This window comes from Pseudorca crassidens, chromosome 6, assembly GCF_039906515.1.
Source record: "Pseudorca crassidens isolate mPseCra1 chromosome 6, mPseCra1.hap1, whole genome shotgun sequence".
Taxonomy (NCBI): Eukaryota; Metazoa; Chordata; class Mammalia; order Artiodactyla; family Delphinidae; genus Pseudorca; species Pseudorca crassidens.
The window spans coordinates 132,368,787-132,438,494 of NC_090301.1; positions in this window are offsets into that span (position 1 = coordinate 132,368,787).

Genomic DNA, 69,708 nt, shown 5'->3' on the forward strand with positions numbered 1-69,708 from the left:
AACGTGAGGAATTGTGCTCTTTGCTCAGGTTGGTCCTCACTACGACTTCCTGCTTAACCTAGAGAGGCGGCAAGTGTGAGCTCCCGGAAAGAACGCTGAGCAGAGTGTTCACCTCAATGCAGGTGGCTTTTCCTCACTGAATGCAAGTGGCCCAGCACATGAGACGGGCTCGGACTGCCTTCGTGAGCGTTGGCATGCTGGGGCAACGTAGGTTTCCAAGGAAGAGGATAGCGTGTCGCCTTGGAGTCTACATGCCAAGAAGTGTTACGAAGGGCCTGCACGGCGGCCTGTTTCTCAGCAGGCCGGGAGGAGACGTGTGGTCTTGCGTTCAGCTGCATGGCAAACAGTGCGGAGACCAGAGTTCTGTGAGAGCCGACAGCTCTCCTCGCTCTCCATTTAAGCCCAAAGACGGTGGAGAACTCACGGAAACCGCGGCAGGCAAGACCTGTCCGGCGGCCATTTCGCCACTACACTGAGACCAAGGGTCGCCTTGCGGTTTCCCAGGACGAATGTGGGCTGCAGGATTAGCTCTCCTCCAGAGTTGCAAGAGCCCTGCTTCTCAGGCTAAAATACTCGCTTCCTACCCGGGCGTAGGGGCAGAGGAGAGATGCTGGGCAATAGCAGGGTCTTGCAAGCAGCCCCTGAGAAACCGGGATCCAAGCTTCCAAAGGGAAACGCCTGCTTCTGTATGCAGGGTCACCTAGCCCTGTTAGCAGCAAACCTAAGTCCCTGCAGTACTGGCGCTGCAAAGGTTGACCATCGCCAAACAATGGGAACTTCGCTGAATAAATTGTTCTTTCAAGGCCTCTAAGTGTGGCTGGTTCCTTAACACAGGGAAGGCCTCAGCCAGGCGTAGTTGGCAATTCCTCTTACGACGACTACCAGTGTAACGTGAGGAATTGTGCTCTTTGCTCAGGTTGGTCCTCACTACGACTTCCTGCTTAACATAGAGAGGCGGCAAGTGTGAGCTCCCGGAAAGAACGCTGAGCAGAGTGTTCACCTCAATGCAGGTGGCTTTTCCTCACTGAATGCAAGTGGCCCAGCACATGAGACGGGCTCGGACTGCCTTCGTGAGCGTTGGCATGCTGGGGCAACGTAGGTTTCCAAGGAAGAGGACAGCGTGTCGCCTTGGAGTCTACATGCCAAGAAGTGTTACGAAGGGCCTGCACGGCGGCCTGTTTCTCAGCAGGCCGGGAGGAGACGTGCGGTCTTGGGTTCAGCTGCATGGCAAACAGTTCGGACGCCAGAGTTCTGTGAGAGCCGACAGCTCTCCTCGCTCTCCATTTCAGCCCGAAGACGCTGGAGAACTCACGGAAACCGCGGCAGGCAAGACCTGTCCGGCGGCCATTTCGCCACTACACTGAGACCAAGGGTCGCCTTGCGGTTTCCCAGGACGAACGTGGGCTGCAGGATTAGCTCTCCGCCAGAGTTGCAAGAGCCCTGCTTCTCAGGCTAAAATACTCGCTTCCTACCCGGGCGTAGGGGCAGAGGAGAGATGCTGGGCAATAGCAGGGTCTTGCAAGCAGCCCCTGAGAAACCGGGATCCAAGCTTCCAAAGGGAAACGCCTGCTTCTGTATTCAGGGTCACCTAGCCCTGTTAGCAGCAAACCTAAGTCCCTGCAGTACTGGCGCTGCAAAGGGAGACCGTCGCAAGACACTGGGAACTTCGCTGAATAAATTGTTCTTTCAAGGCCTCTAAGTGTGGCTGGTTCCTTAACACAGGGAAGGCCTCAGCCAGGCGTAGTTGGCAATTCCTCTTACGACGACTACCAGTGTAACGTGAGGAATTGTGCTCTTTGCTCAGGTTGGTCCTCACTACGACTTCCTGCTTAACCTAGAGAGGCGGCAAGTGTGAGCTCCCGGAAAGAACGCTGAGCAGAGTGTTCACCTCAATGCAGGTGGCTTTTCCTCACTGAATGCAAGTGGCCCAGCACATGAGACGGGCTCGGACTGCCTTCGTGAGCGTTGGCATGCTGGGGCAACGTAGGTTTCCAAGGAAGAGGACAGCGTGTCGCCTTGGAGTCTACATGCCAAGAAGTGTTACGAAGGGCCTGCACGGCGGCCTGTTTCTCAGCAGGCCGGGAGGAGAAGTGCGGTCTTGCGTTCAGCTGCATGGCAAACAGTGCGGACGCCAGAGTTCTGTGAGAGCCGACAGCTCTCCTCGCTCTCCATTTAAGGCGAAGACGGTGGAGAACTCACGGAAACCGCGGCAGGCAAGACCTGTCCGGCGGCCATTTCGCCACTACACTGAGGCCAAGGGTCGCCTTGCGGTTTCCCAGGACGAACGTGGGCTGCAGGATTAGCTCTCCTCCAGAGATGCAAGAGCCCTGCTTCTCAGGCTAAAATACTCGCTTCCTACCCGGGCGTAGGGGCAGAGGAGAGATGCTGGGCAATAGCAGGGTCTTGCAAGCAGCCCCTGAAGAACCGGGATCCAAGCTTCCAAAGGGAAACGCCTGCTTCTGTATGCAGGGTCACCTAGCCTAGTTAGCAGCAAACCTAAGTCCCTGCTGTATTGGCCCTGCGAAGGGAGACCGTCGCAAGACACTGGGAACTTCGCTGAATAAAGTTTCCTTTACAGGCGTCTAAGTGTGGCGACTTCCCTAACAGAACAAAGACCTTAGCAAGGCCTAGTAGGCAATGCCTCTTACGACGACTACCACTGCAAAGTGAGCAATTGTGCTCTTTGCTCAGTTTGGACCTCACCTCGACATCCTGCTTAACCTAGAGAGGGGGCAATTGTGAGCTCCCGGAAAGAACGCTGAGCAGAGTGTTCACCTCAATGCAGGTGGCTTTTCGTAACCGAGTCAAAGTTGCGCAGCACACGAGACTGGTTAGGACTGCCTTCGGTAGCGTTTGGCAAGCTGTGGCAACGTAGGTTTCCAAGGCAGAGGACAGCGTGTCGCCTTGGAGTCTACATGCCAAGAAGTGTTATGAAGGGCCTGCACGGCGGCCTGTTTCTCAGCAGGCCGGGAGGAGACGTGCGGTCTTGCGTTCAGCTGCATGGCAAACAGTGCGGACGCCAGAGTTCTGTGAGAGCCGACAGCTCTCCTCGCTCTCCATTTAAGCCCGAAGACGGTGGAGAACTCACGGAAACCGCGGCAGGCAAGACCTGTCCGGCGGCCATTTCGCCACTACACTGAGGCCAAGGGTCGCCTTGCGGTTTCCCAGGACGAACGTGGGCTGCAGGATTAGCTCTTCTCCAGAGTTGCAAGAGCCCTGCTTCTCAGGCTAAAATACTCGCTTCCTACGCGGGCGTAGGGGCAGAGGAGAGATGCTGGGCAGTAGCAGGGTCTTGCAAGCAGCCCCTGAGAAACCGGGATCCAAGCTTCCAAAGGGAAACGCCTGCTTCTGTATGCAGGGTCACCTAGCCCTGTTAGCAGCAAACCTAAGTCCCTGCAGTACTGGCGCTGCAAAGGTTGACCATCGCCAAACAATGGGAACTTCGCTGAATAAATTGTTCTTTCAAGGCCTCTAAGTGTGGCTGGTTCCTTAACACAGGGAAGGCCTCAGCCAGGCGTAGTTGGCAATTCCTCTTACGACGACTACCAGTGTAACGTGAGGAATTGTGCTCTTTGCTCAGGTTGGTCCTCACTACGACTTCCTGCTTAACCTAGAGAGGCGGCAAGTGTGAGCTCCCGGAAAGAACGCTGAGCAGAGTGTTCACCTCAATGCAGGTGGCTTTTCCTCACTGAATGCAAGTGGCCCAGCACATGAGACGGGCTCGGACTGCCTTCGTGAGCGTTGGCATGCTGGGGCAACGTAGGTTTCCAAGGAAGAGGACAGCGTGTCGCCTTGGAGTCTACATGCCAAGAAGTGTTACGAAGGGCCTGCACGGCGGCCTGTTTCTCAGCAGGCCGGGAGGAGACGTGCGGTCTTGCGTTCAGCTGCATGGCAAACAGTGCGGACGCCAGAGTTCTGTGAGAGCCGACAGCTCTCCTCGCTCTCCATTTAAGCCCGAAGACGGTGGAGAACTCACGGAAACCGCGGCAGGCAAGACCTTCCCGGCGGCCATTTCGCCACTACACTGAGGCCAAGGGTCGCCTTGCGGTTTCCCAGGACGAATGTGGGCTGCAGGATTAGCTCTCCTCCAGAGTTGCAAGAGCCCTGCTTCTCAGGCTAAAATACTCGCTTCCTACCCGGGCGTAGGGGCAGAGAAGAGATGCTAGGCAATAGCAGGGTCTTGCAAGCAGCCCCTGAGAAACCGGGATCCAAGCTTCCAAAGGGAAACGCCTGCTTCTGTATGCAGGGTCACCTAGCCTAGTTAGCAACAAACCTAAGTCCCTGCTGTATTGGCCCTGCGAAGGGAGACCGTCGCAAGACACTGGGAACTTCGCTGAATAAAGTTTCCTTTACAGGCGTCTAAGTGTGGCGACTTCCCTAACAGAACGAAGACCTTAGCAAGGCCTAGTAGGCAATGCCTCTTACGACGACTACCACTGCAAAGTGAGCAATTGTGCTCTTTGCTCAGTTTGGACCTCACCTCGACATCCTGCTTAACCTAGAGAGGGGGCAATTGTGAGCTCCCGGAAAGAACGCTGAGCAGAGTGTTCACCTCAATGCAGGTGGCTTTTCGTAACCGAATCAAAGTTGCGCAGCACACGAGACTGGTTAGGACTGCCTTCGGTAGCGTTTGGCAAGCTGTGGCAACGTAGGTTTCCAAGGCAGAGGACAGCGTGTCGCCTTGGACTCTGCACGCCAGGAAATGTTAACAAGGGCCTACACGGATGCCTGTTTCTCAGCAGGTCGGGAGGAGACGTGTGGTCTTGCGTGCAGTTGCATGGCAAACAGTGTGGAGGCCAGAGTTCTGTGAGCCGACAGCTCTCCTCGCTCTCCATTTAAGCCCGAAGACGGTGGAGAACTCACGGAAACCGCGGCAGGCAAGACCTGTCCGGCGGCCATTTCGCCACTACACTGAGGCCAAGGGTCGCCTTGCGGTTTCCCAGGACGAACGTGGGCTGCAGGATTAGCTCTCCGCCAGAGTTGCAAGAGCCCTGCTTCTCAGGCTAAAATACTCGCTTCCTACCCGGGCGTAGGGGCAGAGGAGAGATGCTGGGCAATAGCAGGGTCTTGCAAGCAGCCCCTGAGAAACCGGGATCCAAGCTTCCAAAGGGAAACGCCTGCTTCTGTATGCAGGGTCACCTAGCCCTGTTAGCAGCAAACCTAAGTCCCTGCAGTACTGGCGCTGCAAAGGTTGACCATCGCCAAACAATGGGAACTTCGCTGAATAAATTGTTCTTTCAAGGCCTCTAAGTGTGGCTGGTTCCTTAACACAGGGAAGGCCTCAGCCAGGCGTAGTTGGCAATTCCTCTTACGACGACTACCAGTGTAACGTGAGGAATTGTGCTCTTTGCTCAGGTTGGTCCTCACTACGACTTCCTGCTTAACCTAGAGAGGCGGCAAGTGTGAGCTCCCGGAAAGAACGCTGAGCAGAGTGTTCACCTCAATGCAGGTGGCTTTTCCTCACTGAATGCAAGTGGCCCAGCACATGAGACGGGCTCGGACTGCCTTCGTGAGCGTTGGCATGCTGGGGCAACGTAGGTTTCCAAGGAAGAGGACAGCGTGTCGCCTTGGAGTCTACATGCCAAGAAGTGTTACGAAGGGCCTGCACGGCGGCCTGTTTCTCAGCAGGCCGGGAGTAGACGTGCGGTCTTGCGTTCAGCTGCATGGCAAACAGTGCGGACGCCAGAGTTCTGTGAGAGCCGACAGCTCTCCTCGCTCTCCATTTAAGCCCGAAGACGGTGGAGAACTCACGGAAACCGCGGCAGGCAAGACCTGTCTGGCGGCCATTTCGCCACTACACTGAGGCCAAGGGTCGCCTTGCGGTTTCCCAGGACGAACGTGGGCTGCAGGATTAGCTCTCCGCCAGAGTTGCAAGAGCCCTGCTTCTCAGGCTAAAATACTCGCTTCCTACCCGGGCGTAGGGGCAGAGGAGAGATGCTGGGCAATAGCAGGGTCTTGCAAGCAGCCCCTGAGAAACCGGGATCCAAGCTTCCAAAGGGAAACGCCTGCTTCTGTATGCAGGGTCACCTAGCCCTGTTAGCAGCAAACCTAAGTCCCTGCAGTACTGGCGCTGCAAAGGGAGACCGTCGCAAGACACTGGGAACTTCGCTGAATAAATTGTTCTTTCAAGGCCTCTAAGTGTGGCTGGTTCCTTAACACAGGGAAGGCCTCAGCCAGGCGTAGTTGGCAATTCCTCTTACGACGACTACCAGTGTAACGTGAGGAATTGTGCTCTTTGCTCAGGTTGGTCCTCACTACGACTTCCTGCTTAACCTAGAGAGGCGGCAAGTGTGAGCTCCCGGAAAGAACGCTGAGCAGAGTGTTCACCTCAATGCAGGTGGCTTTTCCTCACTGAATGCAAGTGGCCCAGCACATGAGACGGGCTCGGACTGCCTTCGTGAGCGTTGGCATGCTGGGGCAACGTAGGTTTCCAAGGCAGAGGACAGCATGTCGCCTTGGACTCTGCACGCCAGGAAATGTTAACAAGGGCCTACACGGATGCCTGTTTCTCAGCAGGTCGGGAGGAGACGTGTGGTCTTGCGTGCAGTTGCATGGCAAACAGTGCGGAGGCCAGAGTTCTGTGAGAGCCGACAGCTCTCCTCGCTCTCCATTTAAGCCCGAAGACGGTGGAGAACTCACGGAAACCGCGGCAGGCAAGACCTGTCCGGCGGCCATTTCGCCACTACACTGAGGCCAAGGGTCGCCTTGCGGTTTCCCAGGACGAACGTGGGCTGCAGGATTAGCTCTCCGCCAGAGTTGCAAGAGCCCTGCTTCTCAGGCTAAAATACTCGCTTCCTACCCGGGCGTAGGGGCAGAGGAGAGATGCTGGGCAATAGCAGGGTCTTGCAAGCAGCCCCTGAGAAACCGGGATCCAAGCTTCCAAAGGGAAACGCCTGCTTCTGTATGCAGGGTCACCTAGCCTAGTTAGCAGCAAACCTAAGTCCCTGCTGTATTGGCCCTGCGAAGGGAGACCGTCGCAAGACACTGGGAACTTCGCTGAATAAAGTTTCCTTTACAGGCGTCTAAGTGTGGCGACTTCCCTAACAGAACGAAGACCTTAGCAAGGCCTAGTAGGCAATGCCTCTTACGACGACTACCACTGCAAAGTGAGCAATTGTGCTCTTTGCTCAGTTTGGACCTCACCTCGACATCCTGCTTAACCTAGAGAGGGGGCAATTGTGAGCTCCCGGAAAGAACGCTGAGCAGAGTGTTCACCTCAATGCAGGTGGCTTTTCGTAACCGAGTCAAAGTTGCGCAGCACACGAGACTGGTTAGGACTGCCTTCGGTAGCGTTTGGCAAGCTGTGGCAACGTAGGTTTCCAAGGCAGAGGACAGCGTGTCGCCTTGGACTCTGCACGCCAGGAAATGTTAACAAGGGCCTACACGGATGCCTGTTTCTCAGCAGGTCGGGAGGAGACGTGTGGTCTTGCGTGCAGTTGCATGGCAAACAGTGCGGAGGCCAGAGTTCTGTGAGAGCCGACAGCTCTCCTCGCTCTCCATTTAAGCCCGAAGACGGTGGAGAACTCACGGAAACCGCGGCAGGCAAGACCTGTCCGGCGGCCATTTCGCCACTACACTGAGGCCAAGGGTCGCCTTGCGGTTTCCCAGGACGAACGTGGGCTGCAGGATTAGCTCTCCGCCAGAGTTGCAAGAGCCCTGCTTCTCAGGCTAAAATACTCGCTTCCTACCCGGGCGTAGGGGCAGAGGAGAGATGCTGGGCAATAGCAGGGTCTTGCAAGCAGCCCCTGAGAAACCGGGATCCAAGCTTCCAAAGGGAAACGCCTGCTTCTGTATGCAGGGTCACCTAGCCCTGTTAGCAGCAAACCTAAGTCCCTGCAGTACTGGCGCTGCAAAGGTTGACCATCGCCAAACAATGGGAACTTCGCTGAATAAATTGTTCTTTCAAGGCCTCTAAGTGTGGCTGGTTCCTTAACACAGGGAAGGCCTCAGCCAGGCGTAGTTGGCAATTCCTCTTACGACGACTACCAGTGTAACGTGAGGAATTGTGCTCTTTGCTCAGGTTGGTCCTCACTACGACTTCCTGCTTAACCTAGAGAGGCGGCAAGTGTGAGCTCCCGGAAAGAACGCTGAGCAGAGTGTTCACCTCAATGCAGGTGGCTTTTCCTCACTGAATGCAAGTGGCCCAGCACATGAGACGGGCTCGGACTGCCTTCGTGAGCGTTGGCATGCTGGGGCAACGTAGGTTTCCAAGGAAGAGGACAGCGTGTCGCCTTGGAGTCTACATGCCAAGAAGTGTTACGAAGGGCCTGCACGGCGGCCTGTTTCTCAGCAGGCCGGGAGGAGACGTGCGGTCTTGGGTTCAGCTGCATGGCAAACAGTTCGGACGCCAGAGTTCTGTGAGAGCCGACAGCTCTCCTCGCTCTCCATTTCAGCCCGAAGACGCTGGAGAACTCACGGAAACCGCGGCAGGCAAGACCTGTCCGGCGGCCATTTCGCCACTACACTGAGGCCAAGGGTCGCCTTGCGGTTTCCCAGGACGAACGTGGGCTGCAGGATTAGCTCTCCGCCAGAGTTGCAAGAGCCCTGCTTCTCAGGCTAAAATACTCGCTTCCTACCCGGGCGTAGGGGCAGAGGAGAGATGCTGGGCAATAGCAGGGTCTTGCAAGCAGCCCCTGAGAAACCGGGATCCAAGCTTCCAAAGGGAAACGCCTGCTTCTGTATGCAGGGTCACCTAGCCCTGTTAGCAGCAAACCTAAGTCCCTGCAGTACTGGCGCTGCAAAGGTTGACCATCGCCAAACAATGGGAACTTCGCTGAATAAATTGTTCTTTCAAGGCCTCTAAGTGTGGCTGGTTCCTTAACACAGGGAAGGCCTCAGCCAGGCGTAGTTGGCAATTCCTCTTACGACGACTACCAGTGTAACGTGAGGAATTGTGCTCTTTGCTCAGGTTGGTCCTCACTACGACTTCCTGCTTAACCTAGAGAGGCGGCAAGTGTGAGCTCCCGGAAAGAACGCTGAGCAGAGTGTTCACCTCAATGCAGGTGGCTTTTCCTCACTGAATGCAAGTGGCCCAGCACATGAGACGGGCTCGGACTGCCTTCGTGAGCGTTGGCATGCTGGGGCAACGTAGGTTTCCAAGGAAGAGGACAGCGTGTCGCCTTGGAGTCTACATGCCAAGAAGTGTTACGAAGGGCCTGCACGGCGGCCTGTTTCTCAGCAGGCCGGGAGGAGACGTGCGGTCTTGGGTTCAGCTGCATGGCAAACAGTTCGGACGCCAGAGTTCTGTGAGAGCCGACAGCTCTCCTCGCTCTCCATTTCAGCCCGAAGACGCTGGAGAACTCACGGAAACCGCGGCAGGCAAGACCTGTCCGGCGGCCATTTCGCCACTACACTGAGGCCAAGGGTCGCCTTGCGGTTTCCCAGGACGAACGTGGGCTGCAGGATTAGCTCTCCTCCAGAGATGCAAGAGCCCTGCTTCTCAGGCTAAAATACTCGCTTCCTACCCGGGCGTAGGGGCAGAGGACAGATGCTGGGCAATAGCAGGGTCTTGCAAGCAGACCCTGAAGAACCGGGATCCAAGCTTCCAAAGGGAAACGCCTGCTTCTGTATGCAGGGTCACCTAGCCTAGTTAGCAGCAAACCTAAGTCCCTGCTGTATTGGCCCTGCGAAGGGAGACCGTCGCAAGACACTGGGAACTTCGCTGAATAAAGTTTCCTTTACAGGCGTCTAAGTGTGGCGACTTCCCTAACAGAACAAAGACCTTAGCAAGGCCTAGTAGGCAATGCCTCTTACGACGACTACCACTGCAAAGTGAGCAATTGTGCTCTTTGCTCAGTTTGGACCTCACCTCGACATCCTGCTTAACCTAGAGAGGGGGCAATTGTGAGCTCCCGGTAAGAACGCTGAGCAGAGTGTTCACCTCAATGCAGGTGGCTTTTCGTAACCGAGTCAAAGTTGCGCAGCACACGAGACTGGTTAGGACTGCCTTCGGTAGCGTTTGGCAAGCTGTGGCAACGTAGGTTTCCAAGGCAGAGGACAGCGTGTCGCCTTGGAGTCTACATGCCAAGAAGTGTTACGAAGGGCCTGCACGGCGGCCTGTTTCTCAGCAGGCCGGGAGGAGACGTGCGGTCTTGCGTTCAGCTGCATGGCAAACAGTGCGGACGCCAGAGTTCTGTGAGAGCCGACAGCTCTCCTCGCTCTCCATTTAAGCCCGAAGACGGTGGAGAACTCACGGAAACCGCGGCAGGCAAGACCTGTCCGGCGGCCATTTCGCCACTACACTGAGGCCAAGGGTCGCCTTGCGGTTTCCCAGGACGAACGTGGGCTGCAGGATTAGCTCTCCGCCAGAGTTGCAAGAGCCCTGCTTCTCAGGCTAAAATACTCGCTTCCTACCCGGGCGTAGGGGCAGAGGAGAGATGCTGGGCAGTAGCAGGGTCTTGCAAGCAGCCCCTGAGAAACCGGGATCCAAGCTTCCAAAGGGAAACGCCTGCTTCTGTATGCAGGGTCACCTAGCCCTGTTAGCAGCAAACCTAAGTCCCTGCAGTACTGGCGCTGCAAAGGTTGACCATCGCCAAACAATGGGAACTTCGCTGAATAAATTGTTCTTTCAAGGCCTCTAAGTGTGGCTGGTTCCTTAACACAGGGAAGGCCTCAGCCAGGCGTAGTTGGCAATTCCTCTTACGACGACTACCAGTGTAACGTGAGGAATTGTGCTCTTTGCTCAGGTTGGTCCTCACTACGACTTCCTGCTTAACCTAGAGAGGCGGCAAGTGTGAGCTCCCGGAAAGAACGCTGAGCAGAGTGTTCACCTCAATGCAGGTGGCTTTTCCTCACTGAATGCAAGTGGCCCAGCACATGAGACGGGCTCGGACTGCCTTCGTGAGCGTTGGCATGCTGGGGCAACGTAGGTTTCCAAGGAAGAGGACAGCGTGTCGCCTTGGAGTCTACATGCCAAGAAGTGTTACGAAGGGCCTGCACGGCGGCCTGTTTCTCAGCAGGCCGGGAGGAGACGTGCGGTCTTGGGTTCAGCTGCATGGCAAACAGTTCGGACGCCAGAGTTCTGTGAGAGCCGACAGCTCTCCTCGCTCTCCATTTCAGCCCGAAGACGCTGGAGAACTCACGGAAACCGCGGCAGGCAAGACCTGTCCGGCGGCCATTTCGCCACTACACTGAGGCCAAGGGTCGCCTTGCGGTTTCCCAGGACGAACGTGGGCTGCAGGATTAGCTCTCCGCCAGAGTTGCAAGAGCCCTGCTTCTCAGGCTAAAATACTCGCTTCCTACCCGGGCGTAGGGGCAGAGGAGAGATGCTGGGCAGTAGCAGGGTCTTGCAAGCAGCCCCTGAGAAACCGGGATCCAAGCTTCCAAAGGGAAACGCCTGCTTCTGTATGCAGGGTCACCTAGCCCTGTTAGCAGCAAACCTAAGTCCCTGCAGTACTGGCGCTGCAAAGGTTGACCATCGCCAAACAATGGGAACTTCGCTGAATAAATTGTTCTTTCAAGGCCTCTAAGTGTGGCTGGTTCCTTAACACAGGGAAGGCCTCAGCCAGGCGTAGTTGGCAATTCCTCTTACGACGACTACCAGTGTAACGTGAGGAATTGTGCTCTTTGCTCAGGTTGGTCCTCACTACGACTTCCTGCTTAACCTAGAGAGGCGGCAAGTGTGAGCTCCCGGAAAGAACGCTGAGCAGAGTGTTCACCTCAATGCAGGTGGCTTTTCCTCACTGAATGCAAGTGGCCCAGCACATGAGACGGGCTCGGACTGCCTTCGTGAGCGTTGGCATGCTGGGGCAACGTAGGTTTCCAAGGAAGAGGACAGCGTGTCGCCTTGGAGTCTACATGCCAAGAAGTGTTACGAAGGGCCTGCACGGCGGCCTGTTTCTCAGCAGGCCGGGAGGAGACGTGCGGTCTTGGGTTCAGCTGCATGGCAAACAGTTCGGACGCCAGAGTTCTGTGAGAGCCGACAGCTCTCCTCGCTCTCCATTTCAGCCCGAAGACGCTGGAGAACTCACGGAAACCACGGCAGGCAAGACCTGTCTGGCGGCCATTTCGCCACTACACTGAGGCCAAGGGTCGCCTTGCGGTTTCCCAGGACGAACGTGGGCTGCAGGATTAGCTCTCCTCCAGAGATGCAAGAGCCCTGCTTCTCAGGCTAAAATACTCGCTTCCTACCCGGGCGTAGGGGCAGAGGACAGATGCTGGGCAATAGCAGGGTCTTGCAAGCAGCCCCTGAAGAACCGGGATCCAAGCTTCCAAAGGGAAACGCCTGCTTCTGTATGCAGGGTCACCTAGCCTAGTTAGCAGCAAACCTAAGTCCCTGCTGTATTGGCCCTGCGAAGGGAGACCGTCGCAAGACACTGGGAACTTCGCTGAATAAAGTTTCCTTTACAGGCGTCTAAGTGTGGCGACTTCCCTAACAGAACAAAGACCTTAGCAAGGCCTAGTAGGCAATGCCTCTTACGACGACTACCACTGCAAAGTGAGCAATTGTGCTCTTTGCTCAGTTTGGACCTCACCTCGACATCCTGCTTAACCTAGAGAGGGGGCAATTGTGAGCTCCCGGAAAGAACGCTGAGCAGAGTGTTCACCTCAATGCAGGTGGCTTTTCGTAACCGAGTCAAAGTTGCGCAGCACACGAGACTGGTTAGGACTGCCTTCGGTAGCGTTTGGCAAGCTGTGGCAACGTAGGTTTCCAAGGCAGAGGACAGCGTGTCGCCTTGGAGTCTACATGCCAAGAAGTGTTACGAAGGGCCTGCACGGCGGCCTGTTTCTCAGCAGGCCGGGAGGAGACGTGCGGTCTTGCGTTCAGCTGCATGGCAAACAGTGCGGACGCCAGAGTTCTGTGAGAGCCGACAGCTCTCCTCGCTCTCCATTTAAGCCCGAAGACGGTGGAGAACTCACGGAAACCGCGGCAGGCAAGACCTGTCCGGCGGCCATTTCGCCACTACACTGAGGCCAAGGGTCGCCTTGCGGTTTCCCAGGACGAACGTGGGCTGCAGGATTAGCTCTTCTCCAGAGTTGCAAGAGCCCTGCTTCTCAGGCTAAAATACTCGCTTCCTACGCGGGCGTAGGGGCAGAGGAGAGATGCTGGGCAGTAGCAGGGTCTTGCAAGCAGCCCCTGAGAAACCGGGATCCAAGCTTCCAAAGGGAAACGCCTGCTTCTGTATGCAGGGTCACCTAGCCCTGTTAGCAGCAAACCTAAGTCCCTGCAGTACTGGCGCTGCAAAGGTTGACCATCGCCAAACAATGGGAACTTCGCTGAATAAATTGTTCTTTCAAGGCCTCTAAGTGTGGCTGGTTCCTTAACACAGGGAAGGCCTCAGCCAGGCGTAGTTGGCAATTCCTCTTACGACGACTACCAGTGTAACGTGAGGAATTGTGCTCTTTGCTCAGGTTGGTCCTCACTACGACTTCCTGCTTAACCTAGAGAGGCGGCAAGTGTGAGCTCCCGGAAAGAACGCTGAGCAGAGTGTTCACCTCAATGCAGGTGGCTTTTCCTCACTGAATGCAAGTGGCCCAGCACATGAGACGGGCTCGGACTGCCTTCGTGAGCGTTGGCATGCTGGGGCAACGTAGGTTTCCAAGGAAGAGGACAGCGTGTCGCCTTGGAGTCTACATGCCAAGAAGTGTTACGAAGGGCCTGCACGGCGGCCTGTTTCTCAGCAGGCCGGGAGGAGACGTGCGGTCTTGGGTTCAGCTGCATGGCAAACAGTTCGAAAGCCAGAGTTCTGTGAGAGCCGACAGCTCTCCTCGCTCTCCATTTCAGCCCGAAGACGCTGGAGAACTCACGGAAACCGCGGCAGGCAAGACCTGTCCGGCGGCCATTTCGCCACTACACTGAGACCAAGGGTCGCCTTGCGGTTTCCCAGGACGAACGTGGGCTGCAGGATTAGCTCTCCGCCAGAGTTGCAAGAGCCCTGCTTCTCAGGCTAAAATACTCGCTTCCTACCCGGGCGTAGGGGCAGAGGAGAGATGCTGGGCAATAGCACGGTCTTGCAAGCAGCCCCTGAGAAACCGGGATCCAAGCTTCCAAAGGGAAACGCCTGCTTCTGTATGCAGGGTCACCTAGCCCTGTTAGCAGCAAACCTAAGTCCCTGCAGTACTGGCGCTGCAAAGGTTGACCATCGCCAAACAATGGGAACTTCGCTGAATAAATTGTTCTTTCAAGGCCTCTAAGTGTGGCTGGTTCCTTAACACAGGGAAGGCCTCAGCCAGGCGTAGTTGGCAATTCCTCTTACGACGACTACCAGTGTAACGTGAGGAATTGTGCTCTTTGCTCAGGTTGGTCCTCACTACGACTTCCTGCTTAACCTAGAGAGGCGGCAAGTGTGAGCTCCCGGAAAGAACGCTGAGCAGAGTGTTCACCTCAATGCAGGTGGCTTTTCCTCACTGAATGCAAGTGGCCCAGCACATGAGACGGGCTCGGACTGCCTTCGTGAGCGTTGGCATGCTGGGGCAACGTAGGTTTCCAAGGAAGAGGACAGCGTGTCGCCTTGGAGTCTACATGCCAAGAAGTGTTACGAAGGGCCTGCACGGCGGCCTGTTTCTCAGCAGGCCGGGAGGAGACGTGCGGTCTTGCGTTCAGCTGCATGGCAAACAGTGCGGACGCCAGAGTTCTGTGAGAGCCGACAGCTCTCCTCGCTCTCCATTTAAGCCCGAAGACGGTGGAGAACTCACGGAAACCGCGGCAGGCAAGACCTTCCCGGCGGCCATTTCGCCACTACACTGAGGCCAAGGGTCGCCTTGCGGTTTCCCAGGACGAACGTGGGCTGCAGGATTAGCTCTCCGCCAGAGTTGCAAGAGCCCTGCTTCTCAGGCTAAAATACTCGCTTCCTACCCGGGCGTAGGGGCAGAGGAGAGATGCTAGGCAATAGCAGGGTCTTGCAAGCAGCCCCTGAGAAACCGGGATCCAAGCTTCCAAAGGGAAACGCCTGCTTCTGTATGCAGGGTCACCTAGCCTAGTTAGCAACAAACCTAAGTCCCTGCTGTATTGGCCCTGCGAAGGGAGACCGTCGCAAGACACTGGGAACTTCGCTGAATAAAGTTTCCTTTACAGGCGTCTAAGTGTGGCGACTTCCCTAACAGAACGAAGACCTTAGCAAGGCCTAGTAGGCAATGCCTCTTACGACGACTACCACTGCAAAGTGAGCAATTGTGCTCTTTGCTCAGTTTGGACCTCACCTCGACATCCTGCTTAACCTAGAGAGGGGGCAATTGTGAGCTCCCGGAAAGAACGCTGAGCAGAGTGTTCACCTCAATGCAGGTGGCTTTTCGTAACCGAATCAAAGTTGCGCAGCACACGAGACTGGTTAGGACTGCCTTCGGTAGCGTTTGGCAAGCTGTGGCAACGTAGGTTTCCAAGGCAGAGGACAGCGTGTCGCCTTGGAGTCTACATGCCAAGAAGTGTTACGAAGGGCCTGCACGGCGGCCTGTTTCTCAGCAGGCCGGGAGGAGACGTGCGGTCTTGCGTTCAGCTGCATGGCAAACAGTGCGGACGCCAGAGTTCTGTGAGAGCCGACAGCTCTCCTCGCTCTCCATTTAAGCCCGAAGACGGTGGAGAACTCACGGAAACCGCGGCAGGCAAGACCTGTCCGGCGGCCATTTCGCCACTACACTGAGGCCAAGGGTCGCCTTGCGGTTTCCCAGGACGAACGTGGGCTGCAGGATTAGCTCTTCTCCAGAGTTGCAAGAGCCCTGCTTCTCAGGCTAAAATACTCGCTTCCTACGCGGGCGTAGGGGCAGAGGAGAGATGCTGGGCAGTAGCAGGGTCTTGCAAGCAGCCCCTGAGAAACCGGGATCCAAGCTTCCAAAGGGAAACGCCTGCTTCTGTATGCAGGGTCACCTAGCCCTGTTAGCAGCAAACCTAAGTCCCTGCAGTACTGGCGCTGCAAAGGTTGACCATCGCCAAACAATGGGAACTTCGCTGAATAAATTGTTCTTTCAAGGCCTCTAAGTGTGGCTGGTTCCTTAACACAGGGAAGGCCTCAGCCAGGCGTAGTTGGCAATTCCTCTTACGACGACTACCAGTGTAACGTGAGGAATTGTGCTCTTTGCTCAGGTTGGTCCTCACTACGACTTCCTGCTTAACCTAGAGAGGCGGCAAGTGTGAGCTCCCGGAAAGAACGCTGAGCAGAGTGTTCACCTCAATGCAGGTGGCTTTTCCTCACTGAATGCAAGTGGCCCAGCACATGAGACGGGCTCGGACTGCCTTCGTGAGCGTTGGCATGCTGGGGCAACGTAGGTTTCCAAGGAAGAGGACAGCGTGTCGCCTTGGAGTCTACATGCCAAGAAGTGTTACGAAGGGCCTGCACGGCGGCCTGTTTCTCAGCAGGCCGGGAGGAGACGTGCGGTCTTGGGTTCAGCTGCATGGCAAACAGTTCGAAAGCCAGAGTTCTGTGAGAGCCGACAGCTCTCCTCGCTCTCCATTTCAGCCCGAAGACGCTGGAGAACTCACGGAAACCGCGGCAGGCAAGACCTGTCCGGCGGCCATTTCGCCACTACACTGAGGCCAAGGGTCGCCTTGCGGTTTCCCAGGATGAACGTGGGCTGCAGGATTAGCTCTCCGCCAGAGTTGCAAGAGCCCTGCTTCTCAGGCTAAAATACTCGCTTCCTACCCGGGCGTAGGGGCAGAGGAGAGATGCTGGGCAATAGCAGGGTCTTGCAAGCAGCCCCTGAGAAACCGGGATCCAAGCTTCCAAAGGGAAACGCCTGCTTCTGTATGCAGGGTCACCTAGCCCTGTTAGCAGCAAACCTAAGTCCCTGCAGTACTGGCGCTGCAAAGGTTGACCATCGCCAAACAATGGGAACTTCGCTGAATAAATTGTTCTTTCAAGGCCTCTAAGTGTGGCTGGTTCCTTAACACAGGGAAGGCCTCAGCCAGGCGTAGTTGGCAATTCCTCTTACGACGACTACCAGTGTAACGTGAGGAATTGTGCTCTTTGCTCAGGTTGGTCCTCACTACGACTTCCTGCTTAACCTAGAGAGGCGGCAAGTGTGAGCTCCCGGAAAGAACGCTGAGCAGAGTGTTCACCTCAATGCAGGTGGCTTTTCCTCACTGAATGCAAGTGGCCCAGCACATGAGACGGGCTCGGACTGCCTTCGTGAGCGTTGGCATGCTGGGGCAACGTAGGTTTCCAAGGAAGAGGACAGCGTGTCGCCTTGGAGTCTACATGCCAAGAAGTGTTACGAAGGGCCTGCACGGCGGCCTGTTTCTCAGCAGGCCGGGAGGAGACGTGCGGTCTTGCGTTCAGCTGCATGGCAAACAGTGCGGACGCCAGAGTTCTGTGAGAGCCGACAGCTCTCCTCGCTCTCCATTTAAGCCCGAAGACGGTGGAGAACTCACGGAAACCGCGGCAGGCAAGACCTGTCCGGCGGCCATTTCGCCACTACACTGAGGCCAAGGGTCGCCTTGCGGGTTCCCAGGACGAACGTGGGCTGCAGGATTAGCTCTTCTCCAGAGTTGCAAGAGCCCTGCTTCTCAGGCTAAAATACTCGCTTCCTACGCGGGCGTAGGGGCAGAGGAGAGATGCTGGGCAGTAGCAGGGTCTTGCAAGCAGCCCCTGAGAAACCGGGATCCAAGCTTCCAAAGGGAAACGCCTGCTTCTGTATGCAGGGTCACCTAGCCCTGTTAGCAGCAAACCTAAGTCCCTGCAGTACTGGCGCTGCAAAGGTTGACCATCGCCAAACAATGGGAACTTCGCTGAATAAATTGTTCTTTCAAGGCCTCTAAGTGTGGCTGGTTCCTTAACACAGGGAAGGCCTCAGCCAGGCGTAGTTGGCAATTCCTCTTACGACGACTACCAGTGTAACGTGAGGAATTGTGCTCTTTGCTCAGGTTGGTCCTCACTACGACTTCCTGCTTAACCTAGAGAGGCGGCAAGTGTGAGCTCCCGGAAAGAACGCTGAGCAGAGTGTTCACCTCAATGCAGGTGGCTTTTCCTCACTGAATGCAAGTGGCCCAGCACATGAGACGGGCTCGGACTGCCTTCGTGAGCGTTGGCATGCTGGGGCAACGTAGGTTTCCAAGGAAGAGGACAGCGTGTCGCCTTGGAGTCTACATGCCAAGAAGTGTTACGAAGGGCCTGCACGGCGGCCTGTTTCTCAGCAGGCCGGGAGGAGACGTGCGGTCTTGGGTTCAGCTGCATGGCAAACAGTTCGAAAGCCAGAGTTCTGTGAGAGCCGACAGCTCTCCTCGCTCTCCATTTCAGCCCGAAGACGCTGGAGAACTCACGGAAACCGCGGCAGGCAAGACCTGTCCGGCGGCCATTTCGCCACTACACTGAGGCCAAGGGTCGCCTTGCGGTTTCCCAGGACGAATGTGGGCTGCAGGATTAGCTCTCCTCCAGAGTTGCAAGAGCCCTGCTTCTCAGGCTAAAATACTCGCTTCCTACCCGGGCGTAGGGGCAGAGGAGAGATGCTGGGCAATAGCAGGGTCTTGCAAGCAGCCCCTGAGAAACCGGGATCCAAGCTTCCAAAGGGAAACGCCTGCTTCTGTATGCAGGGTCACCTAGCCCTGTTAGCAGCAAACCTAAGTCCCTGCAGTACTGGCGCTGCAAAGGTTGACCATCGCCAAACAATGGGAACTTCGCTGAATAAATTGTTCTTTCAAGGCCTCTAAGTGTGGCTGGTTCCTTAACACAGGGAAGGCCTCAGCCAGGCGTAGTTGGCAATTCCTCTTACGACGACTACCAGTGTAACGTGAGGAATTGTGCTCTTTGCTCAGGTTGGTCCTCACTACGACTTCCTGCTTAACCTAGAGAGGCGGCAAGTGTGAGCTCCCGGAAAGAACGCTGAGCAGAGTGTTCACCTCAATGCAGGTGGCTTTTCCTCACTGAATGCAAGTGGCCCAGCACATGAGACGGGCTCGGACTGCCTTCGTGAGCGTTGGCATGCTGGGGCAACGTAGGTTTCCAAGGAAGAGGACAGCGTGTCGCCTTGGAGTCTACATGCCAAGAAGTGTTACGAAGGGCCTGCACGGCGGCCTGTTTCTCAGCAGGCCGGGAGGAGACGTGCGGTCTTGCGTTCAGCTGCATGGCAAACAGTGCGGACGCCAGAGTTCTGTGAGAGCCGACAGCTCTCCTCGCTCTCCATTTAAGCCCGAAGACGGTGGAGAACTCACGGAAACCGCGGCAGGCAAGACCTTCCCGGCGGCCATTTCGCCACTACACTGAGGCCAAGGGTCGCCTTGCGGTTTCCCAGGACGAACGTGGGCTGCAGGATTAGCTCTCCGCCAGAGTTGCAAGAGCCCTGCTTCTCAGGCTAAAATACTCGCTTCCTACCCGGGCGTAGGGGCAGAGGAGAGATGCTAGGCAATAGCAGGGTCTTGCAAGCAGCCCCTGAGAAACCGGGATCCAAGCTTCCAAAGGGAAACGCCTGCTTCTGTATGCAGGGTCACCTAGCCTAGTTAGCAACAAACCTAAGTCCCTGCTGTATTGGCCCTGCGAAGGGAGACCGTCGCAAGACACTGGGAACTTCGCTGAATAAAGTTTCCTTTACAGGCGTCTAAGTGTGGCGACTTCCCTAACAGAACGAAGACCTTAGCAAGGCCTAGTAGGCAATGCCTCTTACGACGACTACCACTGCAAAGTGAGCAATTGTGCTCTTTGCTCAGTTTGGACCTCACCTCGACATCCTGCTTAACCTAGAGAGGGGGCAATTGTGAGCTCCCGGAAAGAACGCTGAGCAGAGTGTTCACCTCAATGCAGGTGGCTTTTCGTAACCGAATCAAAGTTGCGCAGCACACGAGACTGGTTAGGACTGCCTTCGGTAGCGTTTGGCAAGCTGTGGCAACGTAGGTTTCCAAGGCAGAGGACAGCGTGTCGCCTTGGACTCTGCACGCCAGGAAATGTTAACAAGGGCCTACACGGATGCCTGTTTCTCAGCAGGTCGGGAGGAGACGTGTGGTCTTGCGTGCACTTGCATGGCAAACAGTGTGGAGGCCAGAGTTCTGTGAGCCGACAGCTCTCCTCGCTCTCCATTTAAGCCCGAAGACGGTGGAGAACTCACGGAAACCGCGGCAGGCAAGACCTGTCCGGCGGCCATTTCGCCACTACACTGAGGCCAAGGGTCGCCTTGCGGTTTCCCAGGACGAACGTGGGCTGCAGGATTAGCTCTCCGCCAGAGTTGCAAGAGCCCTGCTTCTCAGGCTAAAATACTCGCTTCCTACACGGGCGTAGGGGCAGAGGAGAGATGCTGGGCAATAGCAGGGTCTTGCAAGCAGCCCCTGAGAAACCGGGATCCAAGCTTCCAAAGGGAAACGCCTGCTTCTGTATGCAGGGTCACCTAGCCCTGTTAGCAGCAAACCTAAGTCCCTGCAGTACTGGCGCTGCAAAGGTTGACCATCGCCAAACAATGGGAACTTCGCTGAATAAATTGTTCTTTCAAGGCCTCTAAGTGTGGCTGGTTCCTTAACACAGGGAAGGCCTCAGCCAGGCGTAGTTGGCAATTCCTCTTACGACGACTACAAGTGTAACGTGAGGAATTGTGCTCTTTGCTCAGGTTGGTCCTCACTACGACTTCCTGCTTAACCTAGAGAGGCGGCAAGTGTGAGCTCCCGGAAAGAACGCTGAGCAGAGTGTTCACCTCAATGCAGGTGGCTTTTCCTCACTGAATGCAAGTGGCCCAGCACATGAGACGGGCTCGGACTGCCTTCGTGAGCGTTGGCATGCTGGGGCAACGTAGGTTTCCAAGGAAGAGGACAGCGTGTCGCCTTGGAGTCTACATGCCAAGAAGTGTTACGAAGGGCCTGCACGGCGGCCTGTTTCTCAGCAGGCCGGGAGGAGACGTGCGGTCTTGGGTTCAGCTGCATGGCAAACAGTTCGGACGCCAGAGTTCTGTGAGAGCCGACAGCTCTCCTCGCTCTCCATTTCAGCCCGAAGACGCTGGAGAACTCACGGAAACCGCGGCAGGCAAGACCTGTCCGGCGGCCATTTCGCCACTACACTGAGGCCAAGGGTCGCCTTGCGGTTTCCCAGGACGAACGTGGGCTGCAGGATTAGCTCTCCGCCAGAGTTGCAAGAGCCCTGCTTCTCAGGCTAAAATACTCGCTTCCTACCCGGGCGTAGGGGCAGAGGAGAGATGCTGGGCAATAGCAGGGTCTTGCAAGCAGCCCCTGAGAAACCGGGATCCAAGCTTCCAAAGGGAAACGCCTGCTTCTGTATGCAGGGTCACCTAGCCCTGTTAGCAGCAAACCTAAGTCCCTGCAGTACTGGCGCTGCAAAGGTTGACCATCGCCAAACAATGGGAACTTCGCTGAATAAATTGTTCTTTCAAGGCCTCTAAGTGTGGCTGGTTCCTTAACACAGGGAAGGCCTCAGCCAGGCGTAGTTGGCAATTCCTCTTACGACGACTACCAGTGTAATGTGAGGAATTGTGCTCTTTGCTCAGGTTGGTCCTCACTACGACTTCCTGCTTAACCTAGAGAGGCGGCAAGTGTGAGCTCCCGGAAAGAACGCTGAGCAGAGTGTTCACCTCAATGCAGGTGGCTTTTCCTCACTGAATGCAAGTGGCCCAGCACATGAGACGGGCTCGGACTGCCTTCGTGAGCGTTGGCATGCTGGGGCAACGTAGGTTTCCAAGGAAGAGGACAGCGTGTCGCCTTGGAGTCTACATGCCAAGAAGTGTTACGAAGGGCCTGCACGGCGGCCTGTTTCTCAGCAGGCCGGGAGGAGACGTGCGGTCTTGGGTTCAGCTGCATGGCAAACAGTTCGGACGCCAGAGTTCTGTGAGAGCCGACAGCTCTCCTCGCTCTCCATTTCAGCCCGAAGACGCTGGAGAACTCACGGAAACCGCGGCAGGCAAGACCTGTCCGGCGGCCATTTCGCCACTACACTGAGGCCAAGGGTCGCCTTGCGGTTTCCCAGGACGAACGTGGGCTGCAGGATTAGCTCTCCTCCAGAGATGCAAGAGCCCTGCTTCTCAGGCTAAAATACTCGCTTCCTACCCGGGCGTAGGGGCAGAGGACAGATGCTGGGCAATAGCAGGGTCTTGCAAGCAGCCCCTGAAGAACCGGGATCCAAGCTTCCAAAGGGAAACGCCTGCTTCTGTATGCAGGGTCACCTAGCCTAGTTAGCAGCAAACCTAAGTCCCTGCTGTATTGGCCCTGCGAAGGGAGACCGTCGCAAGACACTGGGAACTTCGCTGAATAAAGTTTCCTTTACAGGCGTCTAAGTGTGGCGACTTCCCTAACAGAACAAAGACCTTAGCAAGGCCTAGTAGGCAATGCCTCTTACGACGACTACCACTGCAAAGTGAGCAATTGTGCTCTTTGCTCAGTTTGGACCTCACCTCGACATCCTGCTTAACCTAGAGAGGGGGCAATTGTGAGCTCCCGGAAAGAACGCTGAGCAGAGTGTTCACCTCAATGCAGGTGGCTTTTCGTAACCGAGTCAAAGTTGCGCAGCACACGAGACTGGTTAGGACTGCCTTCGGTAGCGTTTGGCAAGCTGTGGCAACGTAGGTTTCCAAGGCAGAGGACAGCGTGTCGCCTTGGAGTCTACATGCCAAGAAGTGTTACGAAGGGCCTGCACGGCGGCCTGTTTCTCAGCAGGCCGGGAGGAGACGTGCGGTCTTGCGTTCAGCTGCATGGCAAACAGTGCGGACGCCAGAGTTCTGTGAGAGCCGACAGCTCTCCTCGCTCTCCATTTAAGCCCGAAGACGGTGGAGAACTCACGGAAACCGCGGCAGGCAAGACCTGTCCGGCGGCCATTTCGCCACTACACTGAGGCCAAGGGTCGCCTTGCGGTTTCCCAGGACGAACGTGGGCTGCAGGATTAGCTCTTCTCCAGAGTTGCAAGAGCCCTGCTTCTCAGGCTAAAATACTCGCTTCCTACGCGGGCGTAGGGGCAGAGGAGAGATGCTGGGCAGTAGCAGGGTCTTGCAAGCAGCCCCTGAGAAACCGGGATCCAAGCTTCCAAAGGGAAACGCCTGCTTCTGTATGCAGGGTCACCTAGCCCTGTTAGCAGCAAACCTAAGTCCCTGCAGTACTGGCGCTGCAAAGGTTGACCATCGCCAAACAATGGGAACTTCGCTGAATAAATTGTTCTTTCAAGGCCTCTAAGTGTGGCTGGTTCCTTAACACAGGGAAGGCCTCAGCCAGGCGTAGTTGGCAATTCCTCTTACGACGACTACCAGTGTAACGTGAGGAATTGTGCTCTTTGCTCAGGTTGGTCCTCACTACGACTTCCTGCTTAACCTAGAGAGGCGGCAAGTGTGAGCTCCCGGAAAGAACGCTGAGCAGAGTGTTCACCTCAATGCAGGTGGCTTTTCCTCACTGAATGCAAGTGGCCCAGCACATGAGACGGGCTCGGACTGCCTTCGTGAGCGTTGGCATGCTGGGGCAACGTAGGTTTCCAAGGAAGAGGACAGCGTGTCGCCTTGGAGTCTACATGCCAAGAAGTGTTACGAAGGGCCTGCACGGCGGCCTGTTTCTCAGCAGGCCGGGAGGAGACGTGCGGTCTTGGGTTCAGCTGCATGGCAAACAGTTCGAAAGCCAGAGTTCTGTGAGAGCCGACAGCTCTCCTCGCTCTCCATTTCAGCCCGAAGACGCTGGAGAACTCACGGAAACCGCGGCAGGCAAGACCTGTCCGGCGGCCATTTCGCCACTACACTGAGGCCAAGGGTCGCCTTGCGGTTTCCCAGGACGAACGTGGGCTGCAGGATTAGCTCTCCGCCAGAGTTGCAAGAGCCCTGCTTCTCAGGCTAAAATACTCGCTTCCTACCCGGGCGTAGGGGCAGAGGAGAGATGCTGGGCAATAGCAGGGTCTTGCAAGCAGCCCCTGAGAAACCGGGATCCAAGCTTCCAAAGGGAAACGCCTGCTTCTGTATGCAGGGTCACCTAGCCCTGTTAGCAGCAAACCTAAGTCCCTGCAGTACTGGCGCTGCAAAGGTTGACCATCGCCAAACAATGGGAACTTCGCTGAATAAATTGTTCTTTCAAGGCCTCTAAGTGTGGCTGGTTCCTTAACACAGGGAAGGCCTCAGCCAGGCGTAGTTGGCAATTCCTCTTACGACGACTACCAGTGTAACGTGAGGAATTGTGCTCTTTGCTCAGGTTGGTCCTCACTACGACTTCCTGCTTAACCTAGAGAGGCGGCAAGTGTGAGCTCCCGGAAAGAACGCTGAGCAGAGTGTTCACCTCAATGCAGGTGGCTTTTCCTCACTGAATGCAAGTGGCCCAGCACATGAGACGGGCTCGGACTGCCTTCGTGAGCGTTGGCATGCTGGGGCAACGTAGGTTTCCAAGGAAGAGGACAGCGTGTCGCCTTGGAGTCTACATGCCAAGAAGTGTTACGAAGGGCCTGCACGGCGGCCTGTTTCTCAGCAGGCCGGGAGGAGACGTGCGGTCTTGCGTTCAGCTGCATGGCAAACAGTGCGGACGCCAGAGTTCTGTGAGAGCCGACAGCTCTCCTCGCTCTCCATTTAAGCCCGAAGACGGTGGAGAACTCACGGAAACCGCGGCAGGCAAGACCTGTCCGGCGGCCATTTCGCCACTACACTGAGGCCAAGGGTCGCCTTGCGGTTTCCCAGGACGAACGTGGGCTGCAGGATTAGCTCTCCGCCAGAGTTGCAAGAGCCCTGCTTCTCAGGCTAAAATACTCGCTTCCTACCCGGGCGTAGGGGCAGAGGAGAGATGCTGGGCAATAGCAGGGTCTTGCAAGCAGCCCCTGAGAAACCGGGATCCAAGCTTCCAAAGGGAAACGCCTGCTTCTGTATGCAGGGTCACCTAGCCCTGTTAGCAGCAAACCTAAGTCCCTGCAGTACTGGCGCTGCAAAGGTTGACCATCGCCAAACAATGGGAACTTCGCTGAATAAATTGTTCTTTCAAGGCCTCTAAGTGTGGCTGGTTCCTTAACACAGGGAAGGCCTCAGCCAGGCGTAGTTGGCAATTCCTCTTATGACGACTACCAGTGTAACGTGAGGAATTGTGCTCTTTGCTCAGGTTGGTCCTCACTACGACTTCCTGCTTAACCTAGAGAGGCGGCAAGTGTGAGCTCCCGGAAAGAACGCTGAGCAGAGTGTTCACCTCAATGCAGGTGGCTTTTCCTCACTGAATGCAAGTGGCCCAGCACATGAGATGGGCTCGGACTGCCTTCGTGAGCGTTGGCATGCTGGGGCAACGTAGGTTTCCAAGGAAGAGGACAGCATGTCGCCTTGGAGTCTACATGCCAAGAAGTGTTACAAAGGGCCTGCACGGCGGCCTGTTTCTCAGCAGGCCGGGAGGAGACGTGCGGTCTTGGGTTCAGCTGCATGGCAAACAGTTCGGACGCCAGAGTTCTGTGAGAGCCGACAGCTCTCCTCGCTCTCCATTTCAGCCCGAAGACGCTGGAGAACTCACGGAAACCGCGGCAGGCAAGACCTGTCCGGCGGCCATTTCGCCACTACACTGAGACCAAGGGTCGCCTTGCGGTTTCCCAGGACGAACGTGGGCTGCAGGATTAGCTCTCCGCCAGAGTTGCAAGAGCCCTGCTTCTCAGGCTAAAATACTCGCTTCCTACCCGGGCGTAGGGGCAGAGGAGAGATGCTGGGCAATAGCAGGGTCTTGCAAGCAGCCCCTGAGAAACCGGGATCCAAGCTTCCAAAGGGAAACGCCTGCTTCTGTATGCAGGGTCACCTAGCCCTGTTAGCAGCAAACCTAAGTCCCTGCAGTACTGGCGCTGCAAAGGGAGACCGTCGCAAGACACTGGGAACTTCGCTGAATAAATTGTTCTTTCAAGGCCTCTAAGTGTGGCTGGTTCCTTAACACAGGGAAGGCCTCAGCCAGGCGTAGTTGGCAATTCCTCTTACGACGACTACCAGTGTAACGTGAGGAATTGTGCTCTTTGCTCAGGTTGGTCCTCACTACGACTTCCTGCTTAACCTAGAGAGGCGGCAAGTGTGAGCTCCCGGAAAGAACGCTGAGCAGAGTGTTCACCTCAATGCAGGTGGCTTTTCCTCACTGAATGCAAGTGGCCCAGCACATGAGACGGGCTCGGACTGCCTTCGTGAGCGTTGGCATGCTGGGGCAACGTAGGTTTCCAAGGCAGAGGACAGCGTGTCGCCTTGGACTCTGCACGCCAGGAAATGTTAACAAGGGCCTACACGGATGCCTGTTTCTCAGCAGGTCGGGAGGAGACGTGTGGTCTTGCGTGCAGTTGCATGGCAAACAGTGCGGAGGCCAGAGTTCTGTGAGAGCCGACAGCTCTCCTCGCTCTCCATTTAAGCCCGAAGACGGTGGAGAACTCACGGAAACCGCGGCAGGCAAGACCTGTCCGGCGGCCATTTTGCCACTACACTGAGGCCAAGGGTCGCCTTGCGGTTTCCCAGGACGAACGTGGGCTGCAGGATTAGCTCTCCGCCAGAGTTGCAAGAGCCCTGCTTCTCAGGCTAAAATACTCGCTTCCTACCCGGGCGTAGGGGCAGAGGAGAGATGCTGGGCAATAGCAGGGTCTTGCAAGCAGCCCCTGAGAAACCGGGATCCAAGCTTCCAAAGGGAAACGCCTGCTTCTGTATGCAGGGTCACCTAGCCTAGTTAGCAGCAAACCTAAGTCCCTGCTGTATTGGCCCTGCGAAGGGAGACCGTCGCAAGACACTGGGAACTTCGCTGAATAAAGTTTCCTTTACAGGCGTCTAAGTGTGGCGACTTCCCTAACAGAACGAAGACCTTAGCAAGGCCTAGTAGGCAATGCCTCTTACGACGACTACCACTGCAAAGTGAGCAATTGTGCTCTTTGCTCAGTTTGGACCTCACCTCGACATCCTGCTTAACCTAGAGAGGGGGCAATTGTGAGCTCCCGGAAAGAACGCTGAGCAGAGTGTTCACCTCAATGCAGGTGGCTTTTCGTAACCGAGTCAAAGTTGCGCAGCACACGAGACTGGTTAGGACTGCCTTCGGTAGCGTTTGGCAAGCTGTGGCAACGTAGGTTTCCAAGGCAGAGGACAGCGTGTCGCCTTGGACTCTGCACGCCAGGAAATGTTAACAAGGGCCTACACGGATGCCTGTTTCTCAGCAGGTCGGGAGGAGACGTGTGGTCTTGCGTGCAGTTGCATGGCAAACAGTGCGGAGGCCAGAGTTCTGTGAGAGCCGACAGCTCTCCTCGCTCTCCATTTAAGCCCGAAGACGGTGGAGAACTCACGGAAACCGCGGCAGGCAAGACCTGTCCGGCGGCCATTTCGCCACTACACTGAGGCCAAGGGTCGCCTTGCGGTTTCCCAGGACGAACGTGGGCTGCAGGATTAGCTCTCCGCCAGAGTTGCAAGAGCCCTGCTTCTCAGGCTAAAATACTCGCTTCCTACCCGGGCGTAGGGGCAGAGGAGAGATGCTGGGCAATAGCAGGGTCTTGCAAGCAGCCCCTGAGAAACCGGGATCCAAGCTTCCAAAGGGAAACGCCTGCTTCTGTATGCAGGGTCACCTAGCCCTGTTAGCAGCAAACCTAAGTCCCTGCAGTACTGGCGCTGCAAAGGTTGACCATCGCCAAACAATGGGAACTTCGCTGAATAAATTGTTCTTTCAAGGCCTCTAAGTGTGGCTGGTTCCTTAACACAGGGAAGGCCTCAGCCAGGCGTAGTTGGCAATTCCTCTTACGACGACTACCAGTGTAACGTGAGGAATTGTGCTCTTTGCTCAGGTTGGTCCTCACTACGACTTCCTGCTTAACCTAGAGAGGCGGCAAGTGTGAGCTCCCGGAAAGAACGCTGAGCAGAGTGTTCACCTCAATGCAGGTGGCTTTTCCTCACTGAATGCAAGTGGCCCAGCACATGAGACGGGCTCGGACTGCCTTCGTGAGCGTTGGCATGCTGGGGCAACGTAGGTTTCCAAGGAAGAGGACAGCGTGTCGCCTTGGAGTCTACATGCCAAGAAGTGTTACGAAGGGCCTGCACGGCGGCCTGTTTCTCAGCAGGCCGGGAGGAGACGTGCGGTCTTGGGTTCAGCTGCATGGCAAACAGTTCGGACGCCAGAGTTCTGTGAGAGCCGACAGCTCTCCTCGCTCTCCATTTCAGCCCAAAGACGCTGGAGAACTCACGGAAACCGCGGCAGGCAAGACCTGTCCGGCGGCCATTTCGCCACTACACTGAGACCAAGGGTCGCCTTGCGGTTTCCCAGGACGAACGTGGGCTGCAGGATTAGCTCTCCGCCAGAGTTGCAAGAGCCCTGCTTCTCAGGCTAAAATACTCGCTTCCTACCCGGGCGTAGGGGCAGAGGAGAGATGCTGGGCAATAGCAGGGTCTTGCAAGCAGCCCCTGAGAAACCGGGATCCAAGCTTCCAAAGGGAAACGCCTGCTTCTGTATGCAGGGTCACCTAGCCCTGTTAGCAGCAAACCTAAGTCCCTGCAGTACTGGCGCTGCAAAGGTTGACCATCGCCAAACAATGGGAACTTCGCTGAATAAATTGTTCTTTCAAGGCCTCTAAGTGTGGCTGGTTCCTTAACACAGGGAAGGCCTCAGCCAGGCGTAGTTGGCAATTCCTCTTACGACGACTACCAGTGTAACGTGAGGAATTGTGCTCTTTGCTCAGGTTGGTCCTCACTACGACTTCCTGCTTAACCTAGAGAGGCGGCAAGTGTGAGCTCCCGGAAAGAACGCTGAGCAGAGTGTTCACCTCAATGCAGGTGGCTTTTCCTCACTGAATGCAAGTGGCCCAGCACATGAGACGGGCTCGGACTGCCTTCGTGAGCGTTGGCATGCTGGGGCAACGTAGGTTTCCAAGGAAGAGGACAGCGTGTCGCCTTGGAGTCTACATGCCAAGAAGTGTTACGAAGGGCCTGCACGGCGGCCTGTTTCTCAGCAGGCCGGGAGGAGACGTGCGGTCTTGCGTTCAGCTGCATGGCAAACAGTGCGGACGCCAGAGTTCTGTGAGAGCCGACAGCTCTCCTCGCTCTCCATTTAAGCCCGAAGACGGTGGAGAACTCACGGAAACCGCGGCAGGCAAGACCTTCCCGGCGGCCATTTCGCCACTACACTGAGGCCAAGGGTCGCCTTGCGGTTTCCCAGGACGAACGTGGGCTGCAGGATTAGCTCTCCGCCAGAGTTGCAAGAGCCCTGCTTCTCAGGCTAAAATACTCGCTTCCTACCCGGGCGTAGGGGCAGAGGAGAGATGCTAGGCAATAGCAGGGTCTTGCAAGCAGCCCCTGAGAAACCGGGATCCAAGCTTCCAAAGGGAAACGCCTGCTTCTGTATGCAGGGTCACCTAGCCTAGTTAGCAACAAACCTAAGTCCCTGCTGTATTGGCCCTGCGAAGGGAGACCGTCGCAAGACACTGGGAACTTCGCTGAATAAAGTTTCCTTTACAGGCGTCTAAGTGTGGCGACTTCCCTAACAGAACGAAGACCTTAACAAGGCCTAGTAGGCAATGCCTCTTACGACGACTACCACTGCAAAGTGAGCAATTGTGCTCTTTGCTCAGTTTGGACCTCACCTCGACATCCTGCTTAACCTAGAGAGGGGGCAATTGTGAGCTCCCGGAAAGAACGCTGAGCAGAGTGTTCACCTCAATGCAGGTGGCTTTTCGTAACCGAGTCAAAGTTGCGCAGCACACGAGACTGGTTAGGACTGCCTTCGGTAGCGTTTGGCAAGCTGTGGCAACGTAGGTTTCCAAGGCAGAGGACAGCGTGTCGCCTTGGACTCTGCACGCCAGGAAATGTTAACAAGGGCCTACACGGATGCCTGTTTCTCAGCAGGTCGGGAGGAGACGTGTGGTCTTGCGTGCAGTTGCATGGCAAACAGTGCGGAGGCCAGAGTTCTGTGAGAGCCGACAGCTCTCCTCGCTCTCCATTTAAGCCCGAAGACGGTGGAGAACTCACGGAAACCGCGGCAGGCAAGACCTGTCCGGCGGCCATTTCGCCACTACACTGAGGCCAAGGGTCGCCTTGCGGTTTCCCAGGACGAACGTGGGCTGCAGGATTAGCTCTCCGCCAGAGTTGCAAGAGCCCTGCTTCTCAGGCTAAAATACTCGCTTCCTACCCGGGCGTAGGGGCAGAGGAGAGATGCTGGGCAATAGCAGGGTCTTGCAAGCAGCCCCTGAGAAACCGGGATCCAAGCTTCCAAAGGGAAACGCCTGCTTCTGTATGCAGGGTCACCTAGCCCTGTTAGCAGCAAACCTAAGTCCCTGCAGTACTGGCGCTGCAAAGGTTGACCATCGCCAAACAATGGGAACTTCGCTGAATAAATTGTTCTTTCAAGGCCTCTAAGTGTGGCTGGTTCCTTAACACAGGGAAGGCCTCAGCCAGGCGTAGTTGGCAATTCCTCTTACGACGACTACCAGTGTAACGTGAGGAATTGTGCTCTTTGCTCAGGTTGGTCCTCACTACGACTTCCTGCTTAACCTAGAGAGGCGGCAAGTGTGAGCTCCCGGAAAGAACGCTGAGCAGAGTGTTCACCTCAATGCAGGTGGCTTTTCCTCACTGAATGCAAGTGGCCCAGCACATGAGACGGGCTCGGACTGCCTTCGTGAGCGTTGGCATGCTGGGGCAACGTAGGTTTCCAAGGAAGAGGACAGCGTGTCGCCTTGGAGTCTACATGCCAAGAAGTGTTATGAAGGGCCTGCACGGCGGCCTGTTTCTCAGCAGGCCGGGAGGAGACGTGCGGTCTTGGGTTCGGCTGCATGGCAAACAGTTCGGACGCCAGAGTTCTGTGAGAGCCGACAGCTCTCCTCGCTCTCCATTTCAGCCCGAAGACGGTGGAGAACTCACGGAAACCGCGGCAGGCAAGACCTGTCCGGCGGCCATTTCGCCACTACACTGAGGCCAAGGGTCGCCTTGCGGTTTCCCAGGACGAACGTGGGCTGCAGGATTAGCTCTCCGCCAGAGTTGCAAGAGCCCTGCTTCTCAGGCTAAAATACTCGCTTCCTACCCGGGCGTAGGGGCAGAGGACAGATGCTGGGCAATAGCAGGGTCTTGCAAGCAGCCCCTGAGAAACCGGGATCCAAGCTTCCAAAGGGAAACGCCTGCTTCTGTATGCAGGGTCACCTAGCCCTGTTAGCAGCAAACCTAAGTCCCTGCAGTACTGGCGCTGCAAAGGTTGACCATCGCCAAACAATGGGAACTTCGCTGAATAAATTGTTCTTTCAAGGCCTCTAAGTGTGGCTGGTTCCTTAACACAGGGAAGGCCTCAGCCAGGCGTAGTTGGCAATTCCTCTTACGACGACTACCAGTGTAACGTGAGGAATTGTGCTCTTTGCTCAGGTTGGTCCTCACTACGACTTCCTGCTTAACCTAGAGAGGCGGCAAGTGTGAGCTCCCGGAAAGAACGCTGAGCAGAGTGTTCACCTCAATGCAGGTGGCTTTTCCTCACTGAATGCAAGTGGCCCAGCACATGAGACGGGCTCGGACTGCCTTCGTGAGCGTTGGCATGCTGGGGCAACGTAGGTTTCCAAGGAAGAGGACAGCGTGTCGCCTTGGAGTCTACATGCCAAGAAGTGTTACGAAGGGCCTGCACAGCGGCCTGTTTCTCAGCAGGCCGGGAGGAGACGTGCGGTCTTGGGTTCAGCTGCATGGCAAACAGTTCGGACGCCAGAGTTCTGTGAGAGCCGACAGCTCTCCTCGCTCTCCATTTCAGCCCGAAGACGTTGGAGAACTCACGGAAACCGCGGCAGGCAAGACCTGTCCGGCGGCCATTTCGCCACTACACTGAGACCAAGGGTCGCCTTGCGGTTTCCCAGGACGAACGTGGGCTGCAGGATTAGCTCTCCGCCAGAGTTGCAAGAGCCCTGCTTCTCAGGCTAAAATACTCGCTTCCTACCCGGGCGTAGGGGCAGAGGAGAGATGCTGGGCAATAGCAGGGTCTTGCAAGCAGCCCCTGAGAAACCGGGATCCAAGCTTCCAAAGGGAAACGCCTGCTTCTGTATGCAGGGTCACCTAGCCCTGTTAGCAGCAAACCTAAGTCCCTGCAGTACTGGCGCTGCAAAGGGAGACCGTCGCAAGACACTGGGAACTTCGCTGAATAAATTGTTCTTTCAAGGCCTCTAAGTGTGGCTGGTTCCTTAACACAGGGAAGGCCTCAGCCAGGCGTAGTTGGCAATTCCTCTTACGACGACTACCAGTGTAACGTGAGGAATTGTGCTCTTTGCTCAGGTTGGTCCTCACTACGACTTCCTGCTTAACCTAGAGAGGCGGCAAGTGTGAGCTCCCGGAAAGAACGCTGAGCAGAGTGTTCACCTCAATGCAGGTGGCTTTTCCTCACTGAATGCAAGTGGCCCAGCACATGAGACGGGCTCGGACTGCCTTCGTGAGCGTTGGCATGCTGGGGCAACGTAGGTTTCCAAGGCAGAGGACAGCGTGTCGCCTTGGACTCTGCACGCCAGGAAATGTTAACAAGGGCCTACACGGATGCCTGTTTCTCAGCAGGTCGGGAGGAGACGTGTGGTCTTGCGTGCAGTTGCATGGCAAACAGTGCGGAGGCCAGAGTTCTGTGAGAGCCGACAGCTCTCCTCGCTCTCCATTTAAGCCCGAAGACGGTGGAGAACTCACGGAAACCGCGGCAGGCAAGACCTGTCCGGCGGCCATTTCGCCACTACACTGAGGCCAAGGGTCGCCTTGCGGTTTCCCAGGACGAACGTGGGCTGCAGGATTAGCTCTCCGCCAGAGTTGCAAGAGCCCTGCTTCTCAGGCTAAAATACTCGCTTCCTACCCGGGCGTAGGGGCAGAGGAGAGATGCTGGGCAATAGCAGGGTCTTGCAAGCAGCCCCTGAGAAACCGGGATCCAAGCTTCCAAAGGGAAACGCCTGCTTCTGTATGCAGGGTCACCTAGCCTAGTTAGCAGCAAACCTAAGTCCCTGCTGTATTGGCCCTGCGAAGGGAGACCATCGCAAGACACTGGGAACTTCGCTGAATAAAGTTTCCTTTACAGGCGTCTAAGTGTGGCGACTTCCCTAACAGAACGAAGACCTTAGCAAGGCCTAGTAGGCAATGCCTCTTACGACGACTACCACTGCAAAGTGAGCAATTGTGCTCTTTGCTCAGTTTGGACCTCACCTCGACATCCTGCTTAACCTAGAGAGGGGGCAATTGTGAGCTCCCGGAAAGAACGCTGAGCAGAGTGTTCACCTCAATGCAGGTGGCTTTTCGTAACCGAGTCAAAGTTGCGCAGCACACGAGACTGGTTAGGACTGCCTTCGGTAGCGTTTGGCAAGCTGTGGCAACGTAGGTTTCCAAGGCAGAGGACAGCGTGTCGCCTTGGACTCTGCACGCCAGGAAATGTTAACAAGGGCCTACACGGATGCCTGTTTCTCAGCAGGTCGGGAGGAGACGTGTGGTCTTGCGTGCAGTTGCATGGCAAACAGTGCGGAGGCCAGAGTTCTGTGAGAGCCGACAGCTCTCCTCGCTCTCCATTTAAGCCCGAAGACGGTGGAGAACTCACGGAAACCGCGGCAGGCAAGACCTGTCCGGCGGCCATTTCGCCACTACACTGAGGCCAAGGGTCGCCTTGCGGTTTCCCAGGACGAACGTGGGCTGCAGGATTAGCTCTCCGCCAGAGTTGCAAGAGCCCTGCTTCTCAGGCTAAAATACTCGCTTCCTACCCGGGCGTAGGGGCAGAGGAGAGATGCTGGGCAATAGCAGGGTCTTGCAAGCAGCCCCTGAGAAACCGGGATCCAAGCTTCCAAAGGGAAACGCCTGCTTCTGTATGCAGGGTCACCTAGCCCTGTTAGCAGCAAACCTAAGTCCCTGCAGTACTGGCGCTGCAAAGGGAGACCGTCGCAAGACACTGGGAACTTCGCTGAATAAATTGTTCTTTCAAGGCCTCTAAGTGTGGCTGGTTCCTTAACACAGGGAAGGCCTCAGCCAGGCGTAGTTGGCAATTCCTCTTACGACGACTACCAGTGTAACGTGAGGAATTGTGCTCTTTGCTCAGGTTGGTCCTCACTACGACTTCCTGCTTAACCTAGAGAGGCGGCAAGTGTGAGCTCCCGGAAAGAACGCTGAGCAGAGTGTTCACCTCAATGCAGGTGGCTTTTCCTCACTGAATGCAAGTGGCCCAGCACATGAGACGGGCTCGGACTGCCTTCGTGAGCGTTGGCATGCTGGGGCAACGTAGGTTTCCAAGGCAGAGGACAGCGTGTCGCCTTGGACTCTGCACGCCAGGAAATGTTAACAAGGGCCTACACGGATGCCTGTTTCTCAGCAGGTCGGGAGGAGACGTGTGGTCTTGCGTGCAGTTGCATGGCAAACAGTGCGGAGGCCAGAGTTCTGTGAGAGCCGACAGCTCTCCTCGCTCTCCATTTAAGCCCGAAGACGGTGGAGAACTCACGGAAACCGCGGCAGGCAAGACCTGTCCGGCGGCCATTTCGCCACTACACTGAGGCCAAGGGTCGCCTTGCGGTTTCCCAGGACGAACGTGGGCTGCAGGATTAGCTCTCCGCCAGAGTTGCAAGAGCCCTGCTTCTCAGGCTAAAATACTCGCTTCCTACCCGGGCGTAGGGGCAGAGGAGAGATGCTGGGCAATAGCAGGGTCTTGCAAGCAGCCCCTGAGAAACCGGGATCCAAGCTTCCAAAGGGAAACGCCTGCTTCTGTATGCAGGGTCACCTAGCCTAGTTAGCAGCAAACCTAAGTCCCTGCTGTATTGGCCCTGCGAAGGGAGACCGTCGCAAGACACTGGGAACTTCGCTGAATAAAGTTTCCTTTACAGGCGTCTAAGTGTGGCGACTTCCCTAACAGAACGAAGACCTTAGCAAGGCCTAGTAGGCAATGCCTCTTACGACGACTACCACTGCAAAGTGAGCAATTGTGCTCTTTGCTCAGTTTGGACCTCACCTCGACATCCTGCTTAACCTAGAGAGGGGGCAATTGTGAGCTCCCGGAAAGAACGCTGAGCAGAGTGTTCACCTCAATGCAGGTGGCTTTTCGTAACCGAGTCAAAGTTGCGCAGCACACGAGACTGGTTAGGACTGCCTTCGGTAGCGTTTGGCAAGCTGTGGCAACGTAGGTTTCCAAGGCAGAGGACAGCGTGTCGCCTTGGACTCTGCACGCCAGGAAATGTTAACAAGGGCCTACACGGATGCCTGTTTCTCAGCAGGTCGGGAGGAGACGTGTGGTCTTGCGTGCAGTTGCATGGCAAACAGTGCGGAGGCCAGAGTTCTGTGAGAGCCGACAGCTCTCCTCGCTCTCCATTTAAGCCCGAAGACGGTGGAGAACTCACGGAAACCGCGGCAGGCAAGACCTGTCCGGCGGCCATTTCGCCACTACACTGAGGCCAAGGGTCGCCTTGCGGTTTCCCAGGACGAACGTGGGCTGCAGGATTAGCTCTCCGCCAGAGTTGCAAGAGCCCTGCTTCTCAGGCTAAAATACTCGCTTCCTACCCGGGCGTAGGGGCAGAGGAGAGATGCTGGGCAATAGCAGGGTCTTGCAAGCAGCCCCTGAGAAACCGGGATCCAAGCTTCCAAAGGGAAACGCCTGCTTCTGTATGCAGGGTCACCTAGCCCTGTTAGCAGCAAACCTAAGTCCCTGCAGTACTGGCGCTGCAAAGGTTGACCATCGCCAAACAATGGGAACTTCGCTGAATAAATTGTTCTTTCAAGGCCTCTAAGTGTGGCTGGTTCCTTAACACAGGGAAGGCCTCAGCCAGGCGTAGTTGGCAATTCCTCTTACGACGACTACCAGTGTAACGTGAGGAATTGTGCTCTTTGCTCAGGTTGGTCCTCACTACGACTTCCTGCTTAACCTAGAGAGGCGGCAAGTGTGAGCTCCCGGAAAGAACGCTGAGCAGAGTGTTCACCTCAATGCAGGTGGCTTTTCCTCACTGAATGCAAGTGGCCCAGCACATGAGACGGGCTCGGACTGCCTTCGTGAGCGTTGGCATGCTGGGGCAACGTAGGTTTCCAAGGAAGAGGACAGCGTGTCGCCTTGGAGTCTACATGCCAAGAAGTGTTATGAAGGGCCTGCACGGCGGCCTGTTTCTCAGCAGGCCGGGAGGAGACGTGCGGTCTTGGGTTCGGCTGCATGGCAAACAGTTCGGACGCCAGAGTTCTGTGAGAGCCGACAGCTCTCCTCGCTCTCCATTTCAGCCCGAAGACGGTGGAGAACTCACGGAAACCGCGGCAGGCAAGACCTGTCCGGCGGCCATTTCGCCACTACACTGAGGCCAAGGGTCGCCTTGCGGTTTCCCAGGACGAACGTGGGCTGCAGGATTAGCTCTCCGCCAGAGTTGCAAGAGCCCTGCTTCTCAGGCTAAAATACTCGCTTCCTACCCGGGCGTAGGGGCAGAGGACAGATGCTGGGCAATAGCAGGGTCTTGCAAGCAGCCCCTGAGAAACCGGGATCCAAGCTTCCAAAGGGAAACGCCTGCTTCTGTATGCAGGGTCACCTAGCCCTGTTAGCAGCAAACCTAAGTCCCTGCAGTACTGGCGCTGCAAAGGTTGACCATCGCCAAACAATGGGAACTTCGCTGAATAAATTGTTCTTTCAAGGCCTCTAAGTGTGGCTGGTTCCTTAACACAGGGAAGGCCTCAGCCAGGCGTAGTTGGCAATTCCTCTTACGACGACTACCAGTGTAACGTGAGGAATTGTGCTCTTTGCTCAGGTTGGTCCTCACTACGACTTCCTGCTTAACCTAGAGAGGCGGCAAGTGTGAGCTCCCGGAAAGAACGCTGAGCAGAGTGTTCACCTCAATGCAGGTGGCTTTTCCTCACTGAATGCAAGTGGCCCAGCACATGAGACGGGCTCGGACTGCCTTCGTGAGCGTTGGCATGCTGGGGCAACGTAGGTTTCCAAGGAAGAGGACAGCGTGTCGCCTTGGAGTCTACATGCCAAGAAGTGTTACGAAGGGCCTGCACAGCGGCCTGTTTCTCAGCAGGCCGGGAGGAGACGTGCGGTCTTGGGTTCAGCTGCATGGCAAACAGTTCGGACGCCAGAGTTCTGTGAGAGCCGACAGCTCTCCTCGCTCTCCATTTCAGCCCGAAGACGTTGGAGAACTCACGGAAACCGCGGCAGGCAAGACCTGTCCGGCGGCCATTTCGCCACTACACTGAGACCAAGGGTCGCCTTGCGGTTTCCCAGGACGAACGTGGGCTGCAGGATTAGCTCTCCGCCAGAGTTGCAAGAGCCCTGCTTCTCAGGCTAAAATACTCGCTTCCTACCCGGGCGTAGGGGCAGAGGAGAGATGCTGGGCAATAGCAGGGTCTTGCAAGCAGCCCCTGAGAAACCGGGATCCAAGCTTCCAAAGGGAAACGCCTGCTTCTGTATGCAGGGTCACCTAGCCCTGTTAGCAGCAAACCTAAGTCCCTGCAGTACTGGCGCTGCAAAGGGAGACCGTCGCAAGACACTGGGAACTTCGCTGAATAAATTGTTCTTTCAAGGCCTCTAAGTGTGGCTGGTTCCTTAACACAGGGAAGGCCTCAGCCAGGCGTAGTTGGCAATTCCTCTTACGACGACTACCAGTGTAACGTGAGGAATTGTGCTCTTTGCTCAGGTTGGTCCTCACTACGACTTCCTGCTTAACCTAGAGAGGCGGCAAGTGTGAGCTCCCGGAAAGAACGCTGAGCAGAGTGTTCACCTCAATGCAGGTGGCTTTTCCTCACTGAATGCAAGTGGCCCAGCACATGAGACGGGCTCGGACTGCCTTCGTGAGCGTTGGCATGCTGGGGCAACGTAGGTTTCCAAGGCAGAGGACAGCGTGTCGCCTTGGACTCTGCACGCCAGGAAATGTTAACAAGGGCCTACACGGATGCCTGTTTCTCAGCAGGTCGGGAGGAGACGTGTGGTCTTGCGTGCAGTTGCATGGCAAACAGTGCGGAGGCCAGAGTTCTGTGAGAGCCGACAGCTCTCCTCGCTCTCCATTTAAGCCCGAAGACGGTGGAGAACTCACGGAAACCGCGGCAGGCAAGACCTGTCCGGCGGCCATTTCGCCACTACACTGAGGCCAAGGGTCGCCTTGCGGTTTCCCAGGACGAACGTGGGCTGCAGGATTAGCTCTCCGCCAGAGTTGCAAGAGCCCTGCTTCTCAGGCTAAAATACTCGCTTCCTACCCGGGCGTAGGGGCAGAGGAGAGATGCTGGGCAATAGCAGGGTCTTGCAAGCAGCCCCTGAGAAACCGGGATCCAAGCTTCCAAAGGGAAACGCCTGCTTCTGTATGCAGGGTCACCTAGCCTAGTTAGTAGCAAACCTAAGTCCCTGCTGTATTGGCCCTGCGAAGGGAGACCATCGCAAGACACTGGGAACTTCGCTGAATAAAGTTTCCTTTACAGGCGTCTAAGTGTGGCGACTTCCCTAACAGAACGAAGACCTTAGCAAGGCCTAGTAGGCAATGCCTCTTACGACGACTACCACTGCAAAGTGAGCAATTGTGCTCTTTGCTCAGTTTGGACCTCACCTCGACATCCTGCTTAACCTAGAGAGGGGGCAATTGTGAGCTCCCGGAAAGAACGCTGAGCAGAGTGTTCACCTCAATGCAGGTGGCTTTTCGTAACCGAGTCAAAGTTGCGCAGCACACGAGACTGGTTAGGACTGCCTTCGGTAGCGTTTGGCAAGCTGTGGCAACGTAGGTTTCCAAGGCAGAGGACAGCGTGTCGCCTTGGACTCTGCACGCCAGGAAATGTTAACAAGGGCCTACACGGATGCCTGTTTCTCAGCAGGTCGGGAGGAGACGTGTGGTCTTGCGTGCAGTTGCATGGCAAACAGTGCGGAGGCCAGAGTTCTGTGAGAGCCGACAGCTCTCCTCGCTCTCCATTTAAGCCCGAAGACGGTGGAGAACTCACGGAAACCGCGGCAGGCAAGACCTGTCCGGCGGCCATTTCGCCACTACACTGAGGCCAAGGGTCGCCTTGCGGTTTCCCAGGACGAACGTGGGCTGCAGGATTAGCTCTCCGCCAGAGTTGCAAGAGCCCTGCTTCTCAGGCTAAAATACTCGCTTCCTACCCGGGCGTAGGGGCAGAGGAGAGATGCTGGGCAATAGCAGGGTCTTGCAAGCAGCCCCTGAGAAACCGGGATCCAAGCTTCCAAAGGGAAACGCCTGCTTCTGTATGCAGGGTCACCTAGCCCTGTTAGCAGCAAACCTAAGTCCCTGCAGTACTGGCGCTGCAAAGGGAGACCGTCGCAAGACACTGGGAACTTCGCTGAATAAATTGTTCTTTCAAGGCCTCTAAGTGTGGCTGGTTCCTTAACACAGGGAAGGCCTCAGCCAGGCGTAGTTGGCAATTCCTCTTACGACGACTACCAGTGTAACGTGAGGAATTGTGCTCTTTGCTCAGGTTGGTCCTCACTACGACTTCCTGCTTAACCTAGAGAGGCGGCAAGTGTGAGCTCCCGGAAAGAACGCTGAGCAGAGTGTTCACCTCAATGCAGGTGGCTTTTCCTCACTGAATGCAAGTGGCCCAGCACATGAGACGGGCTCGGACTGCCTTCGTGAGCGTTGGCATGCTGGGGCAACGTAGGTTTCCAAGGCAGAGGACAGCGTGTCGCCTTGGACTCTGCACGCCAGGAAATGTTAACAAGGGCCTACACGGATGCCTGTTTCTCAGCAGGTCGGGAGGAGACGTGTGGTCTTGCGTGCAGTTGCATGGCAAACAGTGCGGAGGCCAGAGTTCTGTGAGAGCCGACAGCTCTCCTCGCTCTCCATTTAAGCCCGAAGACGGTGGAGAACTCACGGAAACCGCGGCAGGCAAGACCTGTCCGGCGGCCATTTCGCCACTACACTGAGGCCAAGGGTCGCCTTGCGGTTTCCCAGGACGAACGTGGGCTGCAGGATTAGCTCTCCGCCAGAGTTGCAAGAGCCCTGCTTCTCAGGCTAAAATACTCGCTTCCTACCCGGGCGTAGGGGCAGAGGAGAGATGCTGGGCAATAGCAGGGTCTTGCAAGCAGCCCCTGAGAAACCGGGATCCAAGCTTCCAAAGGGAAACGCCTGCTTCTGTATGCAGGGTCACCTAGCCTAGTTAGCAGCAAACCTAAGTCCCTGCTGTATTGGCCCTGCGAAGGGAGACCGTCGCAAGACACTGGGAACTTCGCTGAATAAAGTTTCCTTTACAGGCGTCTAAGTGTGGCGACTTCCCTAACAGAACGAAGACCTTAGCAAGGCCTAGTAGGCAATGCCTCTTACGACGACTACCACTGCAAAGTGAGCAATTGTGCTCTTTGCTCAGTTTGGACCTCACCTCGACATCCTGCTTAACCTAGAGAGGGGGCAATTGTGAGCTCCCGGAAAGAACGCTGAGCAGAGTGTTCACCTCAATGCAGGTGGCTTTTCGTAACCGAGTCAAAGTTGCGCAGCACACGAGACTGGTTAGGACTGCCTTCGGTAGCGTTTGGCAAGCTGTGGCAACGTAGGTTTCCAAGGCAGAGGACAGCGTGTCGCCTTGGACTCTGCACGCCAGGAAATGTTAACAAGGGCCTACACGGATGCCTGTTTCTCAGCAGGTCGGGAGGAGACGTGTGGTCTTGCGTGCAGTTGCATGGCAAACAGTGCGGAGGCCAGAGTTCTGTGAGAGCCGACAGCTCTCCTCGCTCTCCATTTAAGCCCGAAGACGGTGGAGAACTCACGGAAACCGCGGCAGGCAAGACCTGTCCGGCGGCCATTTCGCCACTACACTGAGGCCAAGGGTCGCCTTGCGGTTTCCCAGGACGAACGTGGGCTGCAGGATTAGCTCTCCGCCAGAGTTGCAAGAGCCCTGCTTCTCAGGCTAAAATACTCGCTTCCTACCCGGGCGTAGGGGCAGAGGAGAGATGCTGGGCAATAGCAGGGTCTTGCAAGCAGCCCCTGAGAAACCGGGATCCAAGCTTCCAAAGGGAAACGCCTGCTTCTGTATGCAGGGTCACCTAGCCCTGTTAGCAGCAAACCTAAGTCCCTGCAGTACTGGCGCTGCAAAGGTTGACCATCGCCAAACAATGGGAACTTCGCTGAATAAATTGTTCTTTCAAGGCCTCTAAGTGTGGCTGGTTCCTTAACACAGGGAAGGCCTCAGCCAGGCGTAGTTGGCAATTCCTCTTACGACGACTACCAGTGTAACGTGAGGAATTGTGCTCTTTGCTCAGGTTGGTCCTCACTACGACTTCCTGCTTAACCTAGAGAGGCGGCAAGTGTGAGCTCCCGGAAAGAACGCTGAGCAGAGTGTTCACCTCAATGCAGGTGGCTTTTCCTCACTGAATGCAAGTGGCCCAGCACATGAGACGGGCTCGGACTGCCTTCGTGAGCGTTGGCATGCTGGGGCAACGTAGGTTTCCAAGGAAGAGGACAGCGTGTCGCCTTGGAGTCTACATGCCAAGAAGTGTTATGAAGGGCCTGCACGGCGGCCTGTTTCTCAGCAGGCCGGGAGGAGACGTGCGGTCTTGGGTTCGGCTGCATGGCAAACAGTTCGGACGCCAGAGTTCTGTGAGAGCCGACAGCTCTCCTCGCTCTCCATTTCAGCCCGAAGACGGTGGAGAACTCACGGAAACCGCGGCAGGCAAGACCTGTCCGGCGGCCATTTCGCCACTACACTGAGGCCAAGGGTCGCCTTGCGGTTTCCCAGGACGAACGTGGGCTGCAGGATTAGCTCTCCGCCAGAGTTGCAAGAGCCCTGCTTCTCAGGCTAAAATACTCGCTTCCTACCCGGGCGTAGGGGCAGAGGACAGATGCTGGGCAATAGCAGGGTCTTGCAAGCAGCCCCTGAGAAACCGGGATCCAAGCTTCCAAAGGGAAACGCCTGCTTCTGTATGCAGGGTCACCTAGCCCTGTTAGCAGCAAACCTAAGTCCCTGCAGTACTGGCGCTGCAAAGGTTGACCATCGCCAAACAATGGGAACTTCGCTGAATAAATTGTTCTTTCAAGGCCTCTAAGTGTGGCTGGTTCCTTAACACAGGGAAGGCCTCAGCCAGGCGTAGTTGGCAATTCCTCTTACGACGACTACCAGTGTAACGTGAGGAATTGTGCTCTTTGCTCAGGTTGGTCCTCACTACGACTTCCTGCTTAACCTAGAGAGGCGGCAAGTGTGAGCTCCCGGAAAGAACGCTGAGCAGAGTGTTCACCTCAATGCAGGTGGCTTTTCCTCACTGAACGCAAGTGGCCCAGCACATGAGACGGGCTCGGACTGCCTTCGTGAGCGTTGGCATGCTGGGGCAACGTAGGTTTCCAAGGAAGAGGACAGCGTGTCGCCTTGGAGTCTACATGCCAAGAAGTGTTACGAAGGGCCTGCACAGCGGCCTGTTTCTCAGCAGGCCGGGAGGAGACGTGCGGTCTTGGGTTCAGCTGCATGGCAAACAGTTCGGACGCCAGAGTTCTGTGAGAGCCGACAGCTCTCCTCGCTCTCCATTTCAGCCCGAAGACGCTGGAGAACTCACGGAAACCGCGGCAGGCAAGACCTGTCCGGCGGCCATTTCGCCACTACACTGAGACCAAGGGTCGCCTTGCGGTTTCCCAGGACGAACGTGGGCTGCAGGATTAGCTCTCCGCCAGAGTTGCAAGAGCCCTGCTTCTCAGGCTAAAATACTCGCTTCCTACCCGGGCGTAGGGGCAGAGGAGAGATGCTGGGCAATAGCAGGGTCTTGCAAGCAGCCCCTGAGAAACCGGGATCCAAGCTTCCAAAGGGAAACGCCTGCTTCTGTATGCAGGGTCACCTAGCCCTGTTAGCAGCAAACCTAAGTCCCTGCAGTACTGGCGCTGCAAAGGGAGACCGTCGCAAGACACTGGGAACTTCGCTGAATAAATTGTTCTTTCAAGGCCTCTAAGTGTGGCTGGTTCCTTAACACAGGGAAGGCCTCAGCCAGGCGTAGTTGGCAATTCCTCTTACGACGACTACCAGTGTAACGTGAGGAATTGTGCTCTTTGCTCAGGTTGGTCCTCACTACGACTTCCTGCTTAACCTAGAGAGGCGGCAAGTGTGAGCTCCCGGAAAGAACGCTGAGCAGAGTGTTCACCTCAATGCAGGTGGCTTTTCCTCACTGAATGCAAGTGGCCCAGCACATAAGACGGGCTCGGACTGCCTTCGTGAGCGTTGGCATGCTGGGGCAACGTAGGTTTCCAAGGCAGAGGACAGCGTGTCGCCTTGGACTCTGCACGCCAGGAAATGTTAACAAGGGCCTACACGGATGCCTGTTTCTCAGCAGGTCGGGAGGAGACGTGTGGTCTTGCGTGCAGTTGCATGGCAAACAGTGCGGAGGCCAGAGTTCTGTGAGAGCCGACAGCTCTCCTCGCTCTCCATTTAAGCCCGAAGACGGTGGAGAACTCACGGAAACCGCGGCAGGCAAGACCTGTCCGGCGGCCATTTCGCCACTACACTGAGGCCAAGGGTCGCCTTGCGGTTTCCCAGGACGAACGTGGGCTGCAGGATTAGCTCTCCGCCAGAGTTGCAAGAGCCCTGCTTCTCAGGCTAAAATACTCGCTTCCTACCCGGGCGTAGGGGCAGAGGAGAGATGCTGGGCAATAGCAGGGTCTTGCAAGCAGCCCCTGAGAAACCGGGATCCAAGCTTCCAAAGGGAAACGCCTGCTTCTGTATGCAGGGTCACCTAGCCTAGTTAGCAGCAAACCTAAGTCCCTGCTGTATTGGCCCTGCGAAGGGAGACCGTCGCAAGACACTGGGAACTTCGCTGAATAAAGTTTCCTTTACAGGCGTCTAAGTGTGGCGACTTCCCTAACAGAACGAAGACCTTAGCAAGGCCTAGTAGGCAATGCCTCTTACGACGACTACCACTGCAAAGTGAGCAATTGTGCTCTTTGCTCAGTTTGGACCTCACCTCGACATCCTGCTTAACCTAGAGAGGGGGCAATTGTGAGCTCCCGGAAAGAACGCTGAGCAGAGTGTTCACCTCAATGCAGGTGGCTTTTCGTAACCGAGTCAAAGTTGCGCAGCACACGAGACTGGTTAGGACTGCCTTCGGTAGCGTTTGGCAAGCTGTGGCAACGTAGGTTTCCAAGGCAGAGGACAGCGTGTCGCCTTGGACTCTGCACGCCAGGAAATGTTAACAAGGGCCTACACGGATGCCTGTTTCTCAGCAGGTCGGGAGGAGACGTGTGGTCTTGCGTGCAGTTGCATGGCAAACAGTGCGGAGGCCAGAGTTCTGTGAGAGCCGACAGCTCTCCTCGCTCTCCATTTAAGCCCGAAGACGGTGGAGAACTCACGGAAACCGCGGCAGGCAAGACCTGTCCGGCGGCCATTTCGCCACTACACTGAGGCCAAGGGTCGCCTTGCGGTTTCCCAGGACGAACGTGGGCTGCAGGATTAGCTCTCCGCCAGAGTTGCAAGAGCCCTGCTTCTCAGGCTAAAATACTCGCTTCCTACACGGGCGTAGGGGCAGAGGAGAGATGCTGGGCAATAGCAGGGTCTTGCAAGCAGCCCCTGAGAAACCGGGATCCAAGCTTCCAAAGGGAAACGCCTGCTTCTGTATGCAGGGTCACCTAGCCCTGTTAGCAGCAAACCTAAGTCCCTGCAGTACTGGCGCTGCAAAGGTTGACCATCGCCAAACAATGGGAACTTCGCTGAATAAATTGTTCTTTCAAGGCCTCTAAGTGTGGCTGGTTCCTTAACACAGGGAAGGCCTCAGCCAGGCGTAGTTGGCAATTCCTCTTACGACGACTACCAGTGTAACGTGAGGAATTGTGCTCTTTGCTCAGGTTGGTCCTCACTACGACTTCCTGCTTAACCTAGAGAGGCGGCAAGTGTGAGCTCCCGGAAAGAACGCTGAGCAGAGTGTTCACCTCAATGCAGGTGGCTTTTCCTCACTGAATGCAAGTGGCCCAGCACATGAGACGGGCTCGGACTGCCTTCGTGAGCGTTGGCATGCTGGGGCAACGTAGGTTTCCAAGGAAGAGGACAGCGTGTCGCCTTGGAGTCTACATGCCAAGAAGTGTTACGAAGGGCCTGCACGGCGGCCTGTTTCTCAGCAGGCCGGGAGGAGACGTGCGGTCTTGGGTTCAGCTGCATGGCAAACAGTTCGAAAGCCAGAGTTCTGTGAGAGCCGACAGCTCTCCTCGCTCTCCATTTCAGCCCGAAGACGCTGGAGAACTCACGGAAACCGCGGCAGGCAAGACCTGTCCGGCGGCCATTTCGCCACTACACTGAGACCAAGGGTCGCCTTGCGGTTTCCCAGGACGAACGTGGGCTGCAGGATTAGCTCTCCGCCAGAGTTGCAAGAGCCCTGCTTCTCAGGCTAAAATACTCGCTTCCTACCCGGGCGTAGGGGCAGAGGAGAGATGCTGGGCAATAGCAGGGTCTTGCAAGCAGCCCCTGAGAAACCGGGATCCAAGCTTCCAAAGGGAAACGCCTGCTTCTGTATGCAGGGTCACCTAGCCCTGTTAGCAGCAAACCTAAGTCCCTGCAGTACTGGCGCTGCAAAGGGAGACCGTCGCAAGACACTGGGAACTTCGCTGAATAAATTGTTCTTTCAAGGCCTCTAAGTGTGGCTGGTTCCTTAACACAGGGAAGGCCTCAGCCAGGCGTAGTTGGCAATTCCTCTTACGACGACTACCAGTGTAACGTGAGGAATTGTGCTCTTTGCTCAGGTTGGTCCTCACTACGACTTCCTGCTTAACCTAGAGAGGCGGCAAGTGTGAGCTCCCGGAAAGAACGCTGAGCAGAGTGTTCACCTCAATGCAGGTGGCTTTTCCTCACTGAATGCAAGTGGCCCAGCACATGAGACGGGCTCGGACTGCCTTCGTGAGCGTTGGCATGCTGGGGCAACGTAGGTTTCCAAGGCAGAGGACAGCGTGTCGCCTTGGACTCTGCACGCCAGGAAATGTTAACAAGGGCCTACACGGATGCCTGTTTCTCAGCAGGTCGGGAGGAGACGTGTGGTCTTGCGTGCAGTTGCATGGCAAACACTGCGGAGGCCAGAGTTCTGTGAGAGCCGACAGCTCTCCTCGCTCTCCATTTAAGCCCGAAGACGGTGGAGAACTCACGGAAACCGCGGCAGGCAAGACCTGTCCGGCGGCCATTTCGCCACTACACTGAGGCCAAGGGTCGCCTTGCGGTTTCCCAGGACGAACGTGGGCTGCAGGATTAGCTCTCCGCCAGAGTTGCAAGAGCCCTGCTTCTCAGGCTAAAATACTCGCTTCCTACCCGGGCGTAGGGGCAGAGGAGAGATGCTGGGCAATAGCAGGGTCTTGCAAGCAGCCCCTGAGAAACCGGGATCCAAGCTTCCAAAGGGAAACGCCTGCTTCTGTATGCAGGGTCACCTAGCCTAGTTAGCAGCAAACCTAAGTCCCTGCTGTATTGGCCCTGCGAAGGGAGACCGTCGCAAGACACTGGGAACTTCGCTGAATAAAGTTTCCTTTACAGGCGTCTAAGTGTGGCGACTTCCCTAACAGAACGAAGACCTTAGCAAGGCCTAGTAGGCAATGCCTCTTACGACGACTACCACTGCAAAGTGAGCAATTGTGCTCTTTGCTCAGTTTGGACCTCACCTCGACATCCTGCTTAACCTAGAGAGGGGGCAATTGTGAGCTCCCGGAAAGAACGCTGAGCAGAGTGTTCACCTCAATGCAGGTGGCTTTTCGTAACCGAGTCAAAGTTGCGTTGCACACGAGACTGGTTAGGACTGCCTTCGGTAGCGTTTGGCAAGCTGTGGCAACGTAGGTTTCCAAGGCAGAGGACAGCGTGTCGCCTTGGACTCTGCACGCCAGGAAATGTTAACAAGGGCCTACACGGATGCCTGTTTCTCAGCAGGTCGGGAGGAGACGTGTGGTCTTGCGTGCAGTTGCATGGCAAACAGTGCGGAGGCCAGAGTTCTGTGAGAGCCGACAGCTCTCCTCGCTCTCCATTTAAGCCCGAAGACGGTGGAGAACTCACGGAAACCGCGGCAGGCAAGACCTGTCCGGCGGCCATTTCGCCACTACACTGAGGCCAAGGGTCGCCTTGCGGTTTCCCAGGACGAACGTGGGCTGCAGGATTAGCTCTCCGCCAGAGTTGCAAGAGCCCTGCTTCTCAGGCTAAAATACTCGCTTCCTACCCGGGCGTAGGGGCAGAGGAGAGATGCTGGGCAATAGCAGGGTCTTGCAAGCAGCCCCTGAGAAACCGGGATCCAAGCTTCCAAAGGGAAACGCCTGCTTCTGTATGCAGGGTCACCTAGCCCTGTTAGCAGCAAACCTAAGTCCCTGCAGTACTGGCGCTGCAAAGGTTGACCATCGCCAAACAATGGGAACTTCGCTGAATAAATTGTTCTTTCAAGGCCTCTAACTAAGTGTGGCTGGTTCCTTAACACAGGGAAGGCCTCAGCCAGGCGTAGTTGGCAATTCCTCTTACGACGACTACCAGTGTAATGTGAGGAATTGTGCTCTTTGCTCAGGTTGGTCCTCACTACGACTTCCTGCTTAACCTAGAGAGGCGGCAAGTGTGAGCTCCCGGAAAGAACGCTGAGCAGAGTGTTCACCTCAATGCAGGTGGCTTTTCCTCACTGAATGCAAGTGGCCCAGCACATGAGACGGGCTCGGACTGCCTTCGTGAGCGTTGGCATGCTGGGGCAACGTAGGTTTCCAAGGAAGAGGACAGCGTGTCGCCTTGGAGTCTACATGCCAAGAAGTGTTACGAAGGGCCTGCACGGCGGCCTGTTTCTCAGCAGGCCGGGAGGAGACGTGCGGTCTTGGGTTCAGCTGCATGGCAAACAGTTCGGACGCCAGAGTTCTGTGAGAGCCGACAGCTCTCCTCGCTCTCCATTTCAGCCCGAAGACGCTGGAGAACTCACGGAAACCGCGGCAGGCAAGACCTGTCCGGCGGCCATTTCGCCACTACACTGAGGCCAAGGGTCGCCTTGCGGTTTCCCAGGACGAACGTGGGCTGCAGGATTAGCTCTCCTCCAGAGATGCAAGAGCCCTGCTTCTCAGGCTAAAATACTCGCTTCCTACCCGGGCGTAGGGGCAGAGGACAGATGCTGGGCAATAGCAGGGTCTTGCAAGCAGCCCCTGAAGAACCGGGATCCAAGCTTCCAAAGGGAAACGCCTGCTTCTGTATGCAGGGTCACCTAGCCTAGTTAGCAGCAAACCTAAGTCCCTGCTGTATTGGCCCTGCGAAGGGAGACCGTCGCAAGACACTGGGAACTTCGCTGAATAAAGTTTCCTTTACAGGCGTCTAAGTGTGGCGACTTCCCTAACAGAACAAAGACCTTAGCAAGGCCTAGTAGGCAATGCCTCTTACGACGACTACCACTGCAAAGTGAGCAATTGTGCTCTTTGCTCAGTTTGGACCTCACCTCGACATCCTGCTTAACCTAGAGAGGGGGCAATTGTGAGCTCCCGGAAAGAACGCTGAGCAGAGTGTTCACCTCAATGCAGGTGGCTTTTCGTAACCGAGTCAAAGTTGCGCAGCACACGAGACTGGTTAGGACTGCCTTCGGTAGCGTTTGGCAAGCTGTGGCAACGTAGGTTTCCAAGGCAGAGGACAGCGTGTCGCCTTGGAGTCTACATGCCAAGAAGTGTTACGAAGGGCCTGCACGGCGGCCTGTTTCTCAGCAGGCCGGGAGGAGACGTGCGGTCTTGCGTTCAGCTGCATGGCAAACAGTGCGGACGCCAGAGTTCTGTGAGAGCCGACAGCTCTCCTCGCTCTCCATTTAAGCCCGAAGACGGTGGAGAACTCACGGAAACCGCGGCAGGCAAGACCTGTCCGGCGGCCATTTCGCCACTACACTGAGGCCAAGGGTCGCCTTGCGGTTTCCCAGGACGAACGTGGGCTGCAGGATTAGCTCTTCTCCAGAGTTGCAAGAGCCCTGCTTCTCAGGCTAAAATACTCGCTTCCTACGCGGGCGTAGGGGCAGAGGAGAGATGCTGGGCAGTAGCAGGGTCTTGCAAGCAGCCCCTGAGAAACCGGGATCCAAGCTTCCAAAGGGAAACGCCTGCTTCTGTATGCAGGGTCACCTAGCCCTGTTAGCAGCAAACCTAAGTCCCTGCAGTACTGGCGCTGCAAAGGTTGACCATCGCCAAACAATGGGAACTTCGCTGAATAAATTGTTCTTTCAAGGCCTCTAAGTGTGGCTGGTTCCTTAACACAGGGAAGGCCTCAGCCAGGCGTAGTTGGCAATTCCTCTTACGACGACTACCAGTGTAACGTGAGGAATTGTGCTCTTTGCTCAGGTTGGTCCTCACTACGACTTCCTGCTTAACCTAGAGAGGCGGCAAGTGTGAGCTCCCGGAAAGAACGCTGAGCAGAGTGTTCACCTCAATGCAGGTGGCTTTTCCTCACTGAATGCAAGTGGCCCAGCACATGAGACGGGCTCGGACTGCCTTCGTGAGCGTTGGCATGCTGGGGCAACGTAGGTTTCCAAGGAAGAGGACAGCGTGTCGCCTTGGAGTCTACATGCCAAGAAGTGTTACGAAGGGCCTGCACGGCGGCCTGTTTCTCAGCAGGCCGGGAGGAGACGTGCGGTCTTGGGTTCAGCTGCATGGCAAACAGTTCGAAAGCCAGAGTTCTGTGAGAGCCGACAGCTCTCCTCGCTCTCCATTTCAGCCCGAAGACGCTGGAGAACTCACGGAAACCGCGGCAGGCAAGACCTGTCCGGCGGCCATTTCGCCACTACACTGAGGCCAAGGGTCGCCTTGCGGTTTCCCAGGACGAACGTGGGCTGCAGGATTAGCTCTCCGCCAGAGTTGCAAGAGCCCTGCTTCTCAGGCTAAAATACTCGCTTCCTACCCGGGCGTAGGGGCAGAGGAGAGATGCTGGGCAATAGCAGGGTCTTGCAAGCAGCCCCTGAGAAACCGGGATCCAAGCTTCCAAAGGGAAACGCCTGCTTCTGTATGCAGGGTCACCTAGCCCTGTTAGCAGCAAACCTAAGTCCCTGCAGTACTGGCGCTGCAAAGGTTGACCATCGCCAAACAATGGGAACTTCGCTGAATAAATTGTTCTTTCAAGGCCTCTAAGTGTGGCTGGTTCCTTAACACAGGGAAGGCCTCAGCCAGGCGTAGTTGGCAATTCCTCTTACGACGACTACCAGTGTAACGTGAGGAATTGTGCTCTTTGCTCAGGTTGGTCCTCACTACGACTTCCTGCTTAACCTAGAGAGGCGGCAAGTGTGAGCTCCCGGAAAGAACGCTGAGCAGAGTGTTCACCTCAATGCAGGTGGCTTTTCCTCACTGAATGCAAGTGGCCCAGCACATGAGACGGGCTCGGACTGCCTTCGTGAGCGTTGGCATGCTGGGGCAACGTAGGTTTCCAAGGAAGAGGACAGCGTGTCGCCTTGGAGTCTACATGCCAAGAAGTGTTACGAAGGGCCTGCACGGCGGCCTGTTTCTCAGCAGGCCGGGAGGAGACGTGCGGTCTTGCGTTCAGCTGCATGGCAAACAGTGCGGACGCCAGAGTTCTGTGAGAGCCGACAGCTCTCCTCGCTCTCCATTTAAGCCCGAAGACGGTGGAGAACTCACGGAAACCGCGGCAGGCAAGACCTGTCCGGCGGCCATTTCGCCACTACACTGAGGCCAAGGGTCGCCTTGCGGTTTCCCAGGACGAACGTGGGCTGCAGGATTAGCTCTCCGCCAGAGTTGCAAGAGCCCTGCTTCTCAGGCTAAAATACTCGCTTCCTACCCGGGCGTAGGGGCAGAGGAGAGATGCTGGGCAATAGCAGGGTCTTGCAAGCAGCCCCTGAGAAACCGGGATCCAAGCTTCCAAAGGGAAACGCCTGCTTCTGTATGCAGGGTCACCTAGCCCTGTTAGCAGCAAACCTAAGTCCCTGCAGTACTGGCGCTGCAAAGGTTGACCATCGCCAAACAATGGGAACTTCGCTGAATAAATTGTTCTTTCAAGGCCTCTAAGTGTGGCTGGTTCCTTAACACAGGGAAGGCCTCAGCCAGGCGTAGTTGGCAATTCCTCTTATGACGACTACCAGTGTAACGTGAGGAATTGTGCTCTTTGCTCAGGTTGGTCCTCACTACGACTTCCTGCTTAACCTAGAGAGGCGGCAAGTGTGAGCTCCCGGAAAGAACGCTGAGCAGAGTGTTCACCTCAATGCAGGTGGCTTTTCCTCACTGAATGCAAGTGGCCCAGCACATGAGATGGGCTCGGACTGCCTTCGTGAGCGTTGGCATGCTGGGGCAACGTAGGTTTCCAAGGAAGAGGACAGCATGTCGCCTTGGAGTCTACATGCCAAGAAGTGTTACAAAGGGCCTGCACGGCGGCCTGTTTCTCAGCAGGCCGGGAGGAGACGTGCGGTCTTGGGTTCAGCTGCATGGCAAACAGTTCGGACGCCAGAGTTCTGTGAGAGCCGACAGCTCTCCTCGCTCTCCATTTCAGCCCGAAGACGCTGGAGAACTCACGGAAACCGCGGCAGGCAAGACCTGTCCGGCGGCCATTTCGCCACTACACTGAGACCAAGGGTCGCCTTGCGGTTTCCCAGGACGAACGTGGGCTGCAGGATTAGCTCTCCGCCAGAGTTGCAAGAGCCCTGCTTCTCAGGCTAAAATACTCGCTTCCTACCCGGGCGTAGGGGCAGAGGAGAGATGCTGGGCAATAGCAGGGTCTTGCAAGCAGCCCCTGAGAAACCGGGATCCAAGCTTCCAAAGGGAAACGCCTGCTTCTGTATGCAGGGTCACCTAGCCCTGTTAGCAGCAAACCTAAGTCCCTGCAGTACTGGCGCTGCAAAGGGAGACCGTCGCAAGACACTGGGAACTTCGCTGAATAAATTGTTCTTTCAAGGCCTCTAAGTGTGGCTGGTTCCTTAACACAGGGAAGGCCTCAGCCAGGCGTAGTTGGCAATTCCTCTTACGACGACTACCAGTGTAACGTGAGGAATTGTGCTCTTTGCTCAGGTTGGTCCTCACTACGACTTCCTGCTTAACCTAGAGAGGCGGCAAGTGTGAGCTCCCGGAAAGAACGCTGAGCAGAGTGTTCACCTCAATGCAGGTGGCTTTTCCTCACTGAATGCAAGTGGCCCAGCACATGAGACGGGCTCGGACTGCCTTCGTGAGCGTTGGCATGCTGGGGCAACGTAGGTTTCCAAGGCAGAGGACAGCGTGTCGCCTTGGACTCTGCACGCCAGGAAATGTTAACAAGGGCCTACACGGATGCCTGTTTCTCAGCAGGTCGGGAGGAGACGTGTGGTCTTGCGTGCAGTTGCATGGCAAACAGTGCGGAGGCCAGAGTTCTGTGAGAGCCGACAGCTCTCCTCGCTCTCCATTTAAGCCCGAAGACGGTGGAGAACTCACGGAAACCGCGGCAGGCAAGACCTGTCCGGCGGCCATTTCGCCACTACACTGAGGCCAAGGGTCGCCTTGCGGTTTCCCAGGACGAACGTGGGCTGCAGGATTAGCTCTCCGCCAGAGTTGCAAGAGCCCTGCTTCTCAGGCTAAAATACTCGCTTCCTACCCGGGCGTAGGGGCAGAGGAGAGATGCTGGGCAATAGCAGGGTCTTGCAAGCAGCCCCTGAGAAACCGGGATCCAAGCTTCCAAAGGGAAACGCCTGCTTCTGTATGCAGGGTCACCTAGCCCTGTTAGCAGCAAACCTAAGTCCCTGCAGTACTGGCGCTGCAAAGGTTGACCATCGCCAAACAATGGGAACTTCGCTGAATAAATTGTTCTTTCAAGGCCTCTAAGTGTGGCTGGTTCCTTAACACAGGGAAGGCCTCAGCCAGGCGTAGTTGGCAATTCCTCTTACGACGACTACCAGTGTAACGTGAGGAATTGTGCTCTTTGCTCAGGTTGGTCCTCACTACGACTTCCTGCTTAACCTAGAGAGGCGGCAAGTGTGAGCTCCCGGAAAGAACGCTGAGCAGAGTGTTCACCTCAATGCAGGTGGCTTTTCCTCACTGAATGCAAGTGGCCCAGCACATGAGACGGGCTCGGACTGCCTTCGTGAGCGTTGGCATGCTGGGGCAACGTAGGTTTCCAAGGAAGAGGACAGCGTGTCGCCTTGGAGTCTACATGCCAAGAAGTGTTACGAAGGGCCTGCACGGCGGCCTGTTTCTCAGCAGGCCGGGAGGAGACGTGCGGTCTTGGGTTCAGCTGCATGGCAAACAGTTCGGACGCCAGAGTTCTGTGAGAGCCGACAGCTCTCCTCGCTCTCCATTTCAGCCCAAAGACGCTGGAGAACTCACGGAAACCGCGGCAGGCAAGACCTGTCCGGCGGCCATTTCGCCACTACACTGAGACCAAGGGTCGCCTTGCGGTTTCCCAGGACGAACGTGGGCTGCAGGATTAGCTCTCCGCCAGAGTTGCAAGAGCCCTGCTTCTCAGGCTAAAATACTCGCTTCCTACCCGGGCGTAGGGGCAGAGGAGAGATGCTGGGCAATAGCAGGGTCTTGCAAGCAGCCCCTGAGAAACCGGGATCCAAGCTTCCAAAGGGAAACGCCTGCTTCTGTATGCAGGGTCACCTAGCCCTGTTAGCAGCAAACCTAAGTCCCTGCAGTACTGGCGCTGCAAAGGTTGACCATCGCCAAACAATGGGAACTTCGCTGAATAAATTGTTCTTTCAAGGCCTCTAAGTGTGGCTGGTTCCTTAACACAGGGAAGGCCTCAGCCAGGCGTAGTTGGCAATTCCTCTTACGACGACTACCAGTGTAACGTGAGGAATTGTGCTCTTTGCTCAGGTTGGTCCTCACTACGACTTCCTGCTTAACCTAGAGAGGCGGCAAGTGTGAGCTCCCGGAAAGAACGCTGAGCAGAGTGTTCACCTCAATGCAGGTGGCTTTTCCTCACTGAATGCAAGTGGCCCAGCACATGAGACGGGCTCGGACTGCCTTCGTGAGCGTTGGCATGCTGGGGCAACGTAGGTTTCCAAGGAAGAGGACAGCGTGTCGCCTTGGAGTCTACATGCCAAGAAGTGTTACGAAGGGCCTGCACGGCGGCCTGTTTCTCAGCAGGCCGGGAGGAGACGTGCGGTCTTGCGTTCAGCTGCATGGCAAACAGTGCGGACGCCAGAGTTCTGTGAGAGCCGACAGCTCTCCTCGCTCTCCATTTAAGCCCGAAGACGGTGGAGAACTCACGGAAACCGCGGCAGGCAAGACCTTCCCGGCGGCCATTTCGCCACTACACTGAGGCCAAGGGTCGCCTTGCGGTTTCCCAGGACGAACGTGGGCTGCAGGATTAGCTCTCCGCCAGAGTTGCAAGAGCCCTGCTTCTCAGGCTAAAATACTCGCTTCCTACCCGGGCGTAGGGGCAGAGGAGAGATGCTAGGCAATAGCAGGGTCTTGCAAGCAGCCCCTGAGAAACCGGGATCCAAGCTTCCAAAGGGAAACGCCTGCTTCTGTATGCAGGGTCACCTAGCCTAGTTAGCAACAAACCTAAGTCCCTGCTGTATTGGCCCTGCGAAGGGAGACCGTCGCAAGACACTGGGAACTTCGCTGAATAAAGTTTCCTTTACAGGCGTCTAAGTGTGGCGACTTCCCTAACAGAACGAAGACCTTAACAAGGCCTAGTAGGCAATGCCTCTTACGACGACTACCACTGCAAAGTGAGCAATTGTGCTCTTTGCTCAGTTTGGACCTCACCTCGACATCCTGCTTAACCTAGAGAGGGGGCAATTGTGAACTCCCGGAAAGAACGCTGAGCAGAGTGTTCACCTCAATGCAGGTGGCTTTTCGTAACCGAATCAAAGTTGCGCAGCACACGAGACTGGTTAGGACTGCCTTCGGTAGCGTTTGGCAAGCTGTGGCAACGTAGGTTTCCAAGGCAGAGGACAGCGTGTCGCCTTGGACTCTGCACGCCAGGAAATGTTAACAAGGGCCTACACGGATGCCTGTTTCTCAGCAGGTCGGGAGGAGACGTGTGGTCTTGCGTGCACTTGCATGGCAAACAGTGTGGAGGCCAGAGTTCTGTGAGCCGACAGCTCTCCTCGCTCTCCATTTAAGCCCGAAGACGGTGGAGAACTCACGGAAACCGCGGCAGGCAAGACCTGTCCGGCGGCCATTTCGCCACTACACTGAGGCCAAGCGTCGCCTTGCGGTTTCCCAGGACGAACGTGGGCTGCAGGATTAGCTCTCCGCCAGAGTTGCAAGAGCCCTGCTTCTCAGGCTAAAATACTCGCTTCCTACCCGGGCGTAGGAGCAGAGGAGAGATGCTGGGCAATAGCAGGGTCTTGCAAGCAGCCCCTGAGAAACCGGGATCCAAGCTTCCAAAGGGAAACGCCTGCTTCTGTATGCAGGGTCACCTAGCCCTGTTAGCAGCAAACCTAAGTCCCTGCAGTACTGGCGCTGCAAAGGTTGACCATCGCCAAACAATGGGAACTTCGCTGAATAAATTGTTCTTTCAAGGCCTCTAAGTGTGGCTGGTTCCTTAACACAGGGAAGGCCTCAGCCAGGCGTAGTTGGCAATTCCTCTTATGACGACTACCAGTGTAACGTGAGGAATTGTGCTCTTTGCTCAGGTTGGTCCTCACTACGACTTCCTGCTTAACCTAGAGAGGCGGCAAGTGTGAGCTCCCGGAAAGAACGCTGAGCAGAGTGTTCACCTCAATGCAGGTGGCTTTTCCTCACTGAATGCAAGTGGCCCAGCACATGAGACGGGCTCGGACTGCCTTCGTGAGCGTTGGCATGCTGGGGCAACGTAGGTTTCCAAGGAAGAGGACAGCGTGTCGCCTTGGAGTCTACATGCCAAGAAGTGTTACGAAGGGCCTGCACGGCGGCCTGTTTCTCAGCAGGCCGGGAGGAGACGTGCGGTCTTGGGTTCAGCTGCATGGCAAACAGTTCGGACGCCAGAGTTCTGTGAGAGCCGACAGCTCTCCTCGCTCTCCATTTAAGCCCGAAGACGCTGGAGAACTCACGGAAACCGCGGCAGGCAAGACCTGTCCGGCGGCCATTTCGCCACTACACTGAGACCAAGGGTCGCCTTGCGGTTTCCCAGGACGAACGTGGGCTGCAGGATTAGCTCTCCGCCAGAGTTGCAAGAGCCCTGCTTCTCAGGCTAAAATACTCGCTTCCTACCCGGGCGTAGGGGCAGAGGAGAGATGCTGGGCAATAGCAGGGTCTTGCAAGCAGCCCCTGAGAAACCGGGATCCAAGCTTCCAAAGGGAAACGCCTGCTTCTGTATGCAGGGTCACCTAGCCCTGTTAGCAGCAAACCTAAGTCCCTGCAGTACTGGCGCTGCAAAGGGAGACCGTCGCAAGACACTGGGAACTTCGCTGAATAAATTGTTCTTTCAAGGCCTCTAAGTGTGGCTGGTTCCTTAACACAGGGAAGGCCTCAGCCAGGCGTAGTTGGCAATTCCTCTTACGACGACTACCAGTGTAACGTGAGGAATTGTGCTCTTTGCTCAGGTTGGTCCTCACTACGACTTCCTGCTTAACCTAGAGAGGCGGCAAGTGTGAGCTCCCGGAAAGAACGCTGAGCAGAGTGTTCACCTCAATGCAGGTGGCTTTTCCTCACTGAATGCAAGTGGCCCAGCACATGAGACGGGCTCGGACTGCCTTCGTGAGCGTTGGCATGCTGGGGCAACGTAGGTTTCCAAGGCAGAGGACAGCGTGTCGCCTTGGACTCTGCACGCCAGGAAATGTTAACAAGGGCCTACACGGATGCCTGTTTCTCAGCAGGTCGGGAGGAGACGTGTGGTCTTGCGTGCAGTTGCATGGCAAACAGTGCGGAGGCCAGAGTTCTGTGAGAGCCGACAGCTCTCCTCGCTCTCCATTTAAGCCCGAAGACGGTGGAGAACTCACGGAAACCGCGGCAGGCAAGACCTGTCCGGCGGCCATTTCGCCACTACACTGAGGCCAAGGGTCGCCTTGCGGTTTCCCAGGACGAACGTGGGCTGCAGGATTAGCTCTCCGCCAGAGTTGCAAGAGCCCTGCTTCTCAGGCTAAAATACTCGCTTCCTACCCGGGCGTAGGGGCAGAGGAGAGATGCTGGGCAATAGCAGGGTCTTGCAAGCAGCCCCTGAGAAACCGGGATCCAAGCTTCCAAAGGGAAACGCCTGCTTCTGTATGCAGGGTCACCTAGCCTAGTTAGCAGCAAACCTAAGTCCCTGCTGTATTGGCCCTGCGAAGGGAGACCGTCGCAAGACACTGGGAACTTCGCTGAATAAAGTTTCCTTTACAGGCGTCTAAGTGTGGCGACTTCCCTAACAGAACGAAGACCTTAGCAAGGCCTAGTAGGCAATGCCTCTTACGACGACTACCACTGCAAAGTGAGCAATTGTGCTCTTTGCTCAGTTTGGACCTCACCTCGACATCCTGCTTAACCTAGAGAGGGGGCAATTGTGAGCTCCCGGAAAGAACGCTGAGCAGAGTGTTCACCTCAATGCAGGTGGCTTTTCGTAACCGAGTCAAAGTTGCGCAGCACACGAGACTGGTTAGGACTGCCTTCGGTAGCGTTTGGCAAGCTGTGGCAACGTAGGTTTCCAAGGCAGAGGACAGCGTGTCGCCTTGGACTCTGCACGCCAGGAAATGTTAACAAGGGCCTACACGGATGCCTGTTTCTCAGCAGGTCGGGAGGAGACGTGTGGTCTTGCGTGCAGTTGCATGGCAAACAGTGCGGAGGCCAGAGTTCTGTGAGAGCCGACAGCTCTCCTCGCTCTCCATTTAAGCCCGAAGACGGTGGAGAACTCACGGAAACCGCGGCAGGCAAGACCTGTCCGGCGGCCATTTCGCCACTACACTGAGGCCAAGGGTCGCCTTGCGGTTTCCCAGGACGAACGTGGGCTGCAGGATTAGCTCTCCGCCAGAGTTGCAAGAGCCCTGCTTCTCAGGCTAAAATACTCGCTTCCTACACGGGCGTAGGGGCAGAGGAGAGATGCTGGGCAATAGCAGGGTCTTGCAAGCAGCCCCTGAGAAACCGGGATCCAAGCTTCCAAAGGGAAACGCCTGCTTCTGTATGCAGGGTCACCTAGCCCTGTTAGCAGCAAACCTAAGTCCCTGCAGTACTGGCGCTGCAAAGGTTGACCATCGCCAAACAATGGGAACTTCGCTGAATAAATTGTTCTTTCAAGGCCTCTAAGTGTGGCTGGTTCCTTAACACAGGGAAGGCCTCAGCCAGGCGTAGTTGGCAATTCCTCTTACGACGACTACCAGTGTAACGTGAGGAATTGTGCTCTTTGCTCAGGTTGGTCCTCACTACGACTTCCTGCTTAACCTAGAGAGGCGGCAAGTGTGAGCTCCCGGAAAGAACGCTGAGCAGAGTGTTCACCTCAATGCAGGTGGCTTTTCCTCACTGAATGCAAGTGGCCCAGCACATGAGACGGGCTCGGACTGCCTTCGTGAGCGTTGGCATGCTGGGGCAACGTAGGTTTCCAAGGAAGAGGACAGCGTGTCGCCTTGGAGTCTACATGCCAAGAAGTGTTATGAAGGGCCTGCACGGCGGCCTGTTTCTCAGCAGGCCGGGAGGAGACGTGCGGTCTTGGGTTCGGCTGCATGGCAAACAGTTCGGACGCCAGAGTTCTGTGAGAGCCGACAGCTCTCCTCGCTCTCCATTTCAGCCCGAAGACGCTGGAGAACTCACGGAAACCGCGGCAGGCAAGACCTGTCCGGCGGCCATTTCGCCACTACACTGAGGCCAAGGGTCGCCTTGCGGTTTCCCAGGACGAACGTGGGCTGCAGGATTAGCTCTCCGCCAGAGTTGCAAGAGCCCTGCTTCTCAGGCTAAAATACTCGCTTCCTACCCGGGCGTAGGGGCAGAGGACAGATGCTGGGCAATAGCAGGGTCTTGCAAGCAGCCCCTGAGAAACCGGGATCCAAGCTTCCAAAGGGAAACGCCTGCTTCTGTATGCAGGGTCACCTAGCCCTGTTAGCAGCAAACCTAAGTCCCTGCAGTACTGGCGCTGCAAAGGTTGACCATCGCCAAACAATGGGAACTTCGCTGAATAAATTGTTCTTTCAAGGCCTCTAAGTGTGGCTGGTTCCTTAACACAGGGAAGGCCTCAGCCAGGCGTAGTTGGCAATTCCTCTTACGACGACTACCAGTGTAACGTGAGGAATTGTGCTCTTTGCTCAGGTTGGTCCTCACTACGACTTCCTGCTTAACCTAGAGAGGCGGCAAGTGTGAGCTCCCGGAAAGAACGCTGAGCAGAGTGTTCACCTCAATGCAGGTGGCTTTTCCTCACTGAATGCAAGTGGCCCAGCACATGAGACGGGCTCGGACTGCCTTCGTGAGCGTTGGCATGCTGGGGCAACGTAGGTTTCCAAGGAAGAGGACAGCGTGTCGCCTTGGAGTCTACATGCCAAGAAGTGTTACGAAGGGCCTGCACAGCGGCCTGTTTCTCAGCAGGCCGGGAGGAGACGTGCGGTCTTGGGTTCAGCTGCATGGCAAACAGTTCGGACGCCAGAGTTCTGTGAGAGCCGACAGCTCTCCTCGCTCTCCATTTCAGCCCGAAGACGTTGGAGAACTCACGGAAACCGCGGCAGGCAAGACCTGTCCGGCGGCCATTTCGCCACTACACTGAGACCAAGGGTCGCCTTGCGGTTTCCCAGGACGAACGTGGGCTGCAGGATTAGCTCTCCGCCAGAGTTGCAAGAGCCCTGCTTCTCAGGCTAAAATACTCGCTTCCTACCCGGGCGTAGGGGCAGAGGAGAGATGCTGGGCAATAGCAGGGTCTTGCAAGCAGCCCCTGAGAAACCGGGATCCAAGCTTCCAAAGGGAAACGCCTGCTTCTGTATGCAGGGTCACCTAGCCCTGTTAGCAGCAAACCTAAGTCCCTGCAGTACTGGCGCTGCAAAGGGAGACCGTCGCAAGACACTGGGAACTTCGCTGAATAAATTGTTCTTTCAAGGCCTCTAAGTGTGGCTGGTTCCTTAACACAGGGAAGGCCTCAGCCAGGCGTAGTTGGCAATTCCTCTTACGACGACTACCAGTGTAACGTGAGGAATTGTGCTCTTTGCTCAGGTTGGTCCTCACTACGACTTCCTGCTTAACCTAGAGAGGCGGCAAGTGTGAGCTCCCGGAAAGAACGCTGAGCAGAGTGTTCACCTCAATGCAGGTGGCTTTTCCTCACTGAATGCAAGTGGCCCAGCACATGAGACGGGCTCGGACTGCCTTCGTGAGCGTTGGCATGCTGGGGCAACGTAGGTTTCCAAGGCAGAGGACAGCGTGTCGCCTTGGACTCTGCACGCCAGGAAATGTTAACAAGGGCCTACACGGATGCCTGTTTCTCAGCAGGTCGGGAGGAGACGTGTGGTCTTGCGTGCAGTTGCATGGCAAACAGTGCGGAGGCCAGAGTTCTGTGAGAGCCGACAGCTCTCCTCGCTCTCCATTTAAGCCCGAAGACGGTGGAGAACTCACGGAAACCGCGGCAGGCAAGACCTGTCCGGCGGCCATTTCGCCACTACACTGAGGCCAAGGGTCGCCTTGCGGTTTCCCAGGACGAACGTGGGCTGCAGGATTAGCTCTCCGCCAGAGTTGCAAGAGCCCTGCTTCTCAGGGTAAAATACTCGCTTCCTACCCGGGCGTAGGGGCAGAGGAGAGATGCTGGGCAATAGCAGGGTCTTGCAAGCAGCCCCTGAGAAACCGGGATCCAAGCTTCCAAAGGGAAACGCCTGCTTCTGTATGCAGGGTCACCTAGCCTAGTTAGCAGCAAACCTAAGTCCCTGCTGTATTGGCCCTGCGAAGGGAGACCATCGCAAGACACTGGGAACTTCGCTGAATAAAGTTTCCTTTACAGGCGTCTAAGTGTGGCGACTTCCCTAACAGAACGAAGACCTTAGCAAGGCCTAGTAGGCAATGCCTCTTACGACGACTACCACTGCAAAGTGAGCAATTGTGCTCTTTGCTCAGTTTGGACCTCACCTCGACATCCTGCTTAACCTAGAGAGGGGGCAATTGTGAGCTCCCGGAAAGAACGCTGAGCAGAGTGTTCACCTCAATGCAGGTGGCTTTTCGTAACCGAGTCAAAGTTGCGCAGCACACGAGACTGGTTAGGACTGCCTTCGGTAGCGTTTGGCAAGCTGTGGCAACGTAGGTTTCCAAGGCAGAGGACAGCGTGTCGCCTTGGACTCTGCACGCCAGGAAATGTTAACAAGGGCCTACACGGATGCCTGTTTCTCAGCAGGTCGGGAGGAGACGTGTGGTCTTGCGTGCAGTTGCATGGCAAACAGTGCGGAGGCCAGAGTTCTGTGAGAGCCGACAGCTCTCCTCGCTCTCCATTTAAGCCCGAAGACGGTGGAGAACTCACGGAAACCGCGGCAGGCAAGACCTGTCCGGCGGCCATTTCGCCACTACACTGAGGCCAAGGGTCGCCTTGCGGTTTCCCAGGACGAACGTGGGCTGCAGGATTAGCTCTCCGCCAGAGTTGCAAGAGCCCTGCTTCTCAGGCTAAAATACTCGCTTCCTACCCGGGCGTAGGGGCAGAGGAGAGATGCTGGGCAATAGCAGGGTCTTGCAAGCAGCCCCTGAGAAACCGGGATCCAAGCTTCCAAAGGGAAACGCCTGCTTCTGTATGCAGGGTCACCTAGCCCTGTTAGCAGCAAACCTAAGTCCCTGCAGTACTGGCGCTGCAAAGGGAGACCGTCGCAAGACACTGGGAACTTCGCTGAATAAATTGTTCTTTCAAGGCCTCTAAGTGTGGCTGGTTCCTTAACACAGGGAAGGCCTCAGCCAGGCGTAGTTGGCAATTCCTCTTACGACGACTACCAGTGTAACGTGAGGAATTGTGCTCTTTGCTCAGGTTGGTCCTCACTACGACTTCCTGCTTAACCTAGAGAGGCGGCAAGTGTGAGCTCCCGGAAAGAACGCTGAGCAGAGTGTTCACCTCAATGCAGGTGGCTTTTCCTCACTGAATGCAAGTGGCCCAGCACATGAGACGGGCTCGGACTGCCTTCGTGAGCGTTGGCATGCTGGGGCAACGTAGGTTTCCAAGGCAGAGGACAGCGTGTCGCCTTGGACTCTGCACGCCAGGAAATGTTAACAAGGGCCTACACGGATGCCTGTTTCTCAGCAGGTCGGGAGGAGACGTGTGGTCTTGCGTGCAGTTGCATGGCAAACAGTGCGGAGGCCAGAGTTCTGTGAGAGCCGACAGCTCTCCTCGCTCTCCATTTAAGCCCGAAGACGGTGGAGAACTCACGGAAACCGCGGCAGGCAAGACCTGTCCGGCGGCCATTTCGCCACTACACTGAGGCCAAGGGTCGCCTTGCGGTTTCCCAGGACGAACGTGGGCTGCAGGATTAGCTCTCCGCCAGAGTTGCAAGAGCCCTGCTTCTCAGGCTAAAATACTCGCTTCCTACCCGGGCGTAGGGGCAGAGGAGAGATGCTGGGCAATAGCAGGGTCTTGCAAGCAGCCCCTGAGAAACCGGGATCCAAGCTTCCAAAGGGAAACGCCTGCTTCTGTATGCAGGGTCACCTAGCCTAGTTAGCAGCAAACCTAAGTCCCTGCTGTATTGGCCCTGCGAAGGGAGACCGTCGCAAGACACTGGGAACTTCGCTGAATAAAGTTTCCTTTACAGGCGTCTAAGTGTGGCGACTTCCCTAACAGAACGAAGACCTTAGCAAGGCCTAGTAGGCAATGCCTCTTACGACGACTACCACTGCAAAGTGAGCAATTGTGCTCTTTGCTCAGTTTGGACCTCACCTCGACATCCTGCTTAACCTAGAGAGGGGGCAATTGTGAGCTCCCGGAAAGAACGCTGAGCAGAGTGTTCACCTCAATGCAGGTGGCTTTTCGTAACCGAGTCAAAGTTGCGCAGCACACGAGACTGGTTAGGACTGCCTTCGGTAGCGTTTGGCAAGCTGTGGCAACGTAGGTTTCCAAGGCAGAGGACAGCGTGTCGCCTTGGACTCTGCACGCCAGGAAATGTTAACAAGGGCCTACACGGATGCCTGTTTCTCAGCAGGTCGGGAGGAGACGTGTGGTCTTGCGTGCAGTTGCATGGCAAACAGTGCGGAGGCCAGAGTTCTGTGAGAGCCGACAGCTCTCCTCGCTCTCCATTTAAGCCCGAAGACGGTGGAGAACTCACGGAAACCGCGGCAGGCAAGACCTGTCCGGCGGCCATTTCGCCACTACACTGAGGCCAAGGGTCGCCTTGCGGTTTCCCAGGACGAACGTGGGCTGCAGGATTAGCTCTCCGCCAGAGTTGCAAGAGCCCTGCTTCTCAGGCTAAAATACTCGCTTCCTACCCGGGCGTAGGGGCAGAGGAGAGATGCTGGGCAATAGCAGGGTCTTGCAAGCAGCCCCTGAGAAACCGGGATCCAAGCTTCCAAAGGGAAACGCCTGCTTCTGTATGCAGGGTCACCTAGCCCTGTTAGCAGCAAACCTAAGTCCCTGCAGTACTGGCGCTGCAAAGGTTGACCATCGCCAAACAATGGGAACTTCGCTGAATAAATTGTTCTTTCAAGGCCTCTAAGTGTGGCTGGTTCCTTAACACAGGGAAGGCCTCAGCCAGGCGTAGTTGGCAATTCCTCTTACGACGACTACCAGTGTAACGTGAGGAATTGTGCTCTTTGCTCAGGTTGGTCCTCACTACGACTTCCTGCTTAACCTAGAGAGGCGGCAAGTGTGAGCTCCCGGAAAGAACGCTGAGCAGAGTGTTCACCTCAATGCAGGTGGCTTTTCCTCACTGAATGCAAGTGGCCCAGCACATGAGACGGGCTCGGACTGCCTTCGTGAGCGTTGGCATGCTGGGGCAACGTAGGTTTCCAAGGAAGAGGACAGCGTGTCGCCTTGGAGTCTACATGCCAAGAAGTGTTATGAAGGGCCTGCACGGCGGCCTGTTTCTCAGCAGGCCGGGAGGAGACGTGCGGTCTTGGGTTCGGCTGCATGGCAAACAGTTCGGACGCCAGAGTTCTGTGAGAGCCGACAGCTCTCCTCGCTCTCCATTTCAGCCCGAAGACGGTGGAGAACTCACGGAAACCGCGGCAGGCAAGACCTGTCCGGCGGCCATTTCGCCACTACACTGAGGCCAAGGGTCGCCTTGCGGTTTCCCAGGACGAACGTGGGCTGCAGGATTAGCTCTCCGCCAGAGTTGCAAGAGCCCTGCTTCTCAGGCTAAAATACTCGCTTCCTACCCGGGCGTAGGGGCAGAGGACAGATGCTGGGCAATAGCAGGGTCTTGCAAGCAGCCCCTGAGAAACCGGGATCCAAGCTTCCAAAGGGAAACGCCTGCTTCTGTATGCAGGGTCACCTAGCCCTGTTAGCAGCAAACCTAAGTCCCTGCAGTACTGGCGCTGCAAAGGTTGACCATCGCCAAACAATGGGAACTTCGCTGAATAAATTGTTCTTTCAAGGCCTCTAAGTGTGGCTGGTTCCTTAACACAGGGAAGGCCTCAGCCAGGCGTAGTTGGCAATTCCTCTTACGACGACTACCAGTGTAACGTGAGGAATTGTGCTCTTTGCTCAGGTTGGTCCTCACTACGACTTCCTGCTTAACCTAGAGAGGCGGCAAGTGTGAGCTCCCGGAAAGAACGCTGAGCAGAGTGTTCACCTCAATGCAGGTGGCTTTTCCTCACTGAACGCAAGTGGCCCAGCACATGAGACGGGCTCGGACTGCCTTCGTGAGCGTTGGCATGCTGGGGCAACGTAGGTTTCCAAGGAAGAGGACAGCGTGTCGCCTTGGAGTCTACATGCCAAGAAGTGTTACGAAGGGCCTGCACAGCGGCCTGTTTCTCAGCAGGCCGGGAGGAGACGTGCGGTCTTGGGTTCAGCTGCATGGCAAACAGTTCGGACGCCAGAGTTCTGTGAGAGCCGACAGCTCTCCTCGCTCTCCATTTCAGCCCGAAGACGCTGGAGAACTCACGGAAACCGCGGCAGGCAAGACCTGTCCGGCGGCCATTTCGCCACTACACTGAGACCAAGGGTCGCCTTGCGGTTTCCCAGGACGAACGTGGGCTGCAGGATTAGCTCTCCGCCAGAGTTGCAAGAGCCCTGCTTCTCAGGCTAAAATACTCGCTTCCTACCCGGGCGTAGGGGCAGAGGAGAGATGCTGGGCAATAGCAGGGTCTTGCAAGCAGCCCCTGAGAAACCGGGATCCAAGCTTCCAAAGGGAAACGCCTGCTTCTGTATGCAGGGTCACCTAGCCCTGTTAGCAGCAAACCTAAGTCCCTGCAGTACTGGCGCTGCAAAGGGAGACCGTCGCAAGACACTGGGAACTTCGCTGAATAAATTGTTCTTTCAAGGCCTCTAAGTGTGGCTGGTTCCTTAACACAGGGAAGGCCTCAGCCAGGCGTAGTTGGCAATTCCTCTTACGACGACTACCAGTGTAACGTGAGGAATTGTGCTCTTTGCTCAGGTTGGTCCTCACTACGACTTCCTGCTTAACCTAGAGAGGCGGCAAGTGTGAGCTCCCGGAAAGAACGCTGAGCAGAGTGTTCACCTCAATGCAGGTGGCTTTTCCTCACTGAATGCAAGTGGCCCAGCACATAAGACGGGCTCGGACTGCCTTCGTGAGCGTTGGCATGCTGGGGCAACGTAGGTTTCCAAGGCAGAGGACAGCGTGTCGCCTTGGACTCTGCACGCCAGGAAATGTTAACAAGGGCCTACACGGATGCCTGTTTCTCAGCAGGTCGGGAGGAGACGTGTGGTCTTGCGTGCAGTTGCATGGCAAACAGTGCGGAGGCCAGAGTTCTGTGAGAGCCGACAGCTCTCCTCGCTCTCCATTTAAGCCCGAAGACGGTGGAGAACTCACGGAAACCGCGGCAGGCAAGACCTGTCCGGCGGCCATTTCGCCACTACACTGAGGCCAAGGGTCGCCTTGCGGTTTCCCAGGACGAACGTGGGCTGCAGGATTAGCTCTCCGCCAGAGTTGCAAGAGCCCTGCTTCTCAGGCTAAAATACTCGCTTCCTACCCGGGCGTAGGGGCAGAGGAGAGATGCTGGGCAATAGCAGGGTCTTGCAAGCAGCCCCTGAAGAACCGGGATCCAAGCTTCCAAAGGGAAACGCCTGCTTCTGTATGCAGGGTCACCTAGCCTAGTTAGCAGCAAACCTACGTCCCTGCTGTATTGGCCCTGCGAAGGGAGACCGTCGCAAGACACTGGGAACTTCGCTGAATAAAGTTTCCTTTACAGGCGTCTAAGTGTGGCGACTTCCCTAACAGAACGAAGACCTTAGCAAGGCCTAGTAGGCAATGCCTCTTACGACGACTACCACTGCAAAGTGAGCAATTGTGCTCTTTGCTCAGTTTGGACCTCACCTCGACATCCTGCTTAACCTAGAGAGGGGGCAATTGTGAGCTCCCGGAAAGAACGCTGAGCAGAGTGTTCACCTCAATGCAGGTGGCTTTTCGTAACCGAGTCAAAGTTGCGCAGCACACGAGACTGGTTAGGACTGCCTTCGGTAGCGTTTGGCAAGCTGTGGCAACGTAGGTTTCCAAGGCAGAGGACAGCGTGTCGCCTTGGACTCTGCACGCCAGGAAATGTTAACAAGGGCCTACACGGATGCCTGTTTCTCAGCAGGTCGGGAGGAGACGTGTGGTCTTGCGTGCAGTTGCATGGCAAACAGTGCGGAGGCCAGAGTTCTGTGAGAGCCGACAGCTCTCCTCGCTCTCCATTTAAGCCCGAAGACGGTGGAGAACTCACGGAAACCGCGGCAGGCAAGACCTGTCCGGCGGCCATTTCGCCACTACACTGAGGCCAAGGGTCGCCTTGCGGTTTCCCAGGACGAACGTGGGCTGCAGGATTAGCTCTCCGCCAGAGTTGCAAGAGCCCTGCTTCTCAGGCTAAAATACTCGCTTCCTACACGGGCGTAGGGGCAGAGGAGAGATGCTGGGCAATAGCAGGGTCTTGCAAGCAGCCCCTGAGAAACCGGGATCCAAGCTTCCAAAGGGAAACGCCTGCTTCTGTATGCAGGGTCACCTAGCCCTGTTAGCAGCAAACCTAAGTCCCTGCAGTACTGGCGCTGCAAAGGTTGACCATCGCCAAACAATGGGAACTTCGCTGAATAAATTGTTCTTTCAAGGCCTCTAAGTGTGGCTGGTTCCTTAACACAGGGAAGGCCTCAGCCAGGCGTAGTTGGCAATTCCTCTTACGACGACTACCAGTGTAACGTGAGGAATTGTGCTCTTTGCTCAGGTTGGTCCTCACTACGACTTCCTGCTTAACCTAGAGAGGCGGCAAGTGTGAGCTCCCGGAAAGAACGCTGAGCAGAGTGTTCACCTCAATGCAGGTGGCTTTTCCTCACTGAATGCAAGTGGCCCAGCACATGAGACGGGCTCGGACTGCCTTCGTGAGCGTTGGCATGCTGGGGCAACGTAGGTTTCCAAGGAAGAAGACAGCGTGTCGCCTTGGAGTCTAGATGCCAAGAAGTGTTACGAAGGGCCTGCACGGCGGCTTGTTTCTCAGCAGGCCGGGAGGAGACGTGCGGTCTTGGGTTCAGCTGCATGGCAAACAGTTCGGACGCCAGAGTTCTGTGAGAGCCGACAGCTCTCCTCGCTCTCCATTTCAGCCCGAAGACGCTGGAGAACTCACGGAAACCGCGGCAGGCAAGACCTGTCCGGCGGCCATTTCGCCACTACACTGAGACCAAGGGTCGCCTTGCGGTTTCCCAGGACGAACGTGGGCTGCAGGATTAGCTCTCCGCCAGAGTTGCAAGAGCCCTGCTTCTCAGGCTAAAATACTCGCTTCCTACCCGGGCGTAGGGGCAGAGGAGAGATGCTGGGCAATAGCAGGGTCTTGCAAGCAGCCCCTGAGAAACCGGGATCCAAGCTTCCAAAGGGAAACGCCTGCTTCTGTATGCAGGGTCACCTAGCCCTGTTAGCAGCAAACCTAAGTCCCTGCAGTACTGGCGCTGCAAAGGGAGACCGTCGCAAGACACTGGGAACTTCGCTGAATAAATTGTTCTTTCAAGGCCTCTAAGTGTGGCTGGTTCCTTAACACAGGGAAGGCCTCAGCCAGGCGTAGTTGGCAATTCCTCTTACGACGACTACCAGTGTAACGTGAGGAATTGTGCTCTTTGCTCAGGTTGGTCCTCACTACGACTTCCTGCTTAACCTAGAGAGGCGGCAAGTGTGAGCTCCCGGAAAGAACGCTGAGCAGAGTGTTCACCTCAATGCAGGTGGCTTTTCCTCACTGAATGCAAGTGGCCCAGCACATGAGATGGGCTCGGACTGCCTTCGTGAGCGTTGGCATGCTGGGGCAACGTAGGTTTCCAAGGAAGAGGATAGCGTGTCGCCTTGGAGTCTACATGCCAAGAAGTGTTACGAAGGGCCTGCACGGCGGCCTGTTTCTCAGCAGGCCGGGAGGAGACGTGTGGTCTTGCGTTCAGCTGCATGGCAAACAGTGCGGAGACCAGAGTTCTGTGAGAGCCGACAGCTCTCCTCGCTCTCCATTTAAGCCCAAAGACGGTGGAGAACTCACGGAAACCGCGGCAGGCAAGACCTGTCCGGCGGCCATTTCGCCACTACACTGAGGCCAAGGGTCGCCTTGCGGTTTCCCAGGACGAACGTGGGCTGCAGGATTAGCTCTCCTCCAGAGATGCAAGAGCCCTGCTTCTCAGGCTAAAATACTCGCTTCCTACCCGGGCGTAGGGGCAGAGGAGAGATGCTGGGCAATAGCAGGGTCTTGCAAGCAGCCCCTGAGAAACCGGGATCCAAGCTTCCAAAGGGAAACGCCTGCTTCTGTATGCAGGGTCACCTAGCCTAGTTAGCAGCAAACCTAAGTCCCTGCTGTATTGGCCCTGCGAAGGGAGACCGTCGCAAGACACTGGGAACTTCGCTGAATAAAGTTTCCTTTACAGGCGTCTAAGAGTGGCGACTTCCCTAACAGAACAAAGACCTTAGCAAGGCCTAGTAGGCAATGCCTCTTACGACGACTACCACTGCAAAGTGAGCAATTGTGCTCTTTGCTCAGTTTGGACCTCACCTCGACATCCTGCTTAACCTAGAGAGGGGGCAATTGTGAGCTCCCGGAAAGAACGCTGAGCAGAGTGTTCACCTCAATGCAGGTGGCTTTTCGTAACCGAGTCAAAGTTGCGCAGCACACGAGACTGGTTAGGACTGCCTTCGGTAGCGTTTGGCAAGCTGTGGCAACGTAGGTTTCCAAGGCAGAGGACAGCGTGTCGCCTTGGAGTCTACATGCCAAGAAGTGTTACGAAGGGCCTGCACGGCGGCCTGTTTCTCAGCAGGCCGGGAGGAGACGTGCGGTCTTGCGTTCAGCTGCATGGCAAACAGTGCGGACGCCAGAGTTCTGTGAGAGCCGACAGCTCTCCTCGCTCTCCATTTAAGCCCGAAGACGGTGGAGAACTCACGGAAACCGCGGCAGGCAAGACCTGTCCGGCGGCCATTTCGCCACTACACTGAGGCCAAGGGTCGCCTTGCGGTTTCCCAGGACGAACGTGGGCTGCAGGATTAGCTCTTCTCCAGAGTTGCAAGAGCCCTGCTTCTCAGGCTAAAATACTCGCTTCCTACCCGGGCGTAGGGGCAGAGGAGAGATGCTGGGCAATAGCAGGGTCTTGCAAGCAGCCCCTGAGAAACCGGGATCCAAGCTTCCAAAGGGAAACGCCTGCTTCTGTATGCAGGGTCACCTAGCCCTGTTAGCAGCAAACCTAAGTCCCTGCAGTACTGGCGCTGCAAAGGTTGACCATCGCCAAACAATGGGAACTTCGCTGAATAAATTGTTCTTTCAAGGCCTCTAAGTGTGGCTGGTTCCTTAACACAGGGAAGGCCTCAGCCAGGCGTAGTTGGCAATTCCTCTTACGACGACTACCAGTGTAACGTGAGGAATTGTGCTCTTTGCTCAGGTTGGTCCTCACTACGACTTCCTGCTTAACCTAGAGAGGCGGCAAGTGTGAGCTCCCGGAAAGAACGCTGAGCAGAGTGTTCACCTCAATGCAGGTGGCTTTTCCTCACTGAATGCAAGTGGCCCAGCACATGAGACGGGCTCGGACTGCCTTCGTGAGCGTTGGCATGCTGGGGCAACGTAGGTTTCCAAGGAAGAGGACAGCGTGTCGCCTTGGAGTCTACATGCCAAGAAGTGTTACGAAGGGCCTGCACGGCGGCCTGTTTCTCAGCAGGCCGGGAGGAGACGTGCGGTCTTGCGTTCAGCTGCATGGCAAACAGTTCGAAAGCCAGAGTTCTGTGAGAGCCGACAGCTCTCCTCGCTCTCCATTTCAGCCCGAAGACGCTGGAGAACTCAC